The sequence below is a fragment of the Peromyscus maniculatus genome, chromosome 19, assembly GCF_049852395.1.
Source record: "Peromyscus maniculatus bairdii isolate BWxNUB_F1_BW_parent chromosome 19, HU_Pman_BW_mat_3.1, whole genome shotgun sequence".
Classification (NCBI taxonomy): Eukaryota; Metazoa; Chordata; class Mammalia; order Rodentia; family Cricetidae; genus Peromyscus; species Peromyscus maniculatus.
Window position 1 is genome coordinate 67,987,253 of NC_134870.1, and position 72,089 is coordinate 68,059,341.

At 46.1% G+C, this 72,089-nt stretch overlaps 1 long non-coding RNA gene and 1 pseudogene across 2 annotated transcripts; one reads left to right on the forward strand and one right to left on the reverse strand.

Moving 5' to 3' along the window:
- Positions 1-7,643: 7,643 nt before the first annotated feature.
- LOC143269625 (uncharacterized) lies at positions 7,644-19,032 on the forward strand. 2 transcript variants are annotated; one of them, XR_013046185.1, is made up of 3 exons: positions 7,644-7,777; positions 14,840-14,881; positions 17,668-19,032. It is a non-coding gene; the product is annotated as an uncharacterized LOC143269625 (long non-coding RNA). The 2 variants fall into 2 exon arrangements; XR_013046184.1 differs by lacking the exon at positions 7,644-7,777 and adding an exon at positions 10,761-13,254.
- A 7,850-nt stretch (positions 19,033-26,882) lies between these two features.
- Positions 26,883-27,889, reverse strand: LOC102907707 (Y-box-binding protein 1-like; annotated as a pseudogene).
- Between the last annotated feature and the right edge of the window lie 44,200 nt (positions 27,890-72,089).

The following is a 72,089-nucleotide window of genomic DNA, read 5'->3' on the forward strand; positions in this document are numbered from 1 at the left end:
CTATCCTTTTTTCTGCCTTGCAATTGGCTGTTCAGCTCTTTATTAAACCAATCAGGTGTTTTAGGCAGGCTAAGTAACATAGCTTTACAGAGTTAAACAAATGCTACATAAAAGAAAGCAACACATCTTTGCATCATTAAACAAATATTCCACAGCATAAACAAATGTAACATATCTTTAACCAATATTCTATAACAGACAGAGAAATGATTTGAGACTTGGCTGTGAAACCAACTGGTGACTTTGGCACATAGTCTCAGTGGTGTGATGGAGACAGGGACCAGGGTGGCTTCGGCAAGAATTCAAGGTGAGAAAGGAGAGGCAGAGGCTTCCACAAACTTCTATCAGGAGTTTTCTGTGGCACAAAGGAAGACAGAGGAGCCAGTATGAATGAAATGGGGGGGGGGCGGGTGTTAGAATTCTTTTTAAAGCAAAGAAACCCTTAGAGTCAGACATCCAAGTAGGTCTAGAGATAGGAGTTGCTGTCTTCTTTCACCCATTCATATTCATTCATGTCAAAAATGGGAAACTGAGGCTCAGAGATGTAAAGTGCTACTTCAGGGCCCAAGCTACCTCTAGCCAGGGTGAGGCCATAGGGTTCCTGCTCCAGTGTGCTGGCTGGTCTAGCCAACTTGATACAAACCAGAGTCATCTTGAAAGAGAAAACCTTGCTCAGGGAATAATTGCCTTCATCAGATTGGTCGGTGGAGGCATTTTCTTGACTGTTGATTGATGTGAGAAGGCCTGGTCCACTGTGGGCTGTGCCATCCCTGGGCAGATGGTCCTGGTTGAACAAGAAGGCCAGCCGAGCAAGCCATAGAAAGCAAGTCAATATGAAGCATTCCTCTATGGTCTCTGCATCGGTTCCTGTTTCTGGATTCCTGGTTTGAGTTCTGGCTTTGACTTTTGTCACTGGTTACCTGTAACCCATAAACCAAATAAACCCTCTCCTCCACCGCATTGGTTTGGTCAGCATTTTATCACACTATCAGAAAGAAAACTAGGACATCTGTAAATGGGCTTATGGGAGGTGAGCCAGCTCAGGAGACTCTGGGGTAGGGGACTAACAGGACATCTGTGCTTCAGATTGCACTTCTGCCTTCCTACCCTGTGGCTTTCCTACCTGTTCCTTTCTCAAAGGGCTTTGGTATGTTCTAGAGGGGAGAAAAAGTAATTATCTTCTTGCCCATCCCTAGGTTCATGGCTGAGGTTCCTATCGCCCATCACCAAGAGAAATGGAGCATATTCCCACTGCACCTCTCCTTCCCGCTCCCCTTTGCCCCAGTGCTGGAGGTGGAAGCCAGGGCCTCCTCGTGTATGGTAGGCAAGAGCTATATACCACGGAGTGATGCCCCTAGCCTCCAAGTTATTTAAATGTAGGTTTGAAAGAGCGGCAGTGTCTTCAAAATGAAGATCGAATGAAACATGGGAATGTGTGTTTCTAAGCTTAGCTTCGATGCAGAGCAGACAGGCATGCAGAAGCACCGTTACCCAGATGCTGAGTGATTTCACTGTAGTCCCTGGGAACTTGGGCAAGCCCATTGGTTTAGACTCTCCGGGGTCTCTAATTGCCAGTGATAGAGACATGGCTTTCCTCTGGGAGGCTATTTCTCATGTGATGCTTTTATGAGCATTTTTTTTTTTTGAGTAAGAAATTCTTCATGGCCTGCTTCAGGGGAGAAGGGCACCAGGAGATGAGAGGGGCCTTCTGCTCCCACTGTGTTCTCAAATGCCAAGGTACCACATGTAAGGGTACCGTGTCCTGAACCTAATAATCAGTCTCTGAGTAGATGGGCCTAGTGTTAACTGTTTTGTGTAGTTTACACACTCACCTTCCTTTCTTGGGGGCCCTGCACTCAATGACTCCGTGGGAGAAGACATAGATAAATGGACTTAGAATTGTCCGTAGCACAAATGGGCCGTTGTGGTTTAGCATGGCCCTAGAGGACTCTGTGTTGGACACTTGGTCCCCGATGGAATTCCTGGAAGGTGGTGAAAAACTTCCAAGCCTAGTTGGAGCAATCGGGTCCTAGGGGGTGTTCTTTAGAAGGGTACATTGGACACTGCCCTGCCCCAACTTCCTGGCTGCTACTGGTGAAGTTCTGCTTTGCCTAAGGCCCCAAGTGACGGGGCTGTGAACTGAAACCATGAGATGGGGTAGTCTTCCTCTCTTTGAGTTGTCTGCTCATGTATTTTGTCAGCAGCAGAGAGCTGACTGACACCATTGTCTCTCATACACTGACATAATCTTAGGGCGTAGTGACAGCCTTGAATCCTGAGGTCTAACCAGGACCGGAGGGATTCAAGTTCCAGCCATATGTGCTAAATTACTTTCTTCCTCTGAGCTACAGTGTCCCCTTTAGACAGGCAGAGAGGGCTCCCGCTGCAGTCTTCCAGCATGGTGGCTTTAGAAACACCCTGACACCTTCCTGTAAGGGCCTGAGGAGGGTCCCGTCAGGATCTGATTCCTGGCTAACGCACACCCACATCTCTTGATAGGCCAGTTCTGACACATGGCCAGTCCCCTACTAGTGGGAAATCCTTTATCATACTGCTGGGTGAGTCCTCTTGGTGACTCATGTTCCGATGCTCATGTTCATGAGCCTGTTGGTGTTTCTGATCTAACAAAAGCCTTCACCTGGGGCAGGGGTTCACCTCCTACTTAGTGCACTCCAGAGGTTCTAGATATGCTTGATAATGGGGAGCCAGTGGGCTGCAGGCCAAGAAGGGCAGACATAGTTAGTCATTTAATTTCTTGGAATTCTTATCTGAATCCAGAGGCATACTGTCTAACAGTTGTTATTTTACCTGTTTTTGCTTCAGCCTTTAAAAGAAAAACAAAACAAAACAAAACCACAGTAGAGGACAAAGGTCTTTTCCATTTCTATTCCTAAAGCAAACCAAGTAATATAATCAACTGGGCCAGTGTGGCGCTGGTCCTAAGCATCCAGCAGGTATTTGTGGCTGATATGACAGAGGAATAAAGTGCTTGTGAAAACCAACTGATTAGTCCAGAGGCAGGGAATGAATCTGCGTCCATGTTCATTGATCTTTCCTCATCTTTGTCAACACCTGGGTGACCCACTTCTGCACCCTGCTGGGCAACTCTGGGCCCCAGAAGTGGCAACAGAGCAATTCCTGGGAGACACTGATGTGCCAGGGAGCTGCCTTCCACTCAAAACGTGGGTGTGTGGGGCAAACCCCCCTCAGAGAGCTTTCAGGGGCTGGGAGGAGGTCTTTGTTTCTCCACATGCCTCCCTACACAGTAGTCTTGTCCACCATGCAGCTCGTGGGCAACAATGCCCTGGCCCTCAGTGCTTGGCAACTACAAAATTATTCTTGCAAACAGAGGTGGGGGGAGGGAGGGGGAGAGCGAGTGAGCTGAAACTTCAAAATAAAATTAAACTCTAATCAAATGTTCTCAAAGTCCAGTGTTTTGCCAACTGTTCATCCATGACTCTAAGCAGAAGTTAAATATCAATGAATTTTCATGAGCTCTGTACAAACACATTCATGTATCGTCTTCACTGTGATGTGGGATGGAGTCATCCAAAGTGAGAAGGTACTGAACGATAGAGGAGGACACAGTGACTCAAAACCAAGCCTCCTGCAGTGACACCAGGACCCTCAGGACACCAGAGACATGCCGAGGAGCAGGTCACTCTGAGAAGGAGGCATTCAGGAGGGATGCACTGGGAATGAATAAAAGCTGCTTTATTATTTTCATCTGTTACCATCCAGACATATCCATCATGTCCATGTGTGCTGACACCTCTAGAATGGTCTAGAACCGTAAGTCCAGATGTTTGCAATCTGGGCATATTTGGGGATAGTGAGCCAGAGCTAGGCAAACATATGTGCCTGGAACGCTTCCCACTTCGTGACCCCCTGTGGCTTTCAGACAGTCTGATAACCAGGAAAACCTCTGTGGTGCTAACACAGACTGGCTGGCATTTACACACATTTGCCCCCAAACTGCTCCAGTATCTTTCTCTAGCCTTTCATTTTCATTTTTAATTGAAATACTAATAGTTCAAGCGTCCTAAAGTTCACCCTTTAAAGAGTGTAATAACACGACGTTTGGTATCACCTCAGAGTCTTGGAGCTGTGACCTGTCTAACTCCAGAGCGTTCTCATTGCTCCTGAGACTCACTCTCCTCAGCCCTCACTCTCCTCAGCCCTCACTCCTCAGCCCTCACTCTTCAGCCCTCACTCCTCAGCCCTCACTCTCCTCAGCCCTCTCTCCTCAGCCCTCACTCTCCTTAGCCCTCACTCTCCTCAGCCCTCACTCTCCTCAGCCCTCTCTCCTCAGCCCTCACTCTCCTCAGCCCTCACTCTCCTCAGCCCTCACTCTCCTCAGCCCTCACTCCTCAGCCCTCACCCTCCTCAGCCCTCACTCCTCAGCCCTCACTCTCCTCAGCCCTCACTCTCCTCAGCCCTCACTCTCCTCAGCCCTCACTCCTCAGCCCTCACTCTGCTCAGCCCTCACTCCTCAGCCCTCACCCTCCTCAGCCCTCACTCTCCTCAGCCCTCACTCTCCTCAGCCCTCACTCTCCTCAGCCCTCACTCTCCTCAGCCCCATGCAGCCACTTGTGTCCTTTCTACTTACGGAAGTAGTTGTCCTAGACATTTCAGATAAATGTAGTCATGCAATCTGTGGTTGTGTGTGTGTGTGTGTGTGTGTGTGTGTGTGTGTGTGTGTGTGTGGTTTGTCCATGTGCATGTAGAGACCAGAGATCAACTTTGGGTTGCTCATCTTTAAATTGTATAGTTTACACTCTTAATGTTGAGTTATTGGGAATTTTACATTGTGGAGCCAAATTTGTTCTCAGACACATGATCTGGAGGTGTTTCCTCTCGTCCTCTACACCGTCTTTTCACTTTCCAGGTGGACACTTGCCTTTGATGCACAAAAGCTTTTCATTTTAACAAAGTCTAAGTTTCCTCCTTTTGTTTCACCTAAGATATCTTCCAATGATCTGAACTCCTGGAGATTTATGCCTACACTTCCTTCAAGCCGATGATCTCCTTTGAGTTAAGTTCTGCACATGATTTGCAGAAAGGAATCCAACTTCATCTTTTGCATGTAGTTATCCTTCTGGTTCCAGCATCATTTGTTGCAAGCACTCAGGCTTTCTTATTGAATTGTCTTTTTGCCCTTATTGAAAATCAATTGGCCGTGAATGAAAGGCTGTATTTCTGGATCATCAGTTTCATTCCACGGCTGTATGTGTACCCTTATGCTAATACTTCAGCCTTGGTTCCCACAGCTTGTGGAGTGTGGTCCTTTTTAGTGTTTTGCCTTCTTTTGTAAATTTTTTTCCCTGAATATTTAATTCTTTCTAATACTATTGTAAATGGAAATCTCTTTCTAATATCATTCTAGAGTATTCATTGCTCATGCTTAGAAAAACAATTGATATTTGTATATTGATTTTTGTCTCCTACAACTTCACTTAACTTAGTGCTTAGTTTTCATAATTGTTGTTTAGATTCTTCAGGATTATGTACATGGAAGATCATGTCTTATATGGTTTTATTTTCTTTTCCTTACTTAATTATCCTGGCTAGAACATTATACATTAAATAGAATTGTCAAGAGTGGACATTTTAGTCATATTCCTGACCTCAATGATGTTTTTCAGCTTCCCACCAGTAGGCATGATGTTAAATGTAAGTTCCTCAGGGTAAGACATTCTCTTCTATTTTCAGTGGTTGAATGTAATCCTGAGAGGATGTTGGGTTTTTGTCAAACACATTTTCTGTACCTATTGAGATGATCACAGGTGTCATGTTTCTTAGTCTATTAATATGGTGTTTTACATCAATAGACTTCCTTATTTTGAGCCAACCTTGCATTCTTGCAATACACTCTACTTCCAAGACTTTCATTTTCTAAACTAAACATATACTAAAAATAAAACAAAACAAAACCCACCAAAAAATGAAAAGCAAGCAAGCAAACAAAAAAAAAAACCCCTCTCTGTTACCTTATTTAAGAGCTGAAGTCAAGACAGGTAAAAAGTAGCATTTCTTTAAAAATCCAAAATGTCTGAGCCAGTTAGGTGAAGTCTCCTGGCTCAGGGAGTTTCGAAGTTTAGAATTTCACATCATCCCTACCAGTGTATCTTTAAGTAGACTAATGTCTATTCGTATACTCATGACCCTCCCTAGAGAATATAATAAACATAGAGATACATTTTTTTTCAAAGTTAGGCCAGAGGATTTGAGAAATGGGGAAAAGAGAAAAACTATCCATAATCTTAACACTTTGTCAAGACTATGGATAGCACTTGGGAAGACAAGGACGAAGTTAGTTGAGACATACAGAAAAACAAATCATCTTTTGTGGGGAAAACAATTCTGCAAATTTTGATAAATGCTTGCAGTCATGGAACAAGAAACCCCAGTCATACATGCCATCAAAAGTATTCCCCAAGCTCCTTGATGTCAGTCTCTTCCTCCATGTGGAGGCCCTGGAAACCACTGGTCTGTTCTTGTCTGTGATGTCACCTCTTCCAGAATGTCATACAAATGCAATAATGTGACATAGAGTCTTTGAAGTTTCACTTCTTCCACTTAGTAACACCGCATCTGGAATAAATATGTGTTGTGTGTATCTGTATTTTGCTTTTGTTGCTGCTGAGTATTTAACTCACTGTATGGATGTATTGATATTTGTTACTCATTGGACAGTTGATAAACACTTGAGGTTTTTTTTTGTGGGGCAGTTATGGATATTAAAGCTGCTATAAGTGTTCCTATCCATGCTTTGGTGAGGATATTATTTTATTTCTCTTAGGTAAATATTTAGAAGTTGGGTTGCTGGGTCATATAGTGACATATTTAGCCCAATAAGAATTGCCCAACTGTTTTCCTAAGTGACTATATGGTTTTTCAGAGTCGCCATTGCCACACTGTTAATATGCAGTAGGGATGTCCAAATGCTCACAGACTTGTTAGAACTTGGTGTGGTCGGTTGGCTTTGTTTTGCTTCAGTCTTGGTTTTTGTCCCCTCTAAGAGTGTAGTGATCTCAGTGACCGACATCATTTTGGTGTGTTTCTGTCTTTTTGCACATGTGTTTGTTCCGCACGTAAGGGTCAATTTCATGGACCAGCTTTTCCTGTAATAGTAAGAAGAGCCTTTCCTGCATGGTAACCTTTGTAAGACTGGAGAACATTCACAGGGTGGACACAATGCAAGCGCCTCCCATGGGGCTGGCTCATTCTTGATTTTTGTCATCCTAAGCCACACTGCAACAAGGAAAGACCTTCTCAGATTAGTTTTGTCATCTTCTGGGACAGTTTTTAAGGGTAGAGTCCCAGAAGTGGGGTTCCTGGATCAAAAGTATAGACATTTTTATGTCTTTGGATTGCTTTCTGAAAGGTTTCATCTACTTACAAGACAACCAGGGATATGCAACAGTTTGAGATACTGGAATGAAAAAAACTTCTAAAGATTTATTTTATTTATTTATGTGTGTGCATGTATGTATACACATGTGTACACACATGGAGGCCGGAAGGGAGCATTGAATCTCTTGGAGCTGGAGTGTTTCTGGAATATCTGGCTTGTTACACGAGTCCTGGGATCTGGGGTCCCCATAATCACACAGCAAGAACTCTTAATCCCTGTGCTGTCTCTCCCTGACCCCTCAGCAAAATTATTTTAGAATAGTTACTTATCAGGACATGGTGATACACCTTGTAATTTCAGCACCGGGGAGTCAGAGGCAAGAGTATTGACTCAAGTTCAAGGTCAACCTGCTCTAAAATAGTGAGTTCTAAGACAGCTAGACTACTGTGTACATGAACACACACACACACACACACACACACACACACACACACACACACACACACACGCTTGCCCCAGAACTGTAATACTAAAAACATTAACCAAACGTTAGTACGGTTGAGAGTTTGGCAAGTCAAATCAAGTAGACAGTGACGGGATGGTAAAACAGAATACACCGGAAGGTCTGGGCTAACTAGTGAGTGGTACTTGAGAAAATACATGTTATTTAAGCTACATTTTTGATTTCTAATGAAGTTGGATATTTCTCTTTATTCTGTTTACTGATTGTATCTTCTATTCTATGAAATATATACATGTATATTTATATAAATATATATATTTGTACTTGAGGTTCAATGTATAGACAAATATATATACATTAGTAGTTTGTGGAAACCTCATACCTTCTTCTTAAGTAACATTATACTTGTAAATAATGAAAAGATTAACTCTTTGTCATAGTGGCTACAGTACTTTTCTTTTAAAACATGTTTGTTGTTCTATAGAACCAAATCTGCCCCTCTTCCTCTGCTGGTTCCTACATATATATAGGAAAGTATATATATGTAGAAGTTCCAAGTAGATATAGGAAAAGAATTTACAGCCTTCCCTCTTGAGGCTTGATAAGCGGTTGATTGAGTTTTCTTCTATAATTTTCACAAGGTTTAAAAATAATTATCATAGTAACACATAGAATTTATATTGCTGTGAGAGGGATATACAATCCTAAAAAGATATTTTTTAACTTGATGCTATCATTAAAATGAAATATTCGATGAGGGCAGCACAAGGTTGAACCTCAGTTAATCTCAGTGTGATGTTGATGTCCTTTACCATTTTGCCAGTCTCAGATATCCTGTGCATTTAATATGGCTGATCTATAAACAGTGGCTAAATCCCCAAATGTTGACAGAGTGGAGCAATGTTTGGGAGACTGACCAGTCCCCCTTTGGAATCAGATGGTTTCTGTGGGTCACATACTGCTTCCCGTATTTTTTAACCCTCATGCACTCCCAGAGATAAACACGTGCCAGTCTGCAGCAAGGGACTGCCTTTCCTGCACACAACCGGACTCACTCTGGCCCTCTGGTGTCTAGGATTCCCAGTCTCTAGAATGAACCCCTGGGTCATTGGGAACAGCATTCCTGGCCTTTTGGGCTCCACTGTGCTCCATTGTGTCTGCTGATGTTTGAAGCAAGCGATAACTAACCTTGTCTCGATCCCTCACAGGCAAGCCTTCCCCATACTGCAGTTTACAGTTGACTAGGTCCTCTCTTGACTCTTTGGACAAGATGTGGAACAAATTCTCTCACATAGAAAAAGCCTGTTCCTTAGACTAAGACCTTCTGGATGAGCAGGGACCTGGCCATTGCCCCCATTTTAAACAGATAGAAGAAATGATTTCATTTTCCAGAGTTAGCTGGGACGGAGCATCCAACCGAAAACCCACTGGGAAAGCGCAGAGTGACAGACGGCAGTTCACTGAGCCAAAGCCCCTCACCCCAACCCAATCAATATTAAGAGGCGTGGGGCCGCAGATCCATGGCTGAGGCCCCTTCTCCTCCTAGAGGGCGCAGAAGCGGGCCAGGAGGGCAGAGGTAGGAAGGAGCCAGGCCTCTCCATCTAAATGAGGCAGGCTCTCCTAAGGGGCTGTCAGAGCACTCAGTGTTTAGTTAAAAACGCTCCAAAAGAAAGAGAGAGCGGTAAGGCAGAGAGCTTGAAGTGGATCCCGAGTAATTAAGTGTATAAATTAATTCTTCCCCCAAGAAATGTGCCTCTCCTATTATTAGATTCTGCTCTCGAAGGAGCGACATCCAAGGAGTGGGTTTGAGAGAGAGAGAGAGAGAGAGAGAGAGAGAGAGAGAGAGAGAGAGAGAGAGAGAAACATATTCTGGGCTTTGCTGCCTGAAGCCTACAATTAAAATAAGTGACATGAATGTGTCTTTAAAAGAGAGATCTGTGGAAAACTAACAGATTGTCTGTCAGGGGGCAGAAAAAAAATGAAATATGGCTGCCTCAGCCCACCGAGTGGATGAATAGGAAGGTGCTTGTCCAGCCAAGTACCCAAAGGGATAAAGTCCAATGATAGCCTTCTCAACTGCTTAGCACATAATGCATGTGCTGTTTTGAAGGTAGTAATGTGTTTTTACTTCTTCCTATCTGGGAGGAATGAATCAAATATGAGGAGCGCTGGAACATGATTTTCAACCCATTGCTTTTGATTAAGTGCCCGAGCAGGCAGGTCCTGAGACTTGCAGTAGTATTAATGGGGCATAAAGTGCTATAAAAAGGATGGGGACCTACTTTTGTCCAAATGCCATTATCCTGGAATCAGAGACCCTGGGTGTAATATGTCCGCAGTTAACCTTTTTTTCTGACAGGAAATTTTCTCCATCTACTCACACCATCAATTATGCTGCATTTGGTCAGAGTGGTGAGTGATCACTTTATTTCCAGTGAAAAAGACACGCGTGCCAGGCTCCCAAGTGCGGAACGCCCAAGGCCAGGAGGGCATCGGCCAGGGGCCAGCAAGAAGAGAGGGTCTGTTCTGCTGGTCATCGGGGTTTGGACCAAACTGTTGATGGTTCTCTGTCTGCACTCTCGTTTGCTTGTCTGGGGAGGCGATGTAAATAACTGAAAACAAAATATTACCATTTTGATCCTAAAAGTAGTTGACTGAGGCATGCCACCCGGAGAGGCGCCTGCAGCTGACAATCACCTGAGAAGCAGGGTTAGTGTGGAAGATTGGAACTGCTGGAATCTGAAGTGCAAGGAGACAAGCCAAGAGAACAGGTTTGTCCATTTTTAGCGGAGCTACCCAGGGAAAAGCTGTTTGGTATCCGTCCCCAGGGAAGCCGAAATCAGGCTCTTGCCCCTGCCCCAGCTCTGCCCCATGGATATTGCTCTCTCAGCGATCTCCTGGCTGCCTCTGCACCATTCCAAACTTGGCAATACATTTTTTTTTCTTTTTTTGCAATCAGCAAGTTGCAGATTGTCCAACTGTTCTGTCATTTATTGTAAATGGCTGCAAAAAGAAAAAAAAAAAGGGAAAAGAAAAAGAAAAAATTCCACGACGCTATAACATAGTCCTGAGTGTAAATCAAACATTCCCTGTCATGTTGATAGCTTGTGTTAGTCTAATGTATTTTATATTACTCAAAAGCTTTGAAACCCTGCAGCTTTCTTCATATAGGCCATTATGCGGTTATCATTAAATTGTCTTGCAAAGAACATTATCGGTAATTATAGCAGACACTAAAATCAAATGATCAGAGTGGGACCTTTAACACCAAGAGGAACCATTAGAAGTTAATCAAATAAAAGGATGAGAATAATTATGTTAGGATTAAGCAGTAATATGCCAGAAGTTATATACTTTGCTGACTATATATCTTTACTCCCAGCTTCCTGAATTTCCTTTTCGTTGATGTGTTTTATATAATACTTTGGCACAGAATGTAAACGACAATATTTTTGTCACGGCACAATCGGGCTCGAAGGTTCATAGACTGTTCATATCTAAATGCCATCAGAGGCGTGGAGGTAATGATGAAGATAAAAATAATAGTCGTAAAAAAAAAGTGCAAAGCTGGAAAAAAAAATCTGTTGGTCAATGAAGCATAGCAAAATGATAAAAATGGCCGCGACAGGCACAGGTGCAAAGGAAGTGGTAATTGGATGGCTGCTCTGTCGTGGAGCCCAAGTGTGTCTTGTGCAGAATTTGCTGTGAGCTGGTGGTCCCACAGACTCTCCTCTGCCTCTGCCAGTGTTCGTGGGAAAAATTATGAAGTGGGGACAATCATGGTGCCAGGAAGCAGAGACCTCAATAATCTGTCCCTCCCAAGTCCCCCAAAGCACACACCCCTGGTGCCTTGCAGATGTTCAACTCTACTTCGGAATGAGCTGGGAGAAACACGTGGCCTCGGTGACTGATCTTTGGGCTCCAGTGGGAGAGAGGCACTCCCACACCTCAAATGTGGCCCATCTTAACTTCCAGATGAAATCTGAGCCACAGGGCAAATGGTACCGTTGTGAGCAACTAGACCGACAGAGACTATTTATAACATAACCGTCAAGATATAAAAACTAGCCTCTCCACTTCTGCCCTCTTCTCTTATACATAAAAAACTGTTTCATACTAACAGGTTCACCTGTGTTCCAGGTTAGTGATGCAGACTGGAATATACACTCTGATGAGATGATCACAAAATAGTCTTCTTAAAGTGCTGATGATTCAATGCAAGGATACAAGCAGCCCAGTCATTTAAATGTCACGGCTTGACCTAACACTGGTACAGTTTTTATGGCTTGACTGACTTTTTTATTTTTTGAGGTTTTGTAAATTTTTAAAATGAAGGTACTACTCCATTTCACAGAAGTCAAAACTGAGGTCATCCAGACATGGTTGTAGAGTTGGGAGCAGAGATCAGAATAAGTCTCTTTTGAGTCTGAAGATGGGCTCCTCTGCTACTTTCATAGTGGGGAGAATCAGTTCTCATTGTCATTTCCCTGGACTAGCATTGCACACCACCCTCACATCATAAGGCGTGTGTGAAGTCAAGTGTGTGGAGGGCTTGCACACCACCCTCATGTCATAAGACATGTATGAAGTCAAGTGTGTGGAGGGCTTGCTAAGTTGAAAGGAGGCTTTCCAAGTCCACTGCAGCCACTCTTCTTCTGGTGAAATGGTCTTTTATTGCTTTGGATGTTTCCAGATTGCAAAGGCCTACCTCAGTGTGGGACTCAGGGAGGGGTTCCCTGAGAAAAGAAGGCTGACTTACTTTACGTGGCATAGAAGAGGATGAGCTTGGAAGAGGAGTGGATGGGAAGCACTCAACTGAGGGAATTGGTCTCAAAACTTTTCCAGGGAACGGCAAGCCACAAGCCATTCAGAGCAGAAAGAAGAACTTAGTGTGGATTTGGACACAAGCATAGGCAGCTAAGTGTCACAGCTGATGAAGAGGTCCCTGGTCACATAGTCAAACCTGAGTATATGGTACCTCACGGGAAATCCCTATAAGGACCACATTGTCCTTAGTGAGAGCAAGTCCAGAGACCTATGTACAACCAGACATCCGTGAATCCCAGCCTCACCAATTGTCGGAACCAGTCCTAACATAAGGTTGATAAGATATAAGAACAACAAAACCAACCAACCAATGGCAGTAAAGGTGTGTATGGGACACTCTTCTTCAAGGCCCACAATTGTGGGTTCAAGGGAGGTCTTGGGGACAGGCTTTGCCTTCTCTTCAGATGGAACTTGAGGTATCAGTGTTTAGAAAGAACCAAGAATCCCCCATCCATAGTAGCTATCCAGGCCTGTTCTCATCGCAGGTCTCATTGGTGCTTTCAAGCTATGCAGAACACAGAGGGCAGACCTGAAGGTGAGAACCAGAGACCACAGTGGTCTGGAAGGGGACAATGGAGGGCTAACCTAGCCACCGAACAGACCGCAGGTGAGGGACAACATCTAGAATGTGGTGTCTGAACTTTGGTGTTCTTTTATTTGTTTGGTCTTGGGTGTTTGTTTATCATGTTGTCTTGTTTTCTTGGTGACTGAAAAAAGAAATCCCATTTCTATGTTTGTCAAAGGTGATATAAGTACACAACCAAGAGAATGGCAACTGTTTCTTAAAAAGAACCCCAGAAGCTAGGTGAGGCCCACAGTAGGGTAATGTAGGGGGTAGGAACAAATAAACCAGATTCCCTGAACCTCCAGGACAGAAGAAAATTCTGCTTGAGCAATTGCTTTGCCTGAAGATGTGTACTTTGGGCTAGGGAGTCGGCTCAGAAGGTAAAGACACTTACTGCCAAGCGTGAAGACCTGAGTTCAATCCCCAGGACCCCATGGAGGAAGAAGAGACCCAACCAGTTCTGGCAAGTTGTTCTCTGACCTCCACACCTGCATCATAGCGCTAACATGCCACCCTCCCCTTACAAAGTAAATAAACGTAATAAATAATCAAGTATTTTTGGAACATGACTGGGGACACTTTACTTTGTTACTGGGTTCCTACACCAGAAACCACAGCAGGGTAACCAAAGGTCACCTGGAACATCTTGCAAAATTCAGTCATCTATCTGGATATGTCCATCAGACACAAGGAGAGGAAATCTCAACTTCCACAGAAGCTTGTGGAAGGTTCATGTCTCCCTAGGAGAAGGAATGAGCCCAGCTAATGGTCTCCTTAGACCTCTACTTTTGTACAGACACAATATTCTGCAATATTAGGGGAAAAAAAGCTTCTGCCCCATTGTTTTATCAGCAACCCACAGTAACCACATTAAATAGAAACAGTGACATTTTAATCCCATTTTATAGATGAAGAAACTGACATGAAGGGAGCAGTGGTCTCCTTCACGGTGACAGCTCATTTGCCATACAGCAGGGAGTGGATTCGGCTCTTCTGACCCGCCTCTGACCACTATCTGCCTGTTTTAGTGTGCATGCTCCCGAGGCAGGGCCATCCCCTCCGAGGGTGATCCAAATGGGGATCGGTGCTGGGGATGTTAGTTTTGGAAGTCTTATTAAATTCAAACCAACTTCAAGCCTCCACCTGCTAATGAATTCTTACATTTAGAAGCATGAGCCCTTGAACCCTGGAGCCATTCACTGTTCCCTCCTCCTCTGGCTATTTCCCACGGCTAATGGAAAGGTAGCGTGTAAGGTCAGTTAAGCCACCAACATGTCGCCTGTCCTTGTGGTGTTTGCAAGGATCCAGCTCTGAAGGAGACTGTTGGATAACTGCCCTGTAATTCACTGGGACTAGAGGCAGACAAGGACTCCAGCGAATATGGCCGAGCAGTGCCATACATGGGACAGAAGCCAGAAGGTATCTTCTGCCGCCTGCCTCTCCCCTCCCTCCTTCTACTGAGCTCTTAAATTAGCTGTGAAAACCCAGGTGTCGGCTGTCCCCCTGGTACAAGCCATATGAGCCATTAAAAATGCCAAGACGAAATGAATAGCTAAATCACCCTGTCTCTCTGAAGGTAGAGACTTCCCTAATCACATGTCTTATCATATTTTTTCTTCTTCTCCAGATTGATGTCTGCTTTCAAAGTCTGATGGTCACAGAGACAAAGGTATGGCTTCAGCCTTAAGTAACCTTTGAAGTTTTACCCCGATAGATTATTTGCTAGGAGTAACTAACATAAAAAAAGGAAATGCCCTGCCAGACAACAGCTTCCTTTCTCTCATTTTTTAAAAGGGTAATATTTAGTTTCATCTTGCAACTACTTGGGAAAATTTAGGACTGAGTCAGAAAAGCTGGCCAACAAGTAGTACTTCATAAATTGCTGGAGCCCTAATCAATACATATTGTCATCCACTCTAGTCCTTCAGGCGGATTTCTCTGTGCCCCGAGTCGTTGGTGTATTTTATGAGGTTGTTACAGTCTGGGCTTGCATGGCCAGGGCCTAATGAACCTGTCACCGTCACTATTGATTGACATGCCAGTGTAAGTGAGACAGGCGATTCCGATTGACTTCCTAATTACTGCTGCTGGCCTGCCTCCCCAACTGCTAAGGCCAGAGGTTAATAGTTTTGATGTTCAGCCGCTCCTAGCGATGGAGGCAGACTCCTCAGAAGTCAATACCCGAATCAGGTTCTCAAGGCTACTGCCGGGCCTGATCAATTAAGTCCTTCGCCTTCCTCCTGGTGCTGGTTGACAAGAGGCTAATGAGTGAAGGAGGTCAGCGGCAAATGGTTAGAGGGGGTTCGGCGGGCTCTGGAAACACCCCCCGTGGTCAGGGATTGGAAATGAAGGAGGCTGCAGTCAGGTGAGACGCGCGTGGGTGGCAGCGACAGAAAGCCACTGCCAGATGTGGCTCTGCTTTGCTGGGTTCCCGCCTTCCCACACTAAGGACCGTTGGTTGAGCGGTTATTTTCCCCTCCCGCCTCCAGACACGCCACGTGCCACAGACTCGTCTCAACTGCCTGAGTTCTTGAAGGCTGCTCTAACCCCAAGCAGGTCAGCACACGTGCAGGCACTTATTTCCCAGCTCTGGGGCCTGACGTCCAAGATCAAGGTAGATTCCATGTCTGTTTCATGGCAAGAGGCCTTTTACTGGTCTCACATGGCAGGAGGGGAAGGCTGCGGTCTGGGGCCTCTCTGGTGACCCATTCATTCATCTCTTGTGACCTTATGACTCTGAAGCCCTGGCTTCAACACTATCCCATTGGTCACTGGGTTTCAACATGTAAGTTTGGAATGGGACGTAAACACTAGGTTCACAGTAGAGAGAGAATGATAGGACTTACACAGTTTTCATGCATCCAACAGAAATGAATCAGACATTTACCCTATCCGAGGCAGAGTGGGAGTGTGCAAACTTGAGGTTGCTCTCACTGATACCTTGCTTTAAGAGTTGCTGATGTTTGTCCATCTTTAAGTTGAACCTCCCAACATACCATGAAGTAAGCGTGTATAGGAGTCAATATGCATGTTTTTGATGAGAAAACTAAGGTTTAGCAAAAGGTAATTGGCTCTCTTGAAGTCATACACAGCAGATACAGAGAAGCAAAGATGCCCGATGCCTGCACCCAGCAATGTACAGATAAGTTGAGATAAGTCAGACTGACGTACCCATCTGTCAATCATCTCCATACCCACCAGGATCACTGACTGACAAGGGGGATCCCAAAAGCTAAGGGCACAGTCAAGAAGGGCAAGAAGCCAAGTCACCAAAGAGCATGGGGAAGCTGGGCAGAAGGTTGCAAAAGTCCTAACCAGGCAGAGTCACACAAAACAGGCTTAATTCTTCCAGAAATGAGTTTTGACACGTGTGCAAAGTTGTCTATCAGGGAAGTGACTTAGAGACCCTGCTCAGGGGCTTCATTGGGAGCCGGGCAGCATGGATACCTTTTACCCACTATATGCCAGAGTCCAATAAGGAGAGCAGTGGTCCAATAAGCATATAGTTTGTAACATCTGCTTGAGAAGGGTTTGGGAACAGTAGAAACCCTCCTGGGATGAAGCAGGCCTTGACAAGGACAGTGGTCTCAGGCCTGTTGTAGTAGCTCTTCTCTGAAACCAAGAACAAAGGTGCAAGGCAAGAGATGGGAAGAAACCATGAAGAGTGCAGAGCACGGTCAGTGCTAAGATGACCCTGGGGAGGAATGATACAACAGAGCAAATACTTTACAGAGCATCTGGTCATTATATCTAGTTCCCTCTAACATCATGCTGCCTTTGTGAGTGTGTGTGTGTGTGTGTGTGTGTGTGTGTGTGTGTACACACGCATGTGCGTGTGCATGTGCACTGCTGAAGATGGCCTTGGGTGCATGCTAGACAAGTATTCTACTATTGAACTACATCCTCCACTCTTGGTTTTCCGAGATAGAGTTTCTCTACATAGCCCAGGCTGACCTTGAACTTGTGATCTTCCTTATCCTTCCAAGAGCAGATACTACAGGCATGCGTCACTTTGTCTGATTATTTTCTGTGGTTTTGAAGCTTTGACATCTAGAGACTTGTCTCTTCTAGTGTGAACAGTTCTTAGGGACAATACAGGACTCCCTGTGAGTGCATTTTGCATAAGCAAACCCCCCAATTAATGGAAAGCCTGTGATCTCACCTGCCTTTCTTAGTTTTGGCTCTTATCATCTGGACTACTATCCCACCCCAGATCCAGTCATCAATCAACAGGCAGCCCCTTATATTTAAATCCACTGACGTTATTCAGATTTGCTCATCTGCACCTGCTTGTGTTACTCTGTCCAAATCAACCACCAACAAGTTTCTGTCTGTATTTTCTCCACACTTTACCAGCCGTGGAGGACTCTGGGGCTTCCCTAGGTATCTCTCTACATAAGGGAGCTGCAACCAATGGGCATCTAATGAGAGTCATCTCATCTGTTGGCTCACCAGATATGAATAGCAACAAAGTCTGCAGTTTGAAAAGGCCCGTGCAGTCCCCACCATCCACTGAGGGTCCTCCTGAGAGCGAAGTGGCCCAGTGCCAAAGAGGCATCTCTAAGAGCCGTTAACGAAGAAGGGTGAAAAATGTATGAGTCCACTATGTGGGTGAGTCGTTGTCCTCTAGGGGGATTATTTAGCTTGCACAGGGTGCCTCTGTGGTCAATGGGTCCATGTCCTTTTTGAGTAGGGACAACCCAAGGTCACAAATATAGCCTTTTCACAAATACAACCATTCAGAACACACCAGCTCCATGGCATTGCCCACCTTCCTCCTGAAAGTCCTCCTCACCATTTACCCACAGCACTGTCTTTCTAGGGAACAAGCTTGGTGAAGTGTTGACAGCCCAGGCAAACCTGTGCTCCCCCTTCTTCCCAGCATCACCCTGCTGCAGAAATGGGGCTCTCAGATCATCTTATTTCTTTCCCCTTTCTTGTGTGTAGTTAGCACACAGCTGAGCCACAGACTTTAAGGACTCTTAGTTTACATCTTTTGTGTTCCCCATGGCATAGTGCCTCCCCAGTCCCGTGTTCTAGTTTGCCCTAACAACCAATGATCATGAAAGAGAACTCATTATCTGTTTTGCTCGGTAGTTTGGCTAACCTCCTGAAATGTAAACCAGGTCCACCCTCATCTAAAAGAACTACAAAAAACTTAGAGCCTTAAAATATGAACTTGAGGGCTGGAGAGATGGCTCAGTGGTTAAGAGCACTGACTGCTCTTCCAGAGGTCCTGAGTTCAATTCCCAGCAACCACATGGTGGCTCACAAACCATCTGTAATGAGATCTGGCGCCCTCTTCTGGCCTGCAGTCATACATGCTGTATACATAATAAATAAATAAATCTTTAAAAAAAAATATGAACTTGAAGAGAAACTTTGGTGTGTTGAAGCTTCAGTCTTCCCAGAATCCTTAAGCTGAGGACACACTCCATTCCTCAGAAAGACTCTACCAGCATGCTTCCCACCCTTTCCTCTTTCTCCACATCCACATCGAGACAACCTTCACAAGCTTCATTCTTTTATTTAAAATGAGGAGGAGAAAAGAAAAGAAAAATCTGAGACCAAGGCGGACACTAGCCTCCCTGTCTATCTGGTCCTTGGTTGTTTTAGGGGTTAGCCAATTCAAAGTGACCAACATGTCCTGGATAACCTGGAACTGGCCTGGTTTTAAACTGAAGTCCATGTCCTGGGTATACAGGATGGTTTGCACCATAGCCAAAGCAGAGACAAAGAATTCATGGAGTTCATTTGCCAGAAACTATGAGGAAAAGGGAGGAATTTGCCTGTTGCCCTGGAGAAAGATGAAGTTGGGAAAGGTGCCAATGGGGAAACAGGAGGGGAGGGTGGGAGGGGCCTCAGTGCTGAAGTGATTGGGGGAACTACACAGGAAGGATGCTTACTCTTCTGGGGTGTTTGTGTGTGTGTGTGTGTGTGTGTGTGTGTGTGTGTGTGTGTGTGTGTGTGTGTGTGTATGTGTGTGTGTGTGTGTGTGTGTGTGTGTGTGTGTACGTACACGCACGCACATGCAATGACTCTCCTGCTTAGTCACATCCTCAGTCCTTGCTCTTCTTTTTCAACTAGCTGGTTGTACGGCAGCACACCGCCTTGCTCCTCTTGATGAACTTGACATAAACACTTACACTAATGCTTTTCTTTTCTCCCCATCCCAATTTTCCTACTTGTGCTCTGTAGACTAAGGACAAGGACTAACTTTCACATCCAAGTTGATGTGGCATGAAACAAGGACAGACAGCATGAAAATGATCCACAAACCACACCAAAGCAGCCCCCGTGAGCTCCAGGGCAGAAGTGGCCTCCAGGGGATGAGCCTCCTGAGAGTCACAACAATTTCAGTGGATTGGGGACTTTTTGCTACCTGTGTAGTGGGTAGTCCCATGTTTACTGACAGCCAACCACTTTAGGGCCAGCTCTGTAAGATGTTGAGGCAGGAGGACTAAGATCTTGGCTTTTGACTAAGATCTTGCTCCCTTAGTTCACGGTAGCTATGATTCCTCTTCCCATCACGTTGTCCTGCTCCATCGGTACTCAGATAGGTCCAGTTTTCTCAACTGACTCTTGACATTTTCCAGGGACTCAGTTTGATCTTCCTCTCATTTGTAGGGCATCCTGAGGTGACCCAGCCTTGCTCTGTACTCCACAGTCATACTCATGTTCTCAGATTCAGGATCCTTCAAACCCAAGAATCTTTGTGGTTTTGGCTGGCATCTCTGCTTCCTAACTCTTCATCTGCTTATTGGCCACATGAGTTTCTTCTTTTATGGATGCTGTGCTTAGGCATTTTACTTGCACCTTGCTTTGAAATTCTCTCCCTTCGCTAGAGCATGCCACAGTCCGTTTTCAGCCACATGCAGTCCGGATTCAGTACTCAACAGTGTTTGACAGCTACGGGTCAGCATGGAGTCAGAGTTCTCAGCCATTTTTAAGGCCCCCTCTTTGATCAGCAAACCTGGTTTTCACCCTTGTAATTCAAATAGACCAAAAACATGTGAGTTATTTCAACCATATTGATGTAGCTAGCAGAAGCAGGTGAGAGCCTATGCGTGTGTTCTGTGTCTTCTCTGGTCCAATGGCACAGCTACAGACTTCCTGTTATGTTCATGACATAGACTATCACACAGCAACAGAAACGAACAAACTCCTATATGAATAAATCAGATTTCCTGTTCTGGTATAACTTCTTTGTCAAGATGATCTGAAGTGAAGAACCTCCCTGGGCCTCAGTTTCCTCCAGTCGAGGCTGGTACACAATATGCATTTTACTGAGGCAAGACATGGGGCTCCAAGCCTTTCAGCTACTGGAAATGCAATGCTCAGAGAGCATAGCAGTCATAGATGGATGCCATGCATACTCAGCCACAAAACAAATAAATATTTCCATTACAAGCAACTCAAGTCCCCTATATGAGTTCATTTTCCATCTAGAACATGGCGGCCACCCCCAGATCTTAGTGTAATTGGAAGTTTCTCTCCTGCCCACCAGTTCCCAAATAACCATTCAGAGACATAATATTAATTATAAATGTTTGGCCGATGGCTCAGGCTTATTACTAATTAGCTATTACAATTTAAATTAACCCATTTTTATTAATGTGTGTATTGCCATATGGCCGTGGCATTACCAGTCTGCTGGCATCTTGCTCCTTGAGAGACTGGATGGTGTCTCTCCCAACTCCAACCTTCTTCATCCCTATATTCGGTTTGGCTTTCCTGCCTAGCTACACCCTGCTCTGCTATAAGCCAAAGCAGCTTTATTCATCAACCAATAAAAGCAACACATATTGGTAGCATACAGAAGGACATCCCACATCATCTGAGGACAGCAGTGGAGTCAGGTCATCACTGGACACCAGGTGAGAAGCTAGGGTGTACACCTTTCCAAACCCCTTGTGGTCTGCCTTCCTCTGTCTTCTCCAGTCTGTATCTTTCACTGTGCCAGTGAGAATGCCACAGGCTGCCCATCCAAAGATGCTTAAGGACATTTACTTAGATATTATTAATGGTTTTTGAATCCTAAAGATCAGGTTTCAAGACTTCTCCGGAGTTAGTTCACTCCGTGGCGTGGTGAAGTTGTATTTTTGAAACATCCCAGCTCTTCCTGTTAGGTCTCACAGCTGTAGCACCTTGTGGTCAGCAGCTCCTTCTCAGCAACCTTTCACACGAGGGATGTGGCTTTCCTATGAAGCTTAGATGTAGCATCCCTGGGTATTCTAGACACACAAGCCAAGGGATGAGTGTACCCACTGCACTCATTTGTCTTTTTGTTGCTGTGATGAAACAATGGCCAGAAACAAGTCGGGGAGGGAAGAGTTTATTTCATCTTATATGTCACAGTCCATCATCATGAAGCCAAGAAAGGAACTCCAGACAGGACCCTGAAGACAAGAACTGAAGAAGAGACCATGGACAAATGCCACTTACTGGCTTGCTCCCTCCACTTAGCTACCTTTCTTATATAGCTAGGCCCACCTGCCTAGGGATGGCACCACCAGTAGGCTGGGCCCTCCTATAACAGAAGTCAAGGAAACGACCCAAAGACATGTCCACAGGCCAATCTGATGAGGGTAATGCCTCAACCAAGGGTCCTTCCTCCCAGGTGCGTCAAGTCTTTCTGGCCATCACACCTAGAAAGACTAAGATGCTCCCTTCTATTCACTGGGGCTGAGGATAGGTGGTGCTCACAGGCACTTGGGTGGAATAGTTCTGTGTCACCCTGGAGTTTCTGCCCCCAAGGAAGGGAGAAGGCTCAAGTTGATGGGTTGTTTCAGGGCCTGAAACATGCAGGGCCAACTTAAAAGTGGAAGAACTCAACTTCTTGAGCTCTGCCTTCTGCTTGGTTTAATGAGTCATCACTTTTGAATAAGGATCCCCGTGTTTTTGTTTTGTATTTTGACCAGTAAATTATTCAGTCAATTCAGGACATATACACCTGTCTCTCACAATCTGCTTGGCCACAGTTGTCTTTTATCTTCCTCAACACATCATAGCAAACACTCTGTTTATTCCATCTATATTAGTGCTGATCCCTCTGACACTGATAATGTGGCAGCCACTAGCAATGGGACACTGGAAGTCTAGCTCCTCCAACTGAGATGTGTGTATGTCTCAGTTAGGGTTTTTATTGCTGTGAAGAGACACCATGACCATGGCAACTCTTATAAGGAAACCATTTAATTCAGGTGGCTTGTTTACAGTTTCAGAGGTTAAGTCCATTATCATCATGGTGGGGAGCATGGTGGCATGCAGGTAGACATGGTGCTGGAGAAGTAGCTGAGAGTCCTACATCTTATAGGCAACAGGAAGTGAACTGAGACACTGGGTGGTATCCTGAGCATAGAAAACCTCAAAGCCTGCCCCCACAGTGACTCACTTCCTCCAACAAGGCCACACCTAATAGTGCCACTCCCTATGATCTTATGGGGGCCAATTACATTTGAACTACCACAGTGTATAAACGCTCATTTTGAAAACAGTACAAAGAATGTAAAGAAGTCTATTACTTTCTATAATGACTACCTGTTGGCATTAGATTTTGGAGAAAACCAGCTCAACAAAATACTATTAAAATAAACTTTACTATCTTCTTTCTACTTTTTTGATGGAGTTACTAGAAAATTTTAAAATAACATATTATTCTGTTAAAAATTTTTATTGGATATCTGTGGCCTAGAATAATCCCCTTCCTAACCTGCCTGCTGTGGCTTGAATCTGAAACGCCTACCAGTCTCGTGTTTTGAACTTGGTCCCCACTTTGTGGCACTATATTGAGAGCTATGGAGTCTTTGGGAGATCCGGCCTGACTGGTAGAAACAGATCAGTAGGAACAGTTATTTGAACTCTACCCTCCACCTCTAGTCCTACCGCTGTATGAGGAGTCTGCCACATGCTCCAGCCACCACCAACTCTACCAGGACAGGCTGAAACCAAGGGCCTCTCTTCTTTCAGTCAGGCATTTAGTCAGAGTGACGCAAAAGTAATCCACTCCCCTCTCATCCTTTAGATTTTGGTTTCCTCTCATGAACAGCCAGGGATCTTTCTGTCATCCCTTCCAGGCCTGCTCAACACCCACGAGACCAGTGGTTTACATCTGCAGGACACCATGAACCAATGACTACCTCCTTGCAGCTGCAGCCAGTCTCTGTCCAGAATGTCGTGGGCCTCAATAAATGACTGCTGAGAAAAGTGCCTTGTGGGAGCCATGATTCTCCCGATTTCTCTTCCCGTTCACTTCCCCTGCTCCTGCTCATGAAGAAATTTAGGATAACCGTTTCCAAAAAACCAGTGCTGAGACTCTTTCCTATGGTGGTGACTCTCAACCTTGGGTGCACTTTGGAAGCATTTGGAAAGCTTTGAAATTACTGGCACTCAGGTCCCACTCCTAGAGGTTTCGATTTAATTGGCCTTGGGTGGAACCTTGACCAAAGCGAGGTTGATAAGATCCCCAGCTGACTCCAATTTGCCATAGGGACCAGAAGTCACCGCCTTGCCAAACCTTGCGACTGCTGCTCAACCCTCACGTTACAGAAAACGGAAGGGAGGCTGGAGAGTAGCAAATATCCTCTCCAAGGTCACATCAGCACCCCTACCATCAAAAGAGATGAGGAACCCTTCTCCCTATCAGGCCTCTCTAAAGAACCCCCTCCTGTCACATCTTAAGAACTCCACTGGGCCACTGCTGTGGTTTGCAGATGCCACCAAGCAGCCATCAACTGGTAATGATTTCTGGTCAGATGCAAACAATTAAGTTAGGGAAAAAAGAATCCACATTCCATTATAAACCCCCGAAATGACTCGCTCCCTGGCCTAATTGCCTTCTGGGTTCCCCAGACAGCCATGGCTAATAAGGCGAGTGCCCCAAAGAGCCAAAACTTCAACTTCGAAGGAAGAGTCTGGAGCAGGTCTGAATGTTCATCCAGTCACAGGGGTGAGCCAGACGCTCTGCTGGCCCAACAAAGATGTGCTGCCTAGGTCACTGAACACATTCACTCTGCGCCTCCCCAACCCTCCCCTTTCCGGTCTCTTTCCAAAAAATCTCAAGGCAGCTGCAGCTGATTTTTGATGGATTGGCCACTGTGTTTTATTCGACAATGTATATCACTCTGCCAATATGAATTTGCAAGATGGTAAAAATACAAGCCCCTGAAAAGATTTCATGAAAGGGGGAAAAAATCATTAGGCAATTAAGAATGGCAATAATTCACTCATATCTATGCTTTGGGAAGAAATATTGCCCTGGGGAATTCGGCCTCTTATCACATTGTCATCTGTCTGGGGTAGGAGTGAGCTGCAGGAGCGGGTCCGGGTTCAGCACTCATGGTTTCCTGCAGTATTTCTACGCGAGATCAAAATAAATGCCAGGCTTTTAATAGAACGCCATCTCTCTTGGGGTAGCCATAATTTGTACATATGAAGCTGAGTTCCTGAATTAACTAAACATATGCATGCTTTAAACACCTCTACATAAATCCCTTTCATAAATCCTACATACGGAATTGGGAGGCTGGTAAGACCTTAGAGGTCATTTGGCCGTTCTCCTCATTTCCTGCATGAGGTCATGTGAGGCCCAGAGAAGAAAACTCATTCTTTTGAGGTCACACAGCTCACAGACACCAAGATATAGTTAGTGCTCAGGTCTCCTAGCTCACAAGCCAGCAGGACTAGCCCATCACCCTGCCTGTTCCTTGGACAGGTCATTGTGCATCAATGAGCTAAAGAAAAGGCTCGGATGAAGTTCCTCAAGACATTAACTTCTAGCCCCTTTTCTGGGACCCTTCTGAGTCCTCTACCTGAATAGCTTCCTTTCTTTCCCACACACTCCATGGATGTACACCCTCCCCCATCACACACACACACACACACCACACACCACACACACACACCTACACACACACCACACACCACACACACACACCTACACACACACACACACACACCTACACACACACCTACACACACACACACACCTACACACACACACACACACACACACACACACACACACACACACACACACGGACTTCCAGCTACTCCAACTGTCCTGTTTCTGCAGCACGGCCTATACCACTCTTTCTAGGATTATATTACTAACCATCGCATGCTATTTGTCCTTGTTACGTGTGTGTGTGTGTGTGTGTGTGTGTGTGTGTGTGTGTGTGTGATTTTGATATACTAGTAAGCGTGGGAATGCTTCAGGATATGACAGGCAGGTTCCCTTATATCTATTACAAAGCATCTTCCTTGTAAACAGATCAGCTAAAGTGGGAGGGTGTTCATTGAACAACTGGGATGTAGAAAAATATCTCACACCACAAGAGGTTCTCCCTGGTAATCCACTGCTGGGGCTGGGCAATCTATTAGCATTGCGGATCTACGACAGCCCAGAGGAAATGATTCCTGCACAGTTAGTGCTGTCCCAGAAACCTGGTAAGAGTGCTGCAGCAGACTGTAGTGTATAGAAACGGCCTCAACCACCTTTCTGATCCCACACGTTTGAAGTCTGCAGACATAGGCTACTCCCACCTTGCAGTTAGGATAACCTCTGTGGTGGCCTCAATGGACAGACTGCACCCAGGCAGCAGTGTCTCCTAGCCAAAGTTAGGGCATGGCTGATACTCTGGCTTCTGCCTGGATGGCCCTCTCATGACAGGTTGGACCTTTGGATCTAGACACCGTGTCTCCAGGAGCCAGAGCCACACAGAAGAGTCACGTGCGGGAATTCTGCAGATGACTCTAGCTAGATCTCAGTTTTCAGCAGCATCAATCCCCAGACCTAGGAGGGAACCAACCTTCAGACAGCTCCCACCTCTGCCCTCCCAATTCCTCAGCTGATGCTGCAGGCAGCGAGGCAGAGGCAGGCTGTCTGCATCTGCCCAGGCTGCAAGATCATGAGCAAAATAACGGTGGTTACCGCTGCTGTTAGTCAAGAAGTTATGAGGTGGTTTGTAATTAGTCTACCCAACAAGATGCTGTTTCCTCACGTGACAGAGTCCACTGCGCTATAACCATTGAGCAGGCTTCTTCCTTCCTCTTCCGCCATCCCTATCATGTGACTTTGCTGTTTGTCTCAGTTACTTTTCTGTTGCTGCGATGAAACACCATGACCACGGCAACTTATAGAAGAAAGAGTTCATTGGGCTCGTAGTTCCAGAGGGTTGGAGTCCATGATGATGAAATGAAGGCATTAGCAGGGAGCTGAGGCTCACATCTTAAACTGCGAGCATGAAACAGAACACACTAGGAATGCATGAAGCTTTGAACTCAAACCACCCTTCTGAAACATGTCCCTCAGCCAGGCCGTGACCCCTAACCTACCCGAACAGCATCACCAGCTGGGGACCATGTAGTCACGGATTTGGGCCTCTGGAGGACATTCTTGTTCAAACCATCACAGTTCTGGTTTTCTTTCAGACCTTTATTAATAGGTGCTTGCAGCTTGCTGACTTTTTTGAAAAAACTAAGTTGTACACTTTTATTACAAATTAAAAAGGAAGTTCTTAAAAAAAATCTCAACTTGACCAGATATGAAATAATTTAAAAACCCATAAAGGTGTGTTGAGAAAAGGTAGGCAAAAACAAACACAAACAAACAAACAACATGTTTGTCATTACCAGAAAGAGACATCTTTAGGTAGAAATAATAAAAACCCTCATGCCGCATAGATGATGCAGATAATTAGTTCTGCTGTATCTGGTCAACAGAAAAACAGCAAGCACTTAGGGTGTTCAGCTCCAATCTTCGTTCTGATCGCTGGAAATTCATATTCGTTTCTTCTTGTTGGATGACCAACCTGCATGAGGGGAGAGATGGTAACCCGGCATTTCCTCAGCCCCGCCCTGCTCAGCCTCTGGGGCCCACTAACTCTCAGCTGGTGGATCAGCTGCTTTTGTCTCTTCACCATCTTGTGGTTCGGGGTTTTCTGGGCATCTACATCAGCAATTGAATTTGCAGCGACACCGGCATTGAGGTGGGTGCTGACCCCGAGTCTCATCTCCTTCAGTTCCCATGTCCTCTTCATTGCTGTCTTCTCTAGGCTGACTTCAGCACGGAGGGGCCCTGCAAAACTCACTGTCTGCAATCCCTGCGATCTGTGTCACTGGTCCACCTTGCTTTCCTGCTCCCCGGTTATCAGCCCCTCCATCACTCCTTGCACAGGACAGTTGGAATGCTGTGGCCATTGCCCACAGGGTCTCAGCATTTCAGGAGGGAACCTTCACCTGAAGTGGGGCCAGTCGGGCAGGCATTGTTGGCCCTGGCCTTCAGAAGCACACTCCAATCCCCTGTTCTCTTCCCCACTTTCAATATCCTGGTGATTTTGCTGGTAATTGCATGGACATGGACGGTGCCTACAATGGTCACGGTCTGCTGCATATTTACTGCACTGAACTGGAACTCCACCAGGCCTGCAACATTTGAGGCCTCCACACCCTTTTCTCCTTCATCATCAACCCCCACTGTCCCTCCAACCCCTATGCTTCAAAGGCAGTTCCTGGGGTTATTCTTTACAGCAGTCTGGTGTACAAGTGCATCTTCCTTGGTAACCTTTCTGTTGATGAAACCATCTCAGTTTCTTACATTGAACAATTTCATTGTTCCCAAAACCTTCCTTGCAATAACCTTGTTGTCCCTGTGGAAGGGTGCTGATGTGAGGCCACCCAGTCACCACTTGCCTGCTTGGTGGTTTTCCGCCTCCAGGTTCATGGTTGTGGTGGTGGCAGTGCCTGGGGTTGGTGGCCACTGCTGCTGCTCCTCTCCAGGGTGTGATGGCAAGTAGGACTGCATGGCAGTGGGGCTCTCTCTACCCCTGCCACAGATCTTAAGACAGTAGATGGCTGCTCCGCCTACCAGCATTATGTTTCAGACATGGGAAGTTGAAAGAATAAATAAAAGTGAAGGATCCTGTGTTGGCTGCATCTGTGCTGTTTTACAAGCTTCCTAAAATTGGCACCAGGAATTAATCTTGTATCTCTTTACCTAGAAATGTGACACACTGAAACTCCTCTTTGCAGGAATCAGAAGAAGTGTGCAATAGTGTGTGTGCAGGTGTTTATGGGGAGAACAGGTAACTTACAGGACTCTAGTGAAATTATCTGAGCTGCAGGTACAATGCCTAGCACAAAATCAGTACTTGGTTCTAGGCACTGGCTATCATTGCTTTTGCCCAGTTGCTTAGTCATTACTTCCAACCTTTCTACAGAGGTGCAATATTTATGGGCTGCAGTGGTCTGTTTTCCTTTGCTTTAGCATACATTTCATTTCCAATGCATCCTTTTAGTGCCACTAGCAATGAGCCAAAATTCAGATATGTGTTAGGGCAAAAGGCAGCTCCTTTCTGCTGTACAATAATCTTTTTGTACACTGTAAATATGTATTACTCTCATTGGTTCATAAAGAGCCAACTGGCTGATGGCTAGGCAGGATTTGGGGGGCAGAGAGAGCTCAGAGTCTCAAGAGTTCGAGGAGATGCAGATGAAGCAGGAAATGAACATGTTGTACTGAGATAAGGTTTGAATGGTAGAACATAGACAAAATATGGGTTAATTTAAGATGTAAAAGCTAGTTAGTAACAAGCCTAGGCTATCAGCCAAGCATTTATTATTAATGTCTTTGTGTGGTTATTTGGGGAGCTGACTGGCAATCCCTACAAAAAACTCGGCCTACAAATGGTGCCTCATATTGGGTGCCAGATAATGTGATTACTTTTACAACTTATTAAGTAATAAAACTCGTAGACAAATATTAAAGACAAAAACCTAAGACAATCACAAGCAACCACAAAACTCACATTGTAGCCATTGGCTCCCCTGCTGGAAAGGGCCTCACATCCTTCTGGCCCACCTACTCTTCTCCAGAGCCTCTCTTTCTCAAGTTCATTGGGGAACTCTAGGATCTATTCTGACCAGCAGAATGTGAGCACCAACTCTCAGGTCAACACCTTGACTCCACTGAATGTCAGACCACAGCACCTCCCATTCCTGTCACTCATGTATCTCCACTTTAGTCAAAAGATCTCACTCGGTTTGAACCCTTTGGCCTCAGCCTAGCCCATCACATGTGCTCAACCCTGTATGACTCTCTGGAGGCAATAGCGGAGTTTTCTGTTACAAACATACCCCCAATCAAAAGTAAGAAAGCCTTTGGTATGTATTGCGGTATTCGATTTGATATGTCAATTTGGATGGGCCATAGTGGCCAGAAACGTGTCACACATTCTGGACGTTTCTGGGAGGGTGTTTTTACATGAGATTAACATGCAAATTGGTTGACTTGAAAGCACTTGACTTTTCCATAAAGTGGATGAGTCTCATCCAATCGGTTTTGAAGGTCTGAGTGGAAGATAGGCCTGGCTTTCCTGCAAGCAAGCAGGAATCTGCTAGCAGAACCAGTCTCTAGACTGAGACTGTTGCTCTCCCCCGCATCTCCAGCCTGCTGGTCCACCTGCCTACTACACTTGTCAAACCTTGCCAATCCATGAGCCAGTTCTTAAAATAGCACTCAAACAACTCCGTCTCTCCTCTTCCTCTCTCCCTCTTCCCTAATTATATCTATAAGAAATTGCCTCTAGAAACCCTCTGGATACCCAGATCTACGGATGTTCACGTTCTTTAAGCACAAAGCATATTATTTGCACATAACCAACACGGACCTTCTTGTATGCTTTAAGCCATTCTGGTTTCCTCTCTAGATGCCTTATGATGCCCTAATGCAATGTCAAGGCAGTGTAGACAGGTGCTATACTGTACTTTGGGGGAGTGATGACAAAAAAAAAATTCCTGAATATTCAGTAAAGATTTGTGTTTGCATGCATGTGGATACATGTATGCAAGTGCATGTGTGTGCCAGAGGTTGAGCTGGGTGCCTTCCACTATCATTCTCCACCTTACCTTTTCAAATATTTTATGAATTCTTTGAGAATTTCATACATGCGTAAAATGTTTTGATCATAAAATATGTTTGATTCATGCCTTACTCCTCCCCTAACTCCTCCCAGGTCTGTCCTCCACTTCCTTGCCCCTCTCTACTTCATGTCCTCCTTTTGTTTTAACCCACAGAGGAGTTCGGTTTGTGCTGCCCATATACTCGCGGTTGAGGGGGCCTTCACTGGAGCTTGGTCAACCTACCAGGGGCCACACCCTTAAAGAAAGCTGATCCCCTCTTTCCCACCAGAAGCTATCGATAGCTTTTCAGCTGTAAGTGAAGGTTCACGAACCCCTCCCCTTCTGCTCTAGAATGTTGACTGACTTGACCTTGTGCAGGCAAACACAGCTGCTGTGAGTTCAGGAGGCAAGTGGCCCTGTCATGCTCAGGGGGCACTGTTTCACTCCAGTCCTCTGGTTCTTACAGCTGTTCTGCCCCCTCTTCCATAACAGTTCTCAAGTCTTGGGAGGAGGGCTTATGATGTGGATGTCCCATCTCTGGATAAGCACACCACAGATGGATTTTCTGTTCTTGGACCAGTTGTGAAATTTTACATTAACTACTATCTACTACATTAAGAAACTTCTTTCATGAGGTCTGAATATTTATACTAATATATTCCAACTTATCTTTCTCTCACTGAATGTGAAGTTCACCATCTGCCTACACTAGCTAGTCACTGAGCTCTGGGGATCTGTGTGTCCTTGCCTACCCCACCTGTAACACTAAGGTTACAGTTCCATGTGATTATGCCTAACATTTACACACATACGTACTGGGGATCTGAACTTGGGTTCTCATGCTTGCATGCATTCAGTTTACATCCTGAGTCATCTCCCCAACCCAAGATGAAATGTTAAAAAATATTTTTGATCATGGATGTACACATACACACACACCACACACACACACACACACACACACACACACACACACACACACACACACACACAAATGATGGTTCTGTTTCTCTGTAGAAACCCATTTAAAATATGTATCAAGATTCTTCAACTTCTTTCCGGAAATGCCTAAGCAAAAGAGAATAATTTTTCTGCCTCCCTTTATTTTTCTACTGCAGTGAACTGCCTTAGGTGTCAGGGAAACAGTCACGAAGACAGCCCAGACTCTGCTCATGAGGTGCTTGTCTATGGATTGGCTCACAGAACAACTAGCACTTTCTAAAGTGTGGGCCACACCTGGGACATGCTCCTTGACAAAGAGTCCCTTGGTCTGAGAAGTCTGGGAAACAGTCCTTGTAGAGATTTGAGTTCAGTTGATCATATATGCCCTAGATGGTGGGATGGGCCCAGTTTGCACCCATTATCATTCTGCCTCATCACTAATAGCACTCTACATCTCTAAACATCATCAGTTGGTTCATAAATCATATGGCCAGTCAGAATATAATTATATGAGTGCATTAAATGCTCTGAGTCATCTTGTCTCAAAGAAACCCATTTAACTTGGTTAAGCCTGGTACTTCCGGGATACAGCTATGTGACAATGAGATGGCTTTTTCAATGGCATCTATTAACTCCTTTTAGGATAAATGTTCTAAAGAACATTGACTTGGATGGAAGTAATGTCCTACATATACACAGCAAGTTATAAGAGCCAGAGGACAAGAGAAGGGGGACTCCTAAGAGAGAACTTGTTTGGGGCCTTGAAGAATGAGCATTGTATTTGACAGAAGGAACTAGAAGCTTGGAGAAGCAGCAGTGACCAAAATCTCTTAAATGTGAGGAAGAGAAAGACTTGAAATGGCAGCTTAGCTGGAAGAAATGGTATCTCTCCTTTCCTTTTAAATGTCTTGTTGGAATCATAGCTGTTCCTGCAGTCTCCTCACTTGGTTCCAGCGGCCAACAGGCAGATATGCAACATACTGACAGACAGACTAGAAAGAAGCTGCTGTTGAGATAGTTTACACAGCTGCCTGGGATTCACCAGCATCCCAGAATCAGCTCCCATCCCTCCCAACTTCTGGAATATCTGTAATTGCAGGCTGATGAATCACATTAAGCCAAGAATGGCCACATCAGCAAGTAGTTGAATCCACTGCAGTGATTAAAAACTACCAACTTCTTCAGTCACGTGGGAGTTGCAGGAACTCATGCTGGGCTTTGAAAAAAAGTTATGCCTCAGCATCTGATTCTCAAATGCAGGGAAAGCTAGAGGCAGCAAGCTGTGAGGTTACCACCCCCCTGAACGATGTAAGCAAGCCAGAGTGTGCCTTTAGCTTTGCTGTGGCCGGTTGGATCTTCTTTGAGGGCAGGGGTCAGGAAGCAAATGTTTTTATAGTCTTAACCTAGCACTCAGCAAAACTGCACTAATTAAGTGATGCTGAGGAACCCAAGGCTCTGCACAGGCTAGAGCAAGTGTTCTACAGCTGAGCTACAAACCCAACCCCCTTGACAAAATAAGGTGAAACAAACAAGCATCATGTTTACGTGACAGCTCTAAGCTTCATTTATTTAGCCACTAAAACAGGCTCACAGTTCTTTGGGGCATGTGTTTGATGACTGAGACATCAGTTTGGGGTTCCTCCTTCCCTTACGTTATGGGTTAAGTTGATAGGAGCTCTTTCTCTCTAGATTTGGGCAAGGCTTGAGATTCTTAAAATTTCTGCCACTCCTCGTCCCTGAACCCCAAGTCCTCTGAAGTGGTTCTGTTTGGAGAACCCACCCAGTCCCAAGCCTACCATCTCCACAGCAGTTTCCTGAGCTTAAGACTCAGGCTGAGATTTGCAGCAATTTCAGACCTAGCATGAGCACAAGGCATTTACCTGGGTAGAGCCTTTCCTGGTATTTGGAGAGGAGGCAGAGAGAAATTCCTGCCATGATGAGCAACTCAAATCAGCATTAGGCTTAATTCCATGCAGTGGGTCACAAAAAACAGGTGAACATAAGAGGCAAACATGTTGGGAAAAGGGGTTCCTGGGAACAGAAAGAAGGTAAAGAGTAATGAGGAATGAATATGACCAGAAAACTTTATATTATGAAATTATGAAAGAATGACTTCGAAGAAGAAGAGGAGGAGGAAGAGTGAGGACATCTATTAAAGGGCCTGGCTCATTCCCACAGTGCAGGCTCCTCCCAGCTCTCTCTCGGCCTTTTCTTTTTAAAGCAAAAAGTCGCTTTCTCCAGCTTCCTCCTACAGAGCTGTCCTGCTCTTTCCTTACCCAAATTCTGACCCTGACCCCTTTTGCACAGTCAAGGGTTTGTTGTCTCTCTCTCTCTCTCTCTCTCTCTCTCTCTCTCTCTCTCTCTCTCTCTCTCTCTCTCTCTCTCTCTCTCTCTCGTCCTGGAACTTGCAATGTAAACCAGGATGGTCTCAGACTTACAGAGGTCCCCCTCCCCCTGCCTGCTGAATCCTGGGATTAAAGGTGTGTGCTAACACACTCTCCAGAGATCTATACAGTACCAGAGAATGTAAACGGTCCTGTTAATCCTGCTGTCTTTTCTTTCTTTCTCGTGTGTGTGTGTGTGTGTGTGTGTGTGTGTTGTTTTGTTCGTGTTGTTATTGTTGTTTTTGCAATGCTTCTTCAGTTGAGGATTGAATCCAGGGCCTCACATATACTAGGCAAGCACTCTGCCTCCAAGGATACCTTAGGCCCATTCCCTATATTGTTGAACAGACCTCTGCAATCTCTTTTCTCTGAATACTACATGCCTTTGAGCAGATTCTCCCTGATTTAGATATTGAAAAAACAAAACTGGAATGCAGGTCATTTATTTGGAAATGATCCCAAAGAAGATAAAAAGTCATAAGGAAGGGACCAGGGAAGGAGAAAAGGCCAGGGGAAGGGTTCATCATCAAGACGGAGGAGGAGGTGCTGGTCTGCTGTGCCTCCAGGAATTTGGGGAACCATCTGCAGACTGAGAGGCTAGGCTGTCTGTTGGCTCCCCATCCCACTAGAGGAGCACCGACCCAGGGACAGTGAAGCCTTGTGTTGTTGGCCTGCACCTGGCTAATTGGTTGAGCAAATCCTTTCTGGGGAAAGCATGGGCTGCAATTCCGTGTACACTTGAGATGGTGTGAGGACAGCGTGTGTCCCAGCTCAGCTGGACCTGCCCCCTGGAGCTGCAGCTGAGTGAGAGGTGAGTCCACAGGATCTGATGTGGGGCACCAGGCTCTTGTACTGCACCTGCCAGACAAGAAAGAGGCCTCCTCATGGCTCACTCCTCTTCAGACGCTGCCCATGTCGGAACCTCTACAAGGCTGAAATCTTGCTTTCAAGGGTAACTATTGCATAGTCTGTATTCCTGCAGCTATCATTCAGCCTTTGCTCAAATGTTTGGTCCTCTTGTCTTAGTCACGTGGTAGAGAGCACAAGGTCATAGGACTTAATGCAAGAGGTAGAGGCACTTCTGGACAATCACTTTAAAATCCCGTGAGTGACTCACCGTCTCTGTCCTGCTTCTGCAGTCATGGAAACACACATTGAGACAGAGATTGCATAGACCTAGGTCCCTGTGTAATACGAAGCACAGAGTCCCTTGCTGACACCAGCAGGGATTTTGCTGAGAATTCAGAGAAGCACACAGAGATGGGGGGATTGTTTCTCACTGTAGCATCACCAGCCCTACCCTAACCGATATTCCTCTGAACACAACATGAATGGAATTCCCCTTCTATAGTTTAAGGGTATAAAGTGCTTATAGATGGAGTAGAGTTGTTTCAAAGAAAACCAAGTGCATTTAGAAAAGTAAACCCATCCCAGTAAAACTAAAAGCACATGACGCTGCTGGAGGTCACCTAAGTCACTTGCCTTGCTGCCTTGGATCATCTGCACCACAATTTTATTTCATTGCCTCCATGCCCACTCAGAGAAAAGTGGCACCAAAAAGAAAGTCATGACGCATGTAAAAGAACCCATCGCTCAATAGGTCTCAGGCCTGAAGGGAGAACCTACTGCTCTTCCTCTCTTAAGTAGACATAGCATTAAACTGACTGCTAATGACTTATCGCTGTGCCCATAGACGAGTACATCTCTCAACCCTTATCAGGGAGCTTCTTTTGGCAGAAACCTATATAGAGAGAATAAGACTTGGAGTGACCAGCCCTAAATGGGATGTCCATATCATAGCCCTTCCTTTTCAGGCATAGGGATCATCATGGAAGCAGAGGAGGGAGATAGCAAGTCAAAGGCAGTGGATTACGACAGTGAAACCATGTTTTCTGGACACAGCCTGGCAGTGTTACCCGTGAACTCACAGCAGTTATGACAGCATGCACAAAACGTGTGCAGGAGCTAGGCAGACAAAACCCCAGCACAGAGCCAGGCACAACGCCCCAGGTGACTGCTAGCAGAGGGAGTGTCAGCTTTCTTCAAGTACATGGGACATGAGAAGCTACTCAGCCTCCAGGAGGTGGTCCTAAACCCATGCACATATCGGCTGCCCAGTGTGGACTCAGTGGGTTTGAAAAGACAGAGCACAGGAAGCCGGGAGAGAAACGTGGTAGGGGTACTTCCCTTCCCTGTTGGCATCCTAACTTTGAAGGGAGATGTTGACGTTTGTGCAGATGCTCTGTTAGTGAAGCGGGAAGATGTCCTCACATTCCTTGCTGCCCCAGCCACCATAGGTGGCACCAACCTTGGCTTCCAGGTGGAAAAGTCCATGTAAAGAAGGAAAAGTGACAGTATCTCCATCATACATATGAGGAGGACCTGGGAGAAGCTGCTGTTGCCAGCCTAAGACGCCGTAATTAAGAACCTGCTGAGGTCAGTGTCACACCTTCCAGGAATTCTGGCAGTGGACCATGCTGAAATTTGTCACTGCTACTGAAGCCACTCTAATTGCTGGTCGATTCACTCCCGGAGCCTCCCCAATAACACAGGCAGTCTTCTAGGAGCTACACCTTCCTGCAGGAACCAGCACCAGGACTGACACCTGCTTCTCCCAGAGGCTTCTGTATCAACCTGCTTGCCACTGCTCTGAGTAACACCACACCACATAAGCTAGAGATCTCACTGTGTGACTCTGATGTGGTGGATGCTGATCTGAGAAGTTCTGCACACACACACACACACACACACACACACACACACACACACACACACACACACACATATCTATGGAGGTAATGGAGAGGTTTAAAAATGGCAAACTGCTGCTGAGATGTTTGCCATGACCAAGGAGGAATTTCAGGGCAAGTGGACCGCATGAGTTCCTGAGGGTACTTGGCAAAGCCTAAGGTGGAAGACTGGTCTGCAGGTGAGAAAATGTTCACTGTACCTACCCAGTGGCTCCCAAGTCAGAGGACCCAGCCCCCCACCAAAGCCTAGGCTTCAGCTTCTATGTCCCAGGCCAATGGATGGACGAGAACAAGCACTGAGGGAACTTACGCTGTTCTCTGTAGACACTGAAGCAAAATGAAAAGAAACTGGACAGAAACTAAGAAGCAGCTTTAAAAAAGAAAAGAAAATTCTTTCCTTGGAAGTCAACATCTGTCCTTAGTTAAGCCAATGATTTTGAACACAGGTTAGAGAACCCTGCCTTTAACGTTGAATCTAAATGTATAGCAAAGCTGGTCAACTAAGGGATGAACCAACAGGAAGAAACAATGCCAGAAAAATCCAGAAACAAGGACCATGTGGTCAGCATCCCACATTCATGAAGGATCCAAAATCAAGCCTTAGTTGGAGCCTAAACTCAAAGGGAAATTCTCTGTGTTGGGTGGAGTCTGGGCCTGGGAAATATTCTGGGGCTGCTGTAGGCTTCCGAGATGAGACTTTGCCAATAAGAAGATGTCTAGCTTGCTCTGCTCAGGAGAGCGGAAAGGGCAGGGCTGGAAGACACTGGAATTGCTTCTCTAATGGCACTAAGGTGGAGGAGACTACACATAGAGCCACCTTGCCCACTTGTCACAGATGGTGTGGCCAAATGTGAAGCTTGCACCAACTGAGCGCGGCCAATGAGCACCTTCCTTGGGATTTCCTCACTCAGCGCTACCATTTCCACCGACACACAGACCATTGGCTGCCATAAACGTCTTCACTGGGCACTACCCATGCTTCTCTTCTGTCTTTACATGCCAGTTCCCTGCACCTTTTCCCTTCAGGTTCACACACAACTTACAGATGATGTTCAGCTGGAAATGGCTACCTGGTCTCACTGAAGGCAGGAAAGCCTAGTGGTCTATCACTTTGGCCCCTTAGGCTGCAAGCCTTAGCTGATTTCCACAGCCAAGGGGATCCAGGTTTCCCCTCTTTTGAAACCTTACCCACCCACCTTCGCTCTATCCCTCCGAAAAGAGGGGAAAATCAATTTCAATCAGCGTGGAATGTAATATTATCAAATGTCAGCTGCTGAGGTCATGTGCTTTGAAAATTATCTTTGACAGCTTCTGGTGGACTTAATTAAGTGCTCCCCAAAAAGGGGGGTGGGGGGCAAAAATGCTCTGATTGCTGGCTGTTCTGCCTTTGTGCTTTAGAACGTCTATTGACAACTCTGAGCAAGATTGCCTTGGGGGGTTTTATTGATAGATTCTCGCCTGATATTGGAATGATTCTTGCACAGATAAATCACATTTAGATTTGTTGGTAATTGAGGAGAATTGATTGGCAAAGGAGGGAAGCCCCCAGGGGTGGCCTTCTGGTCCTCACTGCAGGAAGCCCTAGGGAGGGGTGTCATTAAAGAGGCAGAGCCTGCAGAGGGAGGGATGCAGGCTCCTTGTTTACCTGTCAGCTCTACCTTCCTCTGAACCCCATGCATCTCAAGCCCTCCCCATGGAGGCAGGGTGTGTGTGTGTGTGTGTGTGTGTGTGTGTGTGTGTGTGTGTGTGTGTGTGAAGAGGTGGAGTCAGAAGCAGGAAAAGTTGGTTCCAGGTACATTTTGGAGGTGTTTCAGGAGAGTCCCAGGTCACATGGTCATTATGTTGGCCTTAATCTCCATTTCCATTCCAAATCTGATGGCATCTCCTTGCTTAAAACATTTCAAGGACTTCCTAAACCAGACAGAGCTCAGATTCAAAGAGGTGCTCCTGTGGACTGCACACTCCTCCTCTTCTTCCTTCTGCTCCTGTGAATTCTAAACTGGATTTCTCATCCCTCTGAGTTGTTTTCATTTGGGCGCCTTTGGGAAGCAGGCCAGCACAGGCCTTCAGTGGCCTGAAGTGCTCACTGACTCCCTCCCTGGCTGTCTCCCTTCCTCTCCGACTCATGAACTCTTAAGACATTGATTACAGAAACGACAAACCATGAGATGCCAGGGACCAGCAGAGCTACACCAAGGTGAGGAAAACAGGTCTAGGGCAAAGGACTACGGAGTATGAGAAAGAGGAGGCAGCTTTCACGGGGGCAGCTCCTCCTGAGCCAGACCAGTTCTCACTACATGGTACCAGTCCATTGCCACTGGACCAGATATCTTAAATCTTCCCAGAAGATGCGGAGGTCTGTAATATTCTATTCTCTGCTAGTATTATACATGTATACAACGCACTTGGCTCATAGCCATCCCCACTCCCTCCAACTTCTCCAGTATCCCCTCCTACATCCCATGTCCTCTTCTTTGTTACTATTAACTTTTACAATTCATTGGGCCCAATTAGTGCTATCCATAGGTGCATGGATATAGGGTCATACACTGGTGTATGAGCATCCTACCAGGGGGCCATACCCTTGAAGAAAACTGACTCTACTTCCCTCAGCAGCCATCAGGTGCCAATGGTTCTTCAGGTAACCCTTCCCATGGGAGATCTGTACTTTTTTCACAAAGACCCCCTTTTTAAATGGTGACCCAAACTGTCCCTGAAGATACCTTTGGAACCAGGAAAAAACATGTTCATCGGCTGTCTCCAGGCTGCAGGGCACTAATAGGAAACCTCTGATTTCTACCCTTGCCGCTGACATTGAACCTGCCGAGGTCCGTCTACTGTGGTTGGAGTAAATGGCAAAGACAGCCACAGCGACGATGGCAACATCCAAAATTCATCTCTTCCGTCGTCTCGTGGAACGGTGACTCCCATTTGACGGACGAGACATTCCAGGGCATCTCTCCAATTCAACCCCGAGATTCCAGAAGATCTTGACCACTGTCTCTTGAGAAATCTCACAAAGTATATTTAGTTTTTCATCTGTTTTTTCTTCACTGTTATTTTTTACCTACGGCCTGCCAGACCTCTTATTTTAAAGTAGAGAAAACTGAGGCTCAAAATCATCAGGCGGCTGTCTACAATCACACCAGAAAACATGGAGGCTAAGAGAGCCAGCTCATCCAGGGAGGTGGCCAGGGTTTCAGAGACAGTAGCTGGCTGAGGGAAAATGTGGAAAGCCTGAAATTAGGCTGTGCTCTGCTCTCACAGGTCCAACTAAACTCTCTGTCAGATGCATCAGCTGATAGCAAGAGGTGCCTCTTCCAATCGGCTCATCTCTGACACTTGGGGAAGTACAGTTATCACAAAAGCATCCTGCAAGGTAGCTGTGGTCCTGAAGGAACACAGACACCCCCCCCACACACACACACCCTTCAAGCAGAGTCCTTCTCCAAGGGACAGCCCAGCCTCCTAAACACTGCTACCTGCCTGCCACCCCTCTTTTCTGCCTTCCTGCCCTCCATTAGGAGCTGGTTCCTGCTCTTTGCCACTCGGTTCCTGCGAGGCTCCCTGAGCTAGACAGTTGGTAAAACCACACATGTGAAGATGTCTTAATATTAAATATAATTAGATATTATACCACATGCAGGGCTGTATGATTAGTGAAATATATGATCATTAGTTATTAGATTAATGTGTCTACTTGTGTAACTGAAAGCCATTTGCAAGCCGAAATGAAATAGCTCAATTTGCTGTAATTGACTGATCTCCCAGAGAGAGAGAGTCGTACATTCGCTTATGTACAAGGCGATTTCTTCAGATGTCATCCCAGATGCAAGACAAAGAGCAGGCTCTCTCTGTGCCCCAAACTCTAGCTCTCCCACTGACCAGCTGTTTAATAGCAGCTCACCTGTGGGTGTGATGGGCTTCCCACCGAATAGCAGTCCCTTGGTGGAGGCCATACTCTCTTCTCAAGGAAGGGTTACTTTCATGTAACTTCTTCAAGTGCCCCCAAGGGAACACTGGCATCCTGCTGGTCAAAGACAAATGGAGCTGCCTGATAGACACGTTACCCTGGCCCCAGCCCCATTTTTCTTCCTGTTTGCGTGCATATTGGTTTCCAGGACAACTGAGCTGCAACAAACTAATAAAAACGATTGCAAAGCACTCTGCGAATAAAAGATACAACTGCAGTACTTATTATTGTGGTTATGGTCTAATAATAACCAGATGCTAACGAGGGCAGCATGAGATTAAATTAAAAATAGGCAAGCTGTCAGGCAGGCCTATCTATCTGTGATTCACAGGGCGCATGCCTGACAACCTTTCTCCCTTTCACTGGTGGTAGGTGCGTCCTGGCCCGGCAGGTGACACAAAGATTCATTTTCAAACAAGAAGAGCGGATGAGCATGAGGGAATGTGCCCTGTGGCCAGGGATCCCTCTGCCTTCCCTGGAAACTCAGGGATGCACAACTGAAATGAGCCGTTACAGTACATGGAAGTCCATCTCTTAAAAAGTCTGTCTCTCCGACATGTCCCTCTTGATCCTCACATCCATAAGTGACTTTGGGGATACCCATCCCATTTTATGGATAATAAAAACTGAGTCCAGGAAAAGTCTATCTGTAGACTTGGGGATAGAGTCTCCCCCCGCCCCCTGGATCCCTGTTTCCTGGGGAATGTGGTGTGTTCACACTTGGCATTCTTATCCTGGAAGCAGAGTGAGTAGTGCCCTAATTCTGCTTCTAAAGATGTTTTCCCCTTTGTAGAGTGTTTAGTAATCAGAGCCTTGGAAAAACTCCTTAAGAGACTTTAACTAGAGGTTTCACTTGCAATTTTATTTATGAATCACGCAATCCATCAAATTAACAAGTATTTATTGAAGATCTAACAAGAGCTGAGTGTGATGTTGCAAGAGTGGGAAGCAGAAGCCTAGGCTTGCTGGCCCATCCACAAGGAGCTCCCGACAGAGAGCAGAGGACTGCCACACACAGGAGGAACCTCATGCTGGACACGGCATGTGCCTGTGCCGATGCCGAGCACAGGGGAAGCCTTGGTGCCTTTGAATGAGACAAGGTTACAGTAGGTGAAGGGGGAGAGAGCAGGCTGCCAGGAAAGCAAGGGGATGAAGGAGGCTCCGTGGCAGCTCTCTGGCAGTTCATTTAGGGTCTGAGAAGTATGCTGCTCCCTTGTTTTCTCTGACATACCCACGTCTCGTTCATCTGTCTTGTTTTGTTTCTCAGTTAAAATTATAAGTTCCATGGATGGGGCAGAGATCTGTGGCTGCTTTGTGCACTGCTGTATCTCCAGAGCCTGGCACACAGTCGGTGCTCCATAAATGCTGCTTAAATGACTAGATGAGTGTCCTCCTGCTTTCCCATTAGCCATCAACATCTCTTCTGGATAACTGCAGAAATCTCACAGTAGGGCTCTCTTGACAGAGTCCTGAACCCAGTCACCTGACCCCGGCTTGAATTCTTCCTGCTGGTTTGTCTACCTGAGAGAGCCTTAGAGGCGGGGGCCACCCTGCACTGATTCCAGCCGGGACGTTGGGAAGGCTGGAGCCCAGAAAGTGGCATGCAGAGGAAGAGCTGAGCCTAAAGAGGCAGGCAGGTGTGCAGGGTCTAGTCTGCCTGGCCTTCAGAGGAGCAGGAGAAGGAAGCATCATGATTGACAAGGGAGAGAGACAAGATGAAGACACAGAGGAGAACCACGGGGTCAACAGGAGGTTTCCATGGCTTTTTTTTTTTTTTTAAAAGAGATTGGCCCCTTCTTGCTGTTGTTGGGAAGAAACAGGGCGCAGGTGGCATCAGACACGTTTGTCTTCCCTGCTTCACATGGGCCCCGACACAGACCTGCATCGTCTATGAAGAACGAATACATCCAGCTACACATTGGTTTTAGAGGGGTGCCTCTGGCCTGTCTGCCGAAGTGAGTGTGTCTACAAGGGGGACACCAGGCTCCGGTCCTTCTCTGCCCAAATGCTCTCCATTCTCAGCGCAAACAAGCACAGTAAGAGGACAAGCAGAGAAGACAACTTACTCTGCAGGTTCCTCGAAGACTAACTTTGTGAGCGGAAATGCCTCAGGCAATGGAGAATCTGACTGCTTCCTTTTTAGAGAGCGGTGCTTTCCCCAGGAGTAGTCCTTCAGACTCCTACCTCGATCATCTAGTGGTACCTAGCATAAGGCAGCAGGGGGATGCAGAAGGTCTTCCGTGGTTGCTTTAGACCAACCAGGTTTCACTACATTGCTCCCCCAAATAGAACCGGGGTTTTGCTTATCTAGGAAGGAAAAAAAATGGCTAGTTGGGGCCTGGTGTGTTGGCTTAATAGGTAAAGTGTCCGCTGTGCAAGCACCAGGATCTGAGCTTGCTCCCCCAGCACCTGAACAAAAAGCCAGACATGATGGGTAAGAGATGCTGTCTCAAAAGCCAAGGTGGAAAGCTCCTGAAGAACACCACCTAAGGGTGACCTCTGACCTGTGAACGGGCTCACACAGGAGGAGGAGCAGGAGGAGGGAGGAGAGAACAGCTGTTAGGTGAGCAACTCATACATAGACTCTACTTGCTCAACCATGTATGTGCGCTCTTTGATACATACACATATCTGCGTTATTCAGCAAGACTCTGCAGCAGCCATTCTGGACTACTTCCTCGTTAAGCTGATCAGCGCACAGGGCTGGATGCAGTCGCCACAGGGGCAGCTCAGTGCCTCCCATCCGCACCGAACCCAGCTGCCTGCTTCCCACTGCTGGCTGTCCCACTGATGAGTGGTGGGCCTTGGGCAAGTTAGTTAACCTTTCTGCACCTCAATTTCCTCACCTAAAAGCGGGGATAATAATAGTACCTTTCTCAAAGGGTTGCTGGAAGAACGAAATGAGTTCAGTCGTGTAAAGTACGTAGGGTCCGCTTGGTTTTAGACACTTCCTGCCACCGTGAGTCCTGACACAAACTGGGCACTGCACTCAATTCTCAAAACAACCCGTGGGTTGTGTAATGTTATACTGATTTTACAGCTAAGAAGACGAGGTCCAAGGGGTTAACAAATGTCACCAAGCCGAAAGCAGCAGAGGGGTTTGAACCCATCTGAGTCAGAAGCCCAGTTCTCTCATTTAACTTTTCTTGTCACAAAACAGTGACGAGTTCAGCCACAGGCCTCAGCACTGCTGGCTTCCCTCTGACCTCCTGTGCCCACAGCTTCGGCTGGCGAGCACTGGCGACCCCAGAAACCATGACTGTGTCAGACGGATCTCGGAAGCCCGGATTCCACAGGCTGTGGAATTCATCCTGCCTTCACATGATACAGGAGCTTTCCCGGTCCCCATGTGGTGTAGTTACATCATTCGTGTTGACCTTCCGTGTGCGGTGGATAGTACTTGCTGTGTTCGTGAACACCCTCTTTCTGGAAAGGTCTCTGTGGATGCAGGTGGTGAGTGGCGCATCCGCTTTCTGAGTCTCAGAGTCTGAATTAGTCTCGGGCAAACGTTGTCCCTCTGAAGGCTGTGTGTGTGGAGGGTGGTGTTGTGCCTCCTTCAAAAGGCAGGTCAGATGCATGGACAGTCTGTGGTCTTTTCAACACCTTGCCTGGGCCACCTATTTCCCCACACGGGCAGAACCTGAGCCTGATTCCTCTGTTTCAGACCATCTCAAGACCTGGCCTGTTTCAAAATCCCCCCAGAAATGGTTGTGGGGACATGTCTTTCAGACCTTCTCAAGACACAAAATGGGCATAGAGCATGGAGATGTGAAAAACAAAACAAAAGCCTTCAATGTTAGGGATCCAGAGAGGCTGACTCCTGGCGGGGCAGGGGAGGGGGCAGTGTTAACTGTCTCCTATATATAGGGAGCAGTATTAACCATTCCCACGGTGTGTGGGATCACAGGGTATCCCACCACTGAAGGTTTACTATACCAGCTTTGGGGAGGTAACCAGGATGGCAGCATCAACTGAACTGATGAAGGGTCACAGCCAGAAGGCAGAAGCAAATCCTGCCAGCAACACACTGCAAGTATATGATAGCAATTAATGTGCATGAACCAACTTCCAAGCACTAACAAGCCATCCTGAGGAGAACAGAAACATTATTGCTCCCATTTCAAGGATGAAGACATGAGGAAAACTGAGGACGAAAATGTTTAAGTAACCGTTCAAAGTTGACAGCTGGAGATGGTGAAGCGGGGAATTCCATCCAGGTGACCTGACTCCAGAGCCCATGCTCAGCTCACAGTAGCAAGTGCCTTTCCACCAGGATCCCAGAGTCCTTGGTGTGTATTGTTCATAACACATTCTTCTTCCGGGACACACATTTTCGCATTCACCTCTTCTGTTTTTGAACTACTTGATGTCATCAAGTCACCCCCGCTGTCTCCCCGTCCTCCCCTGCACACCTCTCTGCCTGCTTTGCTGTTTGTTGCCATTGCGTCGTTGTGCATTCTGGGCTCATTCTGCCCACAAACTCTCCTTGACATTGCCAGGAACAAGTGCAGCATACCCAATCAGCACTGCAGTGCAGCACCCTGCACCAGCCAAGGTTGGCCCAGCTCAAAGATGCCAGGCAGTGAGAGCTGGACCCAGATGGACCCTGAAGTCCCCAACCCACCCAAAGCGTTAAAAAGTTGACTTGTGGGGCCATTTCTGGTGCATGCTGTTTTGCCTGAGCTATCGATGTCTGTGGGCGTACATCCAACTACCCACCCATTCACGGAATTTATACGTTAGCCACGGCAACGAAGAAAGCTGTTCAGACCGGAATGAGCAGAGCTGAACAATAAGCTAAAACATGCCTAGAGCAAGTCAAGCAATAAACAGGTTTTTAATTTTTTCCCCTTCCGTCTCTTGAGTGTCTGTCACTGATGGATGATGTGACAGAGGAAGGCGGCTCCATAAATCCTGGTTCTGAATACTAAATCAGCGAGCTGGCAGCCGAGCGCTGGGTGTCGGTCCCCCCTCTTTTGGAAGTCACTGTGTTTATGGGGACTCTGTGATCTAGCCTTGCCCTTCTTGAGATCCAGCCCCCGAGAGCACCTGTGAATGGGCAACAGGGTCACATGGCATCACATCAGTCCGGTGACAGCAGCCTTTGAATCCCTAACTCACAGGAAATGCGGTTCAGAAAACCAAGGTCACACAGAGGTGGAAGGAAGGGTTGGCAGTGCTGTAGGGTCCTTGGGTCTCAGCACAGTCCTGAGGTCAAGGGTGTTTCCCCCTCCTGAGGAGACTGAGTTCCAGTCAGTGAAGCACCTTTCTAACACGCACAGCCAGCATGTGGAGGAGGTGGACTGGACTCCAAACGGCCTGACTGCATCCGGAACCCGTGCTCCTGACTGCATCCAGAACCCGCGCTCCCGCTGCGAAGCTCCCCAGGCATGCTTCCGAGTGGTGCGCAAACACGGTTGCAGTATTTACGCTGCATACTGGAATAGACTGGAAATTATTTGAAAACCTTTCTATGGGGCTTGATGGGACATTTTTATTACCTTTTCCTCATATTGTATAATTTGTAGTAAGAAGGATAAGTATTGGAGAAAACATTAAATATTGAAGATGTATAAAATTTTCAAATAAAATCCTTTCAAGTTTGCAAGGAGGAGGCTGACCTCGCCTCCATGTTTCCATATTGCTTCGTGTTTGAAATGACTGTTCACCAATTCTTGATCAATACCATCTAATGATGGCTGTCTTCAAATTCTCCATAAGCACCATGCCTAAGAAACGTTGCAACACAAGTAGGCATTACATTTTTGAAATCATTTCTTATAGACAGTTAAAAATTTTATAAGAGTTGAAATGGTAGTTTAACAATCCAACAACTCTTCCAGTTTTTTTCATTGATAATTTTATTGTTGACATTTCTCGTGATGTTACATTTGAATTTCTAATTGAACTGGCTTTGCCGAGTGAATGTTTCAACATAATGATGAGAGCTGATGGAGGTTGCATGTACAATACTGAGCAGTCAACCACTTGGAAGTTACCTCCGACTCCCCAAGAGGATGTAATAGCAGATGAAATAGAGTGCCCGAAGAATGTAAGGCAGAGTCCCACACACACCTGGGCCTCTGTGCCATGCTTGCTGGGTGCCTGGAAAAGTCCCCCAGCAGGCCTTTGTGTACAGTGGGGGGACCGCCTGCAGATTAGACAGGCAGATAGGAGAACACTTCAGGGCAAATGCAGTGTGTCCTGGGGCGACAGTGTCAGCAGCATGGGTACTGTACTCCTGTTCATACCACAGGTAAGGAGCGCTGTAGGACTCTCTGCAAGCTATTCCCCTGTTTCGGTGACTTTATCACATTTCTTTTCTTTGCCGAATAGGTAGGTCTCTGGGGAGGCTGACTGGAGAGACCTGGGAACATGATGCCACTTTTTAGCTTATAATTCTAGTTAATGTTTTTGGAATTCTTGAGCAGAACAGCAATGCATTATATATTTCAAAATAGTTAGAAGACAGGAAATTGAATGTAGTCACCACAAAGCAATGTTTAAGGTGACAGATATGCTAATTACCCTGAGAAAATCAATGACTAATGTCTACAGGAATCAAGGCATCACATCATAACCTTAAAATATGCACAAATATTGTATTGTTCAGAAACTTGAAGCCTTAAGAAAACCTTAGCAGAATGGAGATGTGAAAGCAAGATGTTTTATGGAAGAAATTTTTATAGCATTTCAAAGGTGTGTCATGAGCTAAGCATAAATATGGACAAGAGAACACTACAAGATAAGAGTAATTTTATTAACTACCTGTCTTCTCTACACCCAGATTCAGAAGTGGAGATCACCCAGGTAGTGAGAAAATCAGGGCAAGTAAGACTGCAGATCGAATGAGCAGGTCTCGCCATGGAGCCCATAACACTGACCCTGGTGTTGAACCCTAAGTTAACCTGTAAACCCACCTGCCCAAAGACCAAGTAACTTCCTGGAATGCTGGGAGTTGTAGTTCTTGAAAAATAACAACAAAGCCTTATGGGAAAGTATATGTGCTTTAGGGCCACTTACCTCAAAAGCTTCCATGGAGTGGTTCTGACCAAATTCCATCTTGGTCAGTATCTAATATTTTAATAAGAAAAAACGGTGGACTGGTTTTTCTCTGGTGAATTTCAGGATTAACACTGGGATCTGGGAAGGATGTGGGGGATGGAAAGGAAATGGGAGGGCTGCAGAATGACTGGAGTCCTGATTAGAGATCTCAGACACAGGGCACAGGGAAATGTGAGAGCCAAAGGGAGCATCCTTTAGAAGGGCAGCCAGGGAAGCAGGTTCTCCCACTCAACAAGACGCCTGAGCAGAAGAGCAGCAGTTGTTGAGGATGCATAGTGAGCGTACATCAGCACCGAGAGCTGATTGGCCTGGTGGTCACAGGAGAAGTCCAGCACGTCAACAAGATATAGAACTATGTTCTAGTTTGTTTTTCTGTAACAGTGATAAAACACTGATTAAAGTAACTTGGAAAATAAGAGGTTTGCTTGGCTTACAGGTTATGTCCCATCACTGAGGGGAAGCAAAGGCAACAATTCAAGACAGGAACCTGGAGGCAGGAACTGAAACAAAGATCATGGAAGAATGTCCATTACTAGCTTGCTCTTGGCTTATGTTTAGCTACCTTTATTACACAGCCCAAGCTTGCCCACCTGTAGCTAGAGTTTTCCAGCCTTGCCCACAGTCAGGACAAATCTTTGTCACTCGCCAGTCCCACAGCCGCTCAGACCCAACCAAGTAAACACAGAGACTTATATTGTATACAAACTGTATGGCCGTGGCAGGCGTCTTGCTAACTGTTCTTATAGCTTAAATCAATCCATTTCCATAAATCTATACCTTGCCACGTGGCTGGTGGCTTACCGGTGTCTTCACATGCTGTTGGTCATGGCAGCAGCTCGCAGTGTCTCTCTGCCTCAGCCTTCTGCTTCCCAGAACTCTCCTCTCTCCTTGTCCCACCTACTTCCTGCCTGGCCACTGGCCAATCAGTGTTTTATTTATTGACCAATCAGAACAATTTGACATACAGACCATCCCACAGCACCCACCTGCCTGGGGATGGCACCACCCACAGTAGGTTGGGCCTTCAACACTAATTAACAATCAAGAAAATACACCCCACCCCCAATAGACATGCTCACAAGACAATCTAATGGAGGCAATTCTTCAATTAAGGTTTCTTCTTCCCATTTTGACAGCCAAGGTGAGCCATCATAAAGTGGCCCAGTGAACACCTGCAGAAGAAGCAAAGCTTCACAGGTAGCACAAGGAGACAGTTGAGTACGTTGGCCTGGAAACTAGGAACTGTAAGGACCGAGGTCACGTGCTGCAAGAGCAACAAGGTGGAATACATACCCAGAACTCACAGGATGATGTACACTTCAATAGTCTGCAAGGTACACACCTCCTCATGGTTGGAAGGTACTAGATCACTCCAAGAAGAAGACAGAAGTTTAACCCAAAAGGTAAAGACCCTTTGGAGGAGAAGACAGGCATTCTCAGAAGTTGGTTACATTTGTTTCCTGCCTCTGGAGGAAATGAGGGGTGGTAAACTAAGATAAATTCTGTTATACAGAAACATTGAAAGTCAGTTTGATGCATCTAAGCATACAATGTACAAACAATTAATATCTCTTGCAGGGGTCATAAGTTACTTTTCTTCAGTTTTGCATATAACCACCATTGATGAAACAAATCATGACTGAGGCTCAGTGAGAGAGGCGAGCACTCACTTTATAAAATGACTCTACATTTATAAAACGTATTACCTCTAAAGTCCCTTATTTGACCAGACATCTTTAAAGTGGTTGAAGTCATATTGAATTTTGTGAAGCTCGTCTTTCTAGGCAGCCATCAGTACATTGCTGAAGAAGCTTTCACTGGTTTACTCTAATCCAGGCTTGATCTGGCTGGTCTCATGCCAGTCCATAAGAAGAGAGGATGCGTTGGCACAGATTGACAGATGGACTTGCTGACACTGGACACGGTCAAGTGTCTTGAGTTGTAACCTCTGCTGTACTGCAAAAGTGCTGTGGGACCTCCCCTCTCTTGGCTTCCAGAAAGGAATAACCAGCTTCTTACAGCTCTGTGGGGTCTTCAAACATGAACTCCAGGGCTTGGGTTACAAACTGCCCTATTTCTCTTCTTGTAGATAAGAATATAGGCCTTAGAGTGGTGGTCCTCAACCTTTCTAATGCTGAGACCCTTTAATACAGTCCCTCATGTTGCAGTAACCCTCAACCATAAAATGATTTTGTTGCTACCTCATAACTGTAATTTTGCTACTATTATAAATCATAATGTAAACATTTGATATGCAGGGTATCTGATATGTGACCTTTGTGGGGGTTGCAACCCATAGGATGAGAACCACTGCCATAGAGGCACCACAATGTAACCATGACTAGGACTATGATGACATGCTAAACCCACCTCATAAGAAACTATTTACTGCCCACTGTATACCAGCTACCTTCTGTTCACAAAGAATCCTATCCCACCTTCCTGCTCTGGGAAGACAGAATTCCTTAAACAAATCAAAAAGAAAACCAATCAACATTCTACCAAGTCAGCCAACTGTGGGTCCAAGAGAAGCAGAGAGCTAAAAATTGTAATTATGGCTCCTGTAAAGAGTAAACAAAACAACAGAAAAAATAGGAGGTTGATTAGTATGGGGTGGATTGAGATCAATACTTGAGAGGTGCAGGCCCAGTAGTGGTTTCTTAGGTGATCTTACTACAGAAAACGGTAGGTTCTCTGTGTGATTCAGATGAGTACTCCTTACCTCCAACATAATGCTTATGTGTTATAGACTACAACTAGTGGCACCATTGAAGGGAGACTGAGTCATGGGGATACTAACCATCAATGAACTATTAGGAGGTACACTAGGGTGTATCTTTGAACGGTATACCTTGCTCTGGCCCTTCCCTGTGTATTTCTTTCTTCTTCCTGGACACCATGAAGTGATCAATCTCTATTATACCACGTGATTCTGCTGCCATGACATTCTGCTTTGTCTCAGGCCCAGAGTAATAGATCCAGCTGACCTAGAACTGATACCCTCGAGACTGGGAGCTAAAATAAATGTTTCTCTTGGGTATCTGTTACCAAGAAGAAAAATTCACACAGTTAGGCAGTGTGAAGACCCTGTGATCCCAGCCCTTGGGAAGCTGAGACAGGAGGAGAATCATCAGTTTTAGGCTAGCTCTGGCTATATAGCAAATTCAAGGCCAGTTTGGGCTACATAGTGAGACAATATCTGAACAAACAACAACCAAAACACAATGCTCATCCTGTAATTTTAAACCTCTTCCATTTACTCTATCAGAGTAACCCTTTTGTCTGGCATTTCTTCTTCATCGTCTTCTCCTCCTCCTCCTCTTCCTCCTCCTCCTCCTCCTCCTCCTCCTTCTTCTGCTTTTTGTGGTGGTAATCTAATTGTACTGAAATGTGATTTTGATTGTATGTTAATAAATAAAGTTGCCCGGGGGTCAGAGCTATTAGAGCCATAGCAAGAGTGTGGCAGTGGTGGCACATGCCTTTAATCCCATAGATCTCTGTGTGTTCAGGGATACAGCCAGCATTGGAGACATATGCCTTTAAGACCTAGGGGGCTGTACATTCAGATAGTGACGAGGCAGTCACGTGTTTGGGTTTACAACCAATGAGAAGGCAGACAAAATACTATAAATAGACAAACAGACAGGAAATAGCTCTCTTTTGGGAAGCTGGGACACCGCAGGAGGAAGGGTGAGATTTTAGCTCTGAGCTCTGTCTGACCTCTCGGCTTTCTCTTTTACATTGTTTCTGTGTTTCTTATTTAATAAGACTGTTGGACACATCTACAGCTTTTGGCATTAATAAAAGAAGCATTCAGATATGTAATGTGCCTAAGGCTGAGGTAAGAAACCATGTCTTGGTTTGCTTTCTATTACTGTGATGAACACTGTGGTGGACTGAAAGAGAATGGCCTCCAAAGGGAGTGGCACTGCTAGGAGGTGTGGCTTTGTTGGAGTAGATATGGCCTTTTTAGAGGAAGTATGCCACAGTGGAGGCAGACTTTGAGGTCTCATATGTGCTCAAGCATCACTCAGTGTGATACTCAGACTAATTCCTGTTGCCTGCAAGATGTAGGACTCTCAGCTGCTTCTTCAACACCTTATCTGCCTGCAGGTCACCATGTCCCACTATGATGCTAATAGACTCAACCTCTGAACTGTAAGTGAGTCACCCTGTTGCCATGGTCATGCCGTGGTCTCTTCACAGCAATAGAAATTCTAACTGAAACAGACACCATGACCAAAGGCAATTTGGGGAGGAAAGGGTTCATTTGGCTTGTTCTTCCAGGTAACAATATGTTACCAAGGAAGTCAGGCCAAACACCTGAAGCAGATACTACAGAGGAACAGTGCTTGTTGGCTTGCTTCCTGGGCCTTGCTTTCTTATACCACCAAGGACCACCTGCCCAGAGATGACATCACCCACAGTGAGTGGGCTGTTGTATATTTTGTTTGTGTTCTGACAAATAAAGCTTGCCTGGAGATCAGAGCTAGCCACTAGATAATCATAGAGGCCAGGCAGTGGTGGCACACACCTTTAATCCCAGCACTTGCAGGGGGAGGAAGCAGGAAGATCAGGAGTTCAAGGCCACCCTGGGCTACAGGAGATTGAACCAGTCTAAGGAGAAACAGAGTCAGGTGGTGGTGGTGTACGCCTTTAATCCCAGCACAATTGGGGGGTGAGACAAGAATATAAGGCAGGTGGAGACAGGATCTCGGCCCCCGATTCGGGCTGAGGATTTGTAGAGGCAAGAAGTTTCTAGTGGCTGTTGCTCTGCTTTCTCTGATCTTTCAGCTTTCACCCTCAATATCTGACTCTGGGTTTTTATTGTTAAGACTAATTAGGAGCACACTTTAGTAGGCACTCTCAAATCAATCATTAGTCAAGAAAATGCCCCCACAGATTTACTCACTGACCTGCTGAATGGAGGTAATTCCTCAGCTGGGATTCTCTCTTCCCAGATATGTCAAGGTTCATATCAAGTTGACAAAACTAACTAACACAAAGTTTTTGTCACAGGAGATGCATAAATTGGTCATACACAAGCCTTGAATGTGATGCACACATTCTTAAGAATAAGATAGAAGGGCTTCAACAACAAAATTAACTATAGGAATTTCTATTACATGGGGATCGTGACGGCAAAGGATTGTAGACGTTCAGATGATTTTAGTGTATTCTATCAGAAAGAATAAACTAAAATGAGCCCGGGGTTTGTTTGACATGAAAGCCTGATACAGCTTTTGACTCCCATCTTAGTTAGGGTTTGCATTGCTGTGATAAGACACGGGGACCAGAATAAACCTGGAAAGGAAAGGTTCATTGCAGCTTCCAACTCTCAGGTCATACTCCATCACTGAGGGAAATCAGGGAGGGAACTCAAGGCAGGAACCTGGGGCAGGAGCCGATACAGAGGCTGTGGAGGGGTGCTGCTTACTGGCTTGCTCAACCTGCTTTCTTATAGCACCCAGGACCACCTGCTGGGGGATGGCATCATCTGTAATGAGCTGGGCCCTCCCACACAAATCAATAAAATGTATCACGGGTTTGTACACAAGCCAATCTAATAGAAGGATTTACTCAATTGAGTTTCCCTTTCCAAAATTACTCTAGCTTGTGTCAAGTTGACATAAAACTAACCAGCACACACTTTCTCTATAGATTTGATCATGATGTTAAGTGTTAAAATATTTTGTATCAGGGCTGAAGAGGTGACTCGGCAGTTAAGAGCACTTGTTGCTCTAGCAGAGGACCACGGTTCGAATCCCAGCACCAATATAGGGTGCTGACAACCACCTATAACTCCAGCTCCAAGGGATCTAATGCCCTGTTCTGGCCTCTGTAAGCACTCACACTCATGTGCACACATGCATACACACACACACACACACACACACACACACACACACACACACACACACACACACACACCTGTATCTTAAAAATAACAAAAAAGAAGCTGGGCAGTGGTGGCACACGCCTTTAATCCCAGCACTTGGGAGGCAGAGCCAGGTGGATCTCTGTGAGTTCGAGGCCAACCTGGGCTACCAAGTGAGTTCCAGGAAAGGCACAAAGCTACACAGAGAAACCCGGTCTCCAAAAACCAAAAAAATAAAATAATAAAAATAAAATTTAAATACATCATATTAGGTCTGTAGGTGAAAGTGATGAAATTAGCCATATACTTTTCTGAGTGATAATTAACATTAATATGTTAATCATCCACTTACTAGAACTGATAATAAGACAATGACCAGGGTGACATTAGATGAACAATGAATGCCATTGCTTCAAGTGCACCAGTTAAGGCGTGTTTTGAGTTTGATGCCCTATAATATGAGTGGAGTGTTGCGTGGATTTTCTAAAGGTCTTATAATAAAAATCCCAGAGCTGGATATTGGGGTAAATGCTGAAATATTAGAGGAACAAAGGAACAAGCCACTGCCACATCTCACCTCGCCAACTCCACAAATCCTCTGACTGAAATCCTCTGAGTCCTCACCCGGAAGGCTCCAGACAAAAAAGCCTTAGCCAAAAGGCCTCTAGCCAAAAGGGGCTTCTGACTGAAATAAGACTTAGTTCCTGTCTCCTCATGCCTTATATACCTTTCTCTGCCCAGCCATCACTTCCTTCCTAGTGCTGGGATTAAAGGCGTGTGACTCCCAAGTACTGGGATTAAAGGTGTGTGCCACCACTGCCTGGCTCTGTTTCTCTCCTAGACTGAGTCAATTTCACATAGTCCAGGGTGGCTTTGAACTCACAGAGATTCAGACATTATCTCTGCCTCCTGGGTGCTAGAATTAAAGGCATGTGCCACCACTGCCTGGCCTCTGTGTTTAATCTAGTGGCCTGTTCTGTTCTCTGATCTTCAGGCAAATTTTATTAGGTTACGCAATATATCACCACATTGGAGGGAGCTGCACTTTGGTCCCACAGCCTAGGTGAAGTTTCCAGAAGGTGGAGAAGCCATTCTTGGTGAACAGGCGTTGGGTGGCACTTCTCAGTCTTCCATGCCGTAGGTGGAGGCCTCAGCCCTATGCAAAGCATAGCATGTGGTTGCCCGGTGAATAATTACAGCTTCATGATAGATACTAAAGGGGCACGGGACTAGGTGAGGAGAAATTCCCACCCTCGCATGTGTCTGAGACTTTGCTTCCTTTTTTCCTCCTTTCTCCAGCCATGGTCCCGAGTATCTCCACAGTGCATTGTGGGCTAAAAGCCCCCTAGTTCTGCTCATGAAGGAAGAAAGAGGTCACGTTTTCACCACAGAGCAAAACTCTTCCACTTCCGCCAACAAACTAGTCTTCCTGTATTTGGCTTTATGAATAGTTTATACTTTGCCGTTTCAAACAAACCTAAAGAACAGAAAATAAAAGTCAGAAATAAAATAAAACCATTAATAGAGAAATGGCAAATCCAGAGGCTCCAGAAAGCTCCCCTCCATTGGGAGAAATCAGGAAGGGCCAAGGCAAAGTTAGCCTTGGCTTTGAACTACATTTAGCTGTCTGTGAGCTTCCAAAGAGAAACCAAGGAGAAGGGGGAATGTCCTTTTGATGTATAGCTAGTAAAGTGAACATGTATGTGCAAATAAAGAGCCGCTGTTCAGAGCTAACCCAGGCCTCCTGGGCGCTCAGAAAACAGGGCAGGGGTGTAAGAGTATGCGGGGTTTGCCAGAAAAGGGCTGTGCTGGCTAGTTTTATGCCAGCTGGACACAAGCTGGAGTTATCTCAGAGGAGGGAACCTCAAGTGAGAAAAGGTCCCCACGAGACTGATGTGTGGGGCAAGCCTGTAGGACATGTTCTTAATTAGTGATGGATCCAGGGGTGCTCAGCCCATTGAAGGTGGCTGTCCCTGGGCAGTTGGTCCTATGTTCTCTAAGAAAGCAGGATGAGCACGCCATGAGGAGCAAGCCAGTAAGCAGCACCCCTCTATGGCCTCTGCATCAGCTCCTGCCTCCAGGTTCCTGCCCTGAGTTCCTTCCTGCCTCGGCTTCCCTCAGTGATGGACTTCTAAGCTGTAAGATGAAGCAAGCCTTATCCTTCCCACGTTACTTTTGAACACAGTGTATTATTACAGCAATACAAACCCGAACTAAAACACTAGCTTTGATTGCTCTGCTAAGTAAAATATATTGAAATAATCAATGTAATTATCAGGCACTTGCTGTTACAGGAGCTTTCTGCAAAATGCTGTAAAAAGACACAGTCTTTGCCCACTGCAGATTTGTAGCCCAATAAGAGAGATGTCATATATAGCCAAACAAGCATATAATAACAAATATTAAGATCCACTTTGTGGGGCTGGAGAGATGGCTTAGCAGTTAAGAGCACTGGCTGCTCTTCCAGACAACCTGGGTTCAATTCCCAGCACCTACATGGAAGCTTACAACAGTCTGTAACTCCAGTTGCAGGGGATCTGACACTCTCATACAGTCATACACACAGGTAAAAACAACAATGCACATAAATAAAAATTAAAAAAAAGATCCACTTTGTAACAGTCCCATAGTAGGCTAGTAATTTCCATTTCTCTAAAGTTGAAAGTAGGGTATGAATAGGGTCTGGAGATGTGTGTGTGTGTGTGTGTGTGTGTGTGTGTGTGTGTGTGTGTTATAACATATGATATTATATATAAACATATACAATATATATTTACATATATATATATATATATATATATATATATATATAAACATAAAATTTCATGTACTCTATCCACTCCAAAGGCTCAAATCTAACTGGCCAAAGAGTATCCCATAGTTATTTCTAGACACCAAAGAGTCAGGGAAGAAGTATAAGTTTAAGTCAGCACCAACTAGGATATAATTAGGCCTGGTCTAGCCATAACTGTTTTACAAAGACACTGATCGAGAGCCCAATCTATAACAAGTTCTCCAGGCAGCCCTTCCACACGGCCAGGAGTCAGTTATAGCTGACGACTTCCATTTAAACAGATGCAAAAGGAGGCGGCTAGATGAATGTGTGCTTTGGCTTTGACATTACATGTCCATTGTGGGTGGAACCAGGCCTTGGAACCCTGGACCCTAACCATTGTGTGAACGTGTGTGTGTGTGTGTGTGTGTGTGTGTGTGTGTGTAGCTTGATTTTTTCGCCTTGCCCACAGTCAGGACAAACCTCTGTCACCCGCCAGTCCCACAGCCGCTCAGACCCAACCAAGTAAACACAGACACTTATATTGCTTTCAAACCGCATGGCCGTGGCAGGCTTCCTGCCAACTGTCCTTATCTTGCTAACTGTGCTTTTATCTTAAATTGATCCATTTCCATACATCTATACCTTGCCATGTGGCTGGTGGCTTACTGGCGTCTTCACATGCTGCTGGTCATGGTGGCGGCTGCAGTATCTCTGGTCATGGCGGCGGCTGCAGCCTCTCTGGTCATTGCGGCGGCTGCAGCGTCTCCTTCTGCCTTTCTGTCCTTTTATCCTGCCTAGCCACGGCCGATCAGGTTTTATTTATTAACCAATCAGAGCAACTTGACATACAGACCATCCCCCAGCACAGCCAAGTGCAGACCATCTCAAACACCTGCACTCAGGCCCATGGTCCTAATCATCCTCTATACGGACCTGCTGGGTAACGCCACAAAGAACCTGAGAATGGGCTCCCACAGGACATACAGAACATCCCACAGCATGTGTGTGTGTGTGTATAAAACAAAAGTCACTTTCCAAGCAAGCCAAAGGGAGGGGAACTTTGAAACTGTTGGGGGAAAAAGTCATGAGTAGTAAATAGCAGAAAGTGGTGCTGTGCAAATCATGCCAGATGAGTTTAATTGCTTTTAAAAAAAAAACTGTGGCAATGCCAGATGAGGAGATAAAAGGCAAGGGGTGAATGTAATATGCTTTGTTAGGAAAATGCATGAGGAAAACAACTTGGGCAATGTTCTGAGTCAAAATAAATAATGACAATTTAAATCAGCCTGGTAGAGGATCCTGGCCTGGAGCTGGGGATGGAGCATCTCTGACCTGAGACAACGTGTTGCAGGGGTTCCACACATTCCTACTGAGGTCTTAGTCGAATTCTGTGGGAACCTTCCCATGTGGAGTGGTCTGGAGCATGGGCAGCGCTGGGAACTTACCAGAAATATTGATTCTGAGGCCCACCCCAGACACCCTGCCTGAGCAGCTACATGAGACAAAACTTGGGGAAAATCGTTGCATACTCCATCCTCTGCCCTCACCCTGCTCCCCAGGGGTGCTCCCACCCAGAGGGCACTGTGATCCTCCATCCTCTGCCCTCACCCTGCTCCCCAGGGGTGCTCCCGCCCAGAGGGCACTGTGATCCTCCATCCTCTGCCCTCACCCTGCTCCCCAGGGGTGCTCCCACCCAGAGGGCACTGTGATCCTCCATCCTCTGCCCTCACCCTGCTCCCCAGGGGTGCTCTCACCCAGAGGGTGTTGTGGTCCTCCAGACATTCTCCCACAAAAATTGCTTCTCCCACCACCAAACTATCACATCACTGGCTTGTAGAGAGCTAATTCTCCCAGATGATCTTGGCTGGACTGAGACATACACATCATGGGAATATTGACTTTTTTAAGGTAAGAACCAACTGTTAAGACTAATGGTGGACTTTAGGGGATAAAACATCCAGGGGGAACACACCTACAGCTAGGCATCCCCTCTGAGAAGTCAAGGATGAAAACTTGGATCGGGTGCTAGCCTGGACCTACGTCCACACTTAGTGTTTATTTTTGTTGTTGTTGGTGTTTGTGTTTTCCTCAATGTTTAGAATTGAAACTAGATCCTACAAATGCCAGGCATGCTGTCTGCCACTGAGCCACACCCCCAACTCCTGTCCTTTTCTGCCAGTCCTGAAAAGTTTCATTATTCACCCCTTTACAATTAAGAAATCAGAAACTAGGAAGGTTAACTGGTCCCAGAGGACCAGAAGGGACAAAGTGAAGCTGCTGTCTGTAGGCAGGAGCTTCCCTCATACACTGCCACTCCTTGTAGCATGAATCCTAAAAGTTCTTATTAATAAAATCAAACCCGAGGCCAGTTATTGGGGTGAATGCTGGTAGATCAGAGAGACAGAACAAGCCACAGCTATCTCACCTTGCCAGTTCCTCAGCTGGTCCTGTTTCCTCAAACTGGAAGCCTCTGAGTCCTCATCCAGAATGAATCTCAGCTGAACTACTGCTCAAAAGCCTGAAGCTTAACCAGGCCAAATGCTTAACCAGCCAAATGCTTCTAGTTTCTGGTCCTCACGCCTTATAAATCTTTTTGCTTTCTACCACCACTCCCTGGGATTAAAGGCTGGCTTTCTGGGATTAAAGGCGTGTGTCACCATGCTTGGCTATTTCCAATGTGGCCTTGAACTCACAGAGATCCAGAGGGATTTCTATCTCTGGAATGCTAGGATTAAAGGTGTGAGTGCCACCATTTTCTAGCCTTTGTATCTAGTGGCTGTCTGTTCTCTGACCCCAGATAAATTTATTAGAGTACACAATATTTTGGGGAACACAATACCACCACATTCTCTTTGAACCACCTCTGTCTACTTTCAGAACAGTGGCCAGGCTACTCCACCAGGGTGACTGTGAACAGTGACCAGGCTACGCCACCAGGGTGACTGTGAACAGTGGCCAGGCTACTCCACCAGGGTGACTGTGAACCATGGCCAGGCTACTCCACCAGGGTGACTGTCAACAGTGGCCAGGCTACCGAGGCTGAAGACATCGCCAAACCAACTTCTCCTGGGTCAGTGGGTCATTCGGGGCTAAAAAGAGGAGAGAAGAATCTCTCAAGGGACTACAGATTAAATGTCGTCTTCCCACCTAGTTACGTCAAAATCATCAGATATAAACTGTGAGGATAAATCCCATCTATATTAAACTCTGTATAATAGTTAAACAAAAAAAAATCTCTTTATAATAGTTTAACAAATAGTTAAAACTAAAGTTTAGTTTTCTAAAAATAGAAACAGGATTTCTCAGGGGGAATTTCACTCCTACCAAACACAAACTTAGCTTTAGGATTTTTAAGAGCTGAGGGGAAAAAAAAACAGCAAGATGACATTTTCCAATAAAGGTGAACCACTTTTCAGTATAGCCAATATCCCCTTTGCATGTTATGAGAATGTCCTGTGAAGCCAAAGGCCAGCCACTTTGACTGGGAAGGGTGAGGAAACGTGATCTGCACTTGGGGAAAAAGAGAAATATTAAGGTAAGAGGGTCCCAGATGAGAGTCAACTTGAGAGGCATGAGCATTAGCACAAGGTGTGGGGGGGGAATAATCATTAAAACAGAGATAGATCTAGAAAGTGAAGGGAGGGCACAAATGTGGGGGTCCACTGAGAAAGATGAAGCCCCAGAGAAGAGCACAGATTCGATGTGTCCGCAATGGGAAGCCAACAGAGAAATAAATAAGAAAGGCTGGGTGATTTAGGTATGCAGATGCAGGGCCCAGGACACAAAGCCAAAAGGAAATAGTCTCTGGGGATAAGACGGAGTCTGGGATATTGCAGCCAGCCCAGTGATGGGCATCTCATTACCTAGAAGGGGTAGGCAAGGTGGAAAGGGTGCAGAGAAGGGCAGCAGACATGATTAGGTAGCAGGAGAGATTAATTTATGAGGAAAGATTAAAAACTAAAATATGAGAGCTGTGCTAAGGGAAGGCTGGCTCCCTGTTGGCACAGAGGGACTGTGAGGGACATCAGACCAGAAGGCAGGCAGTTGGCTAAGGTGGAGCCTAGCCTAGTCCAAGGGCTGTATGGGAATGAAACGGATCAGGGTAGAGGAGCATCGTGGTGATATCCATCTAAGGAAACCTGGAAGGTCAAAATGAGAAATGAGTAACCAAGCTTCAGCTCTACAGGCTGAGGGGTCCTTCTCAGAAGCAAGACTGACTGCAGGAACCAAGGGAATGCTCTCTCCAGCCCCTGTTCGAGATGCAACAGATGGGAGTGGTCTCTTGCATTCATTTGCTCAGTGTTGAGCGTCTGCTGGGTGTTGGACAGTGAGCTAAGCATGGAGAAAGTCATGTAAGATATGATCCTTGATTCCAAGAGGCTCTGGAGGGCCAATGAATCAACTTTTAGGACCCTGGGTGGAAAGTTCTATTTTAGAAAATTAGGAAGAGGTCACTGCATGTTGGTTGGTTTTTGTCAACTTGACACAAGCTAAAATCATCTGGAAAGAGGCAAAGGCTATTGAGAAAATGTCCTGGTTTTTGTCATACGTCCGTTGACAAATCTGTGGGGCATTGTTTTAATTAATGATTGATGGGGAGGACCCAGCCCATTGTGGGTGGAATCACTCCTGAGCAGGTGGGCCTGGATGGTATTAAAAAAAAAAAAAAGCAAGCTGAGAGAGCCATGGGGGTCAAGCCAATAGGCAGCATTTCTCCATGGCATCTGCTTCAGTCCCTGCTTCCAGGTTCCTGCCTTGAATTATTGCTGTGACTCCCCTTCATGATGGATTGTGTGAGCTACATATACCCTTTCCTCCCCAGGTTTCCTCGGGCCGTGGTGTTTTATCACAGCAATAGAAAGCAAATGAGAACACACGTGGAGCCGGACTGTGGAGAGGTGGCATGTAAACTTGGAAAATCATGGATGGTAAGACACTGGGCCGAGGGACAGTGAGGACAGAGATATTCAGAGACATCATGGCATGTTCAAAAGCTCCAGTTTGGCTGGAATAAGATATGGAAAAGGAAAGAAATGAGTTATTGATCTAAGCAACATGCAGGTTATGAGAAGCCTCCTAGGCGTGAGCTGGGAAATGACCTCCAGTTGAAAGTGCTGCAGAATTGGCAATGGGAAGTTTTTAGGTAGAAGCCTGGTGAGAACTAGTGTGGGTCTTTAAGTGACTGTCCTTGCCGGGGTGGAAATATGCATTTGAGGGGAGGGATGGTGACACAGCCACTGTCACTTGGGGTACTGTTTCCACAATCAGATCCTGCCTGAGCCCAAAGTGAGGCAGTGGCCACAGACGAGTAAGAGGAGGAGAGCTTGTCTGGTTGCCTCGCAAGGTGAACAAGAAGGCAGAGTCCGGGGATGGTTGGTTTGTGTTCCTGGCTCAGTGGTGCCTGTCATTGAGCTAGGCAATGGTCAGGCAGCCTTCAGGGAAAGCATGTGATCTGCTTGCACAATTTGGGTTGAAACACTGTGTGACATCTTGAAGACAAATAGATGGCAGGTTGCTATTCTGTCTGGAGTTAGTTTTATCAACTGGTGTGGCTTGTATGTGGGCTTGTGTGTATTTGAAGATGGTCTCCAACTGGTGTCTCTGATTTGGGAGACTTGAGGATCTTTAAAACGTGAGGTCTAGGTGGAGGATGTAGGCTCCCAGATGGAAGGCTATTTAAGCCTTGTTTCTGGCCCCAGTCTCTCTCTTCGCTTCCTGCCTCTGCTCCTCTGATATGTAAGTGAGGCCCAGCATACTCCTGTTACCATGGAGCGGCACACCTCCATGCCATCCCTTCTCCATCATGCAGGAATGTATCCCTTCAAACCAGGAGCCTAGATCAATCTTCCCTCCCAGCTTAAGCTGCTCCTTGTCAGGGATTTAGTCACAGTAATGAGAAAGTAACTGATACATTAATCAATCTGCTAACTGAGGCTGTCAATGAGCCCCTCAGATGAGGCGTATTTCGGCGATCTTACTGTGGAACATGCTTAGGAGTAAAACATGCCACACCCCATCACTAGGAAGAAGACCTCAGCATTGATGCTGACCACATTCTTATTCTCTGCCCACCTTCTCAAAATGCTACAAAGATCAAATGCCCACAGGACATCTAATAAAGGCTCTGGTTCCTTGGAGATCACTGCTCTATGCAAGAGCTATGAAGAGAGGCAGAATTGCTACCTACAGCTCTGGCTGACAGACACTTTTCCAAGAGACAAACAATACCAGCCTTCCCAACTCTGGATGCTACGGGCACTTCAGGCAAAGTTAGCAGAAGTTACCCCTGAGAACACTAAGCTCAGGATAAAGTGATAACTCAGAGATAAGAATGCTTCTTGCTCTTGCAGAAGACTGGGGTTCCATTCCCAGCATTCACACTGGATGACTCACAGCTACCTATAACTCCAGCTCCAAGGGATCTAATGCCCTCTTCTGGCCTCTATGGGTACACACACACACACACACACACACACACACACACACACACACACACAAATAAAAATCTAAAATTAAAAAGAAAGAAAGAAAGAAAGAAAGAAAGAAAGAAAGAAGGAAGGAAGGAAGGAAGGAAGGAAGGAAGGAAGGAAGGAAGGAAGGAAGGAAGGAAGGAAGGAAGGAAGGAAGGAAATTCTAAGCTCCCAATGGGTAGGGACTGTGTTCCATGTGCTTCCAGAACCCCAAGACTAGCACAAAGCAGATACTCAATAAAAGGGACCAGGAGTACCATAAAGGCTTTGTGTAACTCAGGATTGCCAAACCCACACGAAGTCTTAACAAGCCTCCTACTTGATGAATCCAGCCCCAGGCCCATTACAACCATCCTTTTCTCAGGCGATGCCACCACCTGCTTGGTTGTATGAGACACAAATGTATTCATTCCTCCCTTCCTTCACTCATTCATTCATTCAAAATGTATGGCTTAAGAGCCAGTGCTGCGCTAGGGTACACCCTGAGGACACAGATTCCTTAACTCCAATGAAGTTCAGGTTCTCCCTTCAAAGATAGGCTTTTTATTATTATAGGTTTATTATTATCAAGCAACAGATGTACAACACAATAACTGGAACAGGTCAGATAAGTTGATGGGGCTAGTGTTTGAGCAGAACCCAAGTCAGCTCAAGAGTGGGCTGAACTAAAGAAACACTACCAGGCTTGGACTGGTGGGGGTGAGCTGGGTAGTGGTGACTCCAGGGAATGTTCCTCCTTTCTTTTTCCCATCCATACCCTTCACATTTACTTCCTCCTCCATTACACTTCTCTTTTATACTCATTTGCTACTCAATTACTTTTGGTCCCTGGGATCCCCTGTTTGGATTCTTTATAAACTTCCTTTCCTCTTTTATATCCTTCTGTCCAGAACTGGTGCTGTAGCTCAGTGGCAGAGTGCTCATCAAGCATACATGAAGCCTGAAGTTCAACCCATAGTACTCCTGGGGAAAGAAGAGAGAAGTCGTTAATTTGAAATTGCCTTGGTAACACAGGTCTAGCCTATTCTCCAAGTCATGGCCAGAGTGACTTTCACATGATGCCTATCTGGCCTCGTGGCCCACCATTCGGAACCTCCCTATTGTTAGGGTTCAGGGTAGACTCTTCCCCTTGGCCAGCAGGGCTCAGGATGATCTGCCTATGCCAGCCTCATCTAACACAACTCATTCTCAATCTCTTCTGGCCCCAGGCACCATGTGGCCTTCTTGCACACACAGCATACTTGCACATGCCCAGAATACCCCCCAGCTTTGTCTTTATACTCTTGTTTGATCTTTACACTTCTACCTTATGAGGAAGCCTTCCTCTGGAATCCAGCATGGGCAGCTTCCTGTTACTACATGTTTAGACCCACATTTTCCCCATAGCATCCATTTATGCACCCTGTGTCAGATTTATTTGATGCAAAGAGCAGAAGCCCTGTGTCTGTTTCTAATCACCATGGTAACTATAGAATACTACGGGAAACTGGCATAAAGTGTGATCTTGGTTCATAATCATTGGATGAATGAGTAAACAAATAATAGGAGTTGCTTATGCAGAAAAGAAAAATAGCCTCTTTATTTATGCAAGACCCACCAGCCTGGAGACCTGGAAATGCCAACTCTTATGAGTAAAAGAGTCCCAGGTCCCAGTCCAGATCCCAAGATGGCATAACTACCAACAAGCCCAGACTGAAAAGAGGAAGGGGACACTCTTCTGAGAGCTATTTAGCCTAGCATGGAAGCCAACTTCATTTAAACAGGCATAACACTTTAATTATCACGGCACTCTGAAGGACTAATTGATGTGAGAACTAATCACTGGTTAGGCTGCCTGGGTGAGGCCAGTGAAAGCTCTGGAAGCTAACCTGTTAGCACAAGGAGACAATGGTACACTGAATTAGTATGCCAGCAACATCTGAAGCATATTCATTGTGTTAATAGAAATATCTGCTATATTAAGACATTTTAGGGCTTATTATTCATATTAGTTATAATATGAAAATCACATCTTATTTCTAAATTGCAATCAAATGATATTTTCTATTAAAACTTTAATAGCAAACCAAATTAAGCAATGTTATGGGTTACATATTAGGAATCCAGTTCAGTTAGAACTCATCATAGTTTTTTTCCTTTGTTATAAATCACCAAGGGGATGAAATAAAGCAAGATGTTTTCCAAAATGAATGAAAAGAAATTTCTATTTATTTACTTCTTTGGTGGAATGAGGGAAGTGGCTTAAGAGTCCAAATTAGCATCCTGTGTCATTGAAAAGGCACAGATGAGCACGGATGGCAGAGCTTCACATTATCAAAAGAGCTTGTCTTGTTCTCCTGCTGCTGTCCTACAGAAGAGGTCAGTTAGTCACACCTCCTCGTCAGGATTCAACCGTGGCAACTCTTCCCTCAAAGGCTGACATCTCATTAAAAAGCACCAATAGTAACTTCCTATCCAAAGTGCATCAACCTTCCCATTCACATGCTTGAATGTCTCCACCATCATCTTACCAATAATTGGTGCCCAATAAATGCTGACTAGATTGGCCTAAGTAATTAACCATATGTTAATCATGCAAAGGCATTTTGATATTATTTTAGACACATAATTCACCCTAAGCAGGTTTGGCACACAGAAAGTAGCACAGCCCTGTCTGATGGGAACAGCAAATGTCATAAGGCCAGCACAGCTGCTGGACAAAGATCCAGCAAAGCTGAGTTACCTGATGGCCACCATGCCACCTTTGGTTTTTATCCCCACCTGTTGCATACCTGGGGGACTTTTATTATTTGCACATTTGGGGGATATAGGACTGATGGAAAATGATTTCTTATGAATCATTTATGCCTTCTCCCAGGAATACTGCTTCTAAGCTTCCCCTGGAAAGTCCTGAACATACTACCCCTCCGGATAAAGAAGCCAGAGGTCTCTTTATGAGGCTGTGAGACACTCCCCCCCCCACTTTAATTTTAATTTTTTTTTTTTTAAGTTTTGGTGGCTGGAAATCCAGAATTAAGTGTTTTTTGTTTTGTTTTGTTTTTTGTTTTTTTAATGCTGAATGTCGTTTATTGAAGGAGGGAGGAGGTCTTAAATACAGGCTTATAGCACATGCCTGGGGGACACTCACCAACCTAAGACAGAGTGCCTGTGTGGCCTGGGCAGGTGTCTCCATGACGGGTAAGGTGACCTGCTGACGTCCCATGCAACCTAAGTCAGAAGCTCATTAATTAGTAATAGGGGGACCTGTAGGGCCCTGGCCCCCGTTTTGGATAACTGTTGCCTTGCTTGCTGACCTTGACCTTGATATCCTCCCTCTGCTAATTCCCTCTCGGGTTCAACCTCCTGAATGCTTAAGGGAAGTTCGTTGTCTATGTATCCTGCACAATGGGTGTTAACAGCTTAGATGCAAGATTGTAAAACATCCGTAGTGAACTTCTGCCCTCCAGGGTTCTCCCATTGTGCTATGAGACATTCTTGAAACATCTGTCCCTGTGTTTACTCAGGAACAAGATAATCAAAACAAAGTAAACTTTAAAAGGTCAACAAGATTTGATGGGCTAAAGAGTTGGTCACAGATCACATTGCAAGTCTCTTCCCACTATATACTTGGGTAATTATGTGGCACATACAGCAACAAAGTTAGATTAGCTGAAGTCACCTCTGCCCTACACAGAGACTTATATTGATGGACAAAGAATGGTGTGGAAAGATGATAAAAGAATGGGGAGACAGGATCTCCCTTTCTTAGAAAAGTTAGCACATGCAGAGTCAATGTGGTGTCAATATGACCTAGGAGCAACAAAGTGCCAGGATTAGACATATAAACAAATTCTATAAAGATATAAAATGTGAACATTTTATTATGCCAGAATTTGAATAATAGCTGCAGCAGCTTTGGCCTGAGGATTTTTCTTGGGCACTCTGACCATTAAGAGTTAATAATACACTGCTTGGGACATGGCAATACTGCCCTGTGAGTAGCTTCTCAGGCCATTGTTGTCCAGGAAGCAGACAGCAGGGCCTGGGTCATGCTGGGTTGTGACCTTCAAAGACCCACTGTGGTGATTTGAATAGGAATGGCCCCTATAGTCTCACAGATCTGCATGCTTGATGACCAGGGAGTGGCACCATCAGGAGGTGTGGCCTTGCTGGAGTAGATGTGGTCTTGTTGGAGGAAGGGTGTCACTAGGGGTGGGCTTTGAGGTTTCAAAGGCTAAAGCCAGGCCTAATGTCTCTCTCTTCCTGCTGCCTGCAGATTCAGATGTAGAACTCTCAGCTCCTTCTCTAGCACCACGTCTGCCCATGTGCTGCCATGCTTCCTGCCATGGTGATAAGGAACTAAACCTCTGAAACTATAAGCCAGCCCCAATTAAATGTTTTCTTTTATAAGGCTTGCTGTGGTCATGGTGTCTCTTTCACAGCAATAGGACATTTACTAAGACACCCACTACTAGTAATTTTCTTCCAGCATCCAGGACCCATCTCACCAAGGCTCCAAAGCCATACAAAAATGATGTCATGGGCTAGGCAACTAGTGTTCAGAGTGTGTTACATGGATATCTCACATTTAAATTACACTGTGTAACAACAGGCACGAGGTCTTAGTATGTAAACAGATATGAACATAAGCTGTAAATACGGTAGGCATCATAGACAACCAATGGGCCAACTGTGCATACATTTTAACTAGTCTGACCCTTGTGATGGTCCTGGGTAGGTGCTATTATTACCCTCCTCTTACTGATGAGAAAACTGAGTTACAAGGAACTTTAACAGTTACCCCAGGTTAGCCACTGTGATCCCATGGTCTGTGTCTCACCAGTTACCAAAGCCCTTCTCCTTGGGGAGACTTTCGATGTCTTATAAAACTCCAGATTCTCCAAGGGAGAATAGATGGAGTTTCACATGCATTTCTTGAATCTTGACCTTTGACCCACTCAGCTCTTTTTGCCTTCTCCTGGGCCCCAGTGACCAAACTCCTCACCTCTGGGTCAGGCAGTTCCCACCACAGGCAGGTGACCTCAGAGCATGAAAAGAGTCAAAGAGAATGCTACTTCCTCTGGCTGATGCCGTCCATGTCCTCTGTAGGCTGTTATTCATCTGCTTAAGATGGGACACTGTGATAATCAAAACTGTAAATCTTCACAGGAAAGAATGCCAAACACTACAGAAGCATGGGAAGGAAATAATTAAAACCTCTACCCAGGGCCAGCAAGATGGCTAGGGTGTAAAGGTGTTTACCCGATGCCTAGTCTGACAATCACTGCTATCCCCGGGATCCACGTGGTGGAAGAAGAGTTGAGTCCCATAAGTTGTCCTCTGACCTCTGCAGGTGTGAGATGCATGCCCACATGCACGCATTATCCACCCAAATAAACAAGTAAAAACTTAAAAGTTTATTCATGGAATTTTAAACGAGATGTTGTCGTAATCTAAATCAGTTTTAAAAACAACCTTCCCACACTTTCTATCCTTATTCATCAGGCCTGTGCTGGGCCTGAGACGTAAAGCCTGTGGCCGTGTGCGGTCGATTTCTGTTAGAATATTAATGAGAGAGAGAGAGAGAGAGAGAGAGAGAGAGAGACAGAGAGAGAGACAGAGAGAGACAGAGAGAGACAGAGAGAGAGAGGAGCCATCCTGGGAAGAGGGACTGAGGGAGATGACCAGAGGCTATGTGCCCAGGTGAGGGCAGGGGTGAGCTCAGCCGAAGATGAAATGTGCCAACTTCCCACTTTGAGGTCTGGACACTGGAGGGAGAAAGGAAGGAAGGAAACCCGCTGGAAGTCTGGATATGATCAAAGATGGCAAGAAACTTAGAGGGATCCAGGGGGCCTGGAATCTGGCAGCTGACAGTCTCCACATGTCCCAGGAGTGCCCGCAAAGGGTAACAATACACTCTGAAAAGCTTTCTCCATGCTTTCCTCTTGACCTTTTCTCTGTGTCTGTTCCTTCTCTCTCTCTCTCTCTCTCTCTCTCTCTCTCTCTCTCTCTCTCTCTCTCTCTCTCTCTCTCTCTCTCTCTCTCTCTCTGAACCCCTTTGTTCTCTCTCTTCTCCCTTTTCATTCTACTCTCTCCCTTCCTTCCTTGTCTCTAATACCGGCAACTCCTTATTAAGAAGCAGATGGCCTTTAAATCTAGAAGCCATTCCATGGCTGAGCTGCCCACCTGTGCACGATCATGGGCTAACACCCTTGGCTGAGGAGGCGTGGCGATGAGTTGGGAGGCGTGGCGGGGGGCTGAGGAGGCGTGGCAGGGGGGGCTGAGGAGGCGTGGCGGTGAGCTGGGAGGCGTGGCAGAGGGCTGAGGAGGCGTGGCGGTGAGCTGGGAGGCGTGGCATAGGGCTGAGGAGGCGTGGCATAGGGCTGAGGAGGCGTGGCATAGGGCTGAGGAGGCGTGGCAGAGGGCTGAGGAGGCGTGGCGGTGAGCTGGGAGGCGTGGCGGGGGGGGCTGAGGAAGCATGGTGTTGGGCTGAGGAGGCGTGGCGGGGGGGCTAAGGAAGCATGGTGTTGGGCTGAGGAGGCGTGGTGGGGGCTGAGGAGGCGTGGTGGGGGCTGAGGAGGCGTGGCGGTGAGCTGGGGGGCGTGGCAGGGGGCTGAGAAGGCGTGGCAGAAGCCTGAGGAGGCGTGGCGGTGAGCTGGGAGGCGTGGTGGGGGGGGCTGAGGAGGCGTGGTGGGGGCTGAGGAGGCGTGGCGTTGGGCTGAGGAGGCGTGGCGGAGAGCTGGGAGGCGTGGCGGGGGCTGAGGAGGCGTGGTGGAACACGGAAAGTGTAGTCGGTTAATTCTCTCACTATTAGCCCATGGGGAGAATCACTACATATAACCACCTCCCCTCCCTTCCTGCTCCCCCCCAAACAAACAAAAAGCCAGCCTTGTCATTTTCTTCTTCCCTAGGGTCCACTGTGTTTCCCTGCAGAATCAGGAGTAAATTATCTCCAAAGAAGGGTTCATTAAGAATAAATAATAATTTGCACTTCGAATGCACCTTTTGTCTAAGTATCTCAAAGCGATCTACTTAATTAATTAATTAAGAGAATTAATTAATTCGGGAGGAAAAAAACTCCTATAGGAAGGGAAGGAAAACTTACAACACCTGCTTTCCAGATAAGTAAACTGAGGCCCAAAGCAATGGGCTCAAGATCCTAACAGGACAGTGGCCAAATGGGGTCAGGATATGGGAGTAAAACGAACTCATCCCACAATGTGGAAATGGACAATGAGAAGCAGAGCAGCTGGGTCAGCCCCAGGAGGAAGGAAACTGGATTGGTGAGAGCGGAGCTGGAAGTCACCTGCAATGAGGCCAAGAAGCCCCACTTCAGCTTGGGCCATGGGGCCAAGGAAAGTCTTTATGAGGAGCCAGCAACAAGAAGTCAGGGCCTTAGGCCCCAACCCAGGCTGGGGACCTCCCAAGAAAGGCTCTGGACCCCCTGCAGGCCACCCATCTGCACCATATTAGGCTGCTGTGGCATACAAGGCTCCCCAGGAAAGCCAGGAACCATGGGCAGCACACAATCAAAGGGAGCCCTGAGCACTGTCCCTTATACTCCCTGTTGGGATAAGAGCTCAGCAAGAATAAGGCCCTTTGTCTGCAGCGAGATGAGGGGGTTCACCTGACTAGATAGGAAATAGAGGCGGGGGATAGGGTGCTTCTTGAATTCTCTCTCTGAGTCTAAGCTCTGGGATTCCCAGCCTCTTATATGCATCCTGGTCCCTCCCCCAAAACTGCACCAGGATTCGAGCCTGAACAGGAGCTAAGACAACAGGCATTTCGTACTAGTCCCTAACTCCTCCTGTGTCCCCCTTGAGTCAGCCTGATCCTTTGCCTCAGACCTGCTCACTCTCGGTCACCCATTGCTCCAGGCAGCACCAATTAAGCCATACACGCTCTCACACTCACCCGTACACATCCAGACCCCCGAACACCCACAGCACTACAAATTAACAACCCAAGCTTGTCTTCATTGTGTTTTTATTATGATGCTCCTCAATGATGTTTTTAAATGAATTTTGAATAGGCCCCGTAATTTGGTTTGTTCTACATCGCAACACAAGTGTGAGGGCCCCACAGGAATTGCTGCAAGGAATACAATATTATGTGAGCATGGCTTCTGCTTCTCTTCCTGCTTTCTCATAATTAAGCTTTATTGACTTGTAAAATGAATAACAATTAAAAAAAACCTGTTTATTGATCCAGGTGCATCGTGCAGCTAGAGAAAACTTTCTCCCGCCCCTGACCCCACCAAGTTATGCATCCTTTCTCACTCTCCCCGCCTCCTGCCTCCTCCCTGAACAGTGGGAAATTTCACTGCGGGTAGCAAGCACTTTCTTGGATGCCCTGAAGCCAACTGCTGGTGTCTGAAGGGTGGAGGGACCCCAGCCAGAACTTGTTAGGGTGCAAGTCTATCAAAGGACTTCCAGCTTGTCTCTTCTTGATGCCTACAGTTTTGTGGCTTGCAAAGTTTGCCATTTGGGGGTTAATACACTGCCCCGATCAAGACACAGTTGACTTAGGAAGGAACGGTACATTATAGCCTCATGGAATTTGACAGCCTAATAGAACCCCAGTTATCAGATTCTTTTAGGGAGAAAGTCTCCACTAGAAGTTAAACTCTACCCATGTAGAACACTGTGGCTAAAGGCATGACTCATATAGCACAGAGCCAAGGCCAGTCTGCCGGTGGCCAGGAGAAGCACTATCAGGTGGCATGGAGGTCAGCAAGGGAGTAAAGGAAGGGGCCCTGACAGCCACTCAAGGAAGTGGAAAGGGCCCAGTAGACCTCACTTGTCTAATTTTCAGCCCGGCAGAAAGCTCCTAAGAAAACCCACAAGCTTGGAATCCAGACAAGCTTCCTGTGACTTCAGAACTAGAAATGAGTTGTCCTGTCCTCCAGATCAAGCCTAAGTTCCCAACCCGAACACAGCACGGCAGTCACCTTGTTTAACATTAGCAGTCACTGGTGTCAGAGAAACTGCGCAGAGAAGGAGCCAGACTTAGCAGGGTGACGAAGGACGCCTCACACCTAGGGATGGGTGTGGCTCTGTGCAGAAGCAAGGACTCAGTCCGCTGTCATACCAGCAATTTCTAGCCAGGAAGCAAAGGCTTCCATGGCTCTGGGCAGGTTCTTTCTTGTTCAGCAAGGTCTGCCCTCTATCCTGCCACCCAGAAGGAAAATATGCTGGGACTGAGGACTGTACCTCAGGTTCAGTCCACACCCCTTGGGAGCCCTGAGGGGCTCTCTGCAAATAACAGAGCTTTGTGGCAAGAGCTGGGCCCACCCCTATGGATACTCCTGGTTGCTGAGATGCTGTGGAGAAGATGGTGGCTGGTGTTCAGGGTGCTTACTAAGTGTACACACCTGCTTTGCTCAGTCCAGCAGCTGCTTAGGGGAATACCACTCAGAGGAGGAGCATGAGTTCCAGTCATGGTTGTTCACAGTTTTGGAAGCCTGAAAGCCAAGACTGGGGTACTCTGTGTATAGGTTCAAGAGAGGGCTTGTGGACAGTGCTTCCTGGCTGTGTTCACAGGGCAGAAAAGTCTTGGTGCTTAGGGCACTAATCACACCTTGGGGCTCCACTTTTAGGACCTCATGTAACCTTAGCCACCCTCTAAAATCTCCACCTTCAAATCCCATCATATAGGGGTTAGGATGTCAACAAATGAACTTAGGGGGTACAAATGTTCAGCCCACAATCCACCCATCAGCAGCCATAAGCCTGTCTCGAGTTACTGCGCTGTCACTTACC